Source organism: Carettochelys insculpta, chromosome 4 (genome assembly GCF_033958435.1).
Source record: "Carettochelys insculpta isolate YL-2023 chromosome 4, ASM3395843v1, whole genome shotgun sequence".
Lineage (NCBI taxonomy): Eukaryota > Metazoa > Chordata > Testudines > Carettochelyidae > Carettochelys > Carettochelys insculpta.
The window spans coordinates 95,091,556-95,163,644 of record NC_134140.1 but is presented as its reverse complement, the minus strand read 5'-3'; positions in this window follow the sequence as shown (position 1 = coordinate 95,163,644).

Here is a 72,089-nt window from a genome sequence, read left to right as displayed (position 1 = left end):
AGCAATATACTCACTGGCTTTGAACAAGTAAAGCATTACATAGCACAGAGTTTTCATATGAAAAGGTGGATAGTATTGCTGTATGGCTGCATTAAGGAAACTGTCAGAAGGGCTGGCCAGAAAATTCAGTTTGCAAAAAATATCAAGTTTCAGAATTTAGTTTTGTCCTTTATTGGCTAACCACTAGGTTATTCTAAAGTGAGTCTCTCTCTCTCTCTCTCCCTCCCCCCCACAATCTTTCAGCCCCCCACACTCCCCAGTTCAATGGGATTTGCCCAGAAATTTCATCATGGACATGAGACAACTGCAATAAACAGTTTCTCAAGAGCAAAAATGAAAAATGTTGGTTTAGATGAATTTGGCACTTTCTGAGGTAAAAATTTAATTAAAAAATCATGAGCACGGTGGGCCACAAAGAGGCATAAGTGAACTACGTTCATTTCTCAAGTGCATATGTGTGTGTTTATTCAGCTGCCTAGAATGTATTCAATCTGTTCATTTTTTAATAAGTAATGAACAAGTCTGGTACAGTATGTCTACACTACAGAGTTATTCCAGAATAGTTTACTCCAGAGTTATTACTCCAAAATGAAATATTCTGGAATAACATGTCCACGTTACAGAGAAGGCCCAAAATAAACAAACTTTATTCCAAAATAGTGTGTCCACACAATAGAGTCTAGTTTGGATTAGAGTGTTTCTGGAAGCACTAATTCAAAATACACTATGTCTACATAACAGCATTATTTTGGAATAAACTATTCTGGAATATTTTATTTAGAAATAATACCTATTCTCTGGCTGCAGCTATACTGCATTCCACTTTTGGAAGTGGAATGAAAATGAGGGCAATCAAAAACGTAAATGAGGTATAGAGTAACATATTTTACATCTCTTTTGCATATTCTCACTCAATTGTGCTTCTGGAAGAGGCTTTTCTGGAAGCAAAAACATCCATGTAGATGGGGTGGGTTCCTTTGAAAATATTCTGGATTAAAAAAAATGCCACATTTATTCTGATGCAGCCCCCTTGAAGTCAACAGGGTTGCAAAGATTTATTTAGAAGTACTTTAAAAGGATAGGATCAGATCATGCTCCCTTCATTCATGCAAAGGGAGTTCAGGCATCACACGTCAGCCTTGGCTTTCTGTAAGACAATGTATGCCCTGATTATACTGGGGAGGGTGCGGGGCAGAAGCAGAAGAGAAGAGAATTGGAGAAGAATAAATAGAGTGTGCAGTTGGAGCAAAAGCATATTTACTCCACTTAACTTCATGAAGTTCCCCAGAGAAAGTTAATAAAGTCTCAGTTTTTATTGCTTTCTGTGGAAACCACTGCTTCTGGGATACCCCTTTAAATGGTGGTGGTGGGAAGTGAGTATCCCAAGGCAACCTCTAGCTGGAGGAGCCATTTCTGGCTGGAGATGTAGTGCCAGTCAAGTAGTTAGGCTGCCAGAGAACCTGAACTTGCCTAGAGCCTTAGGATCTTTTCTCAAGGATCACAAGACTGGATTTGTGTTGTGATCCAAATTATGTTTTCCCCAACCCAGAACCCTTTTTATGGATTAGTCTACATAAGGGGACAAAGGTATTGACATTACCTTCGCATACTAAGCATTGCTCACTTCTATTAAAATAGTTACTTCTATGATTAGGAACAAGCACATTTATAGGGCTCATGTACACTAGCCCCCCTCCTTCGAAGGGGGCATGTAAACAAGCCTGCTCGGTGAATAGCAATGAGGTGCTGCACTGCGTATGCAGCAACTCATTAGCATAATTCTCGCCATGCAAACTTCAAAGTTGCTAACTTCAAAGTGGCAACAAGCAATCTAGCTGTGGACACTTCAAAGTACCCACACTACTTCGAAGTTACCTTACTCCCAAAACATTTTGGAAGTAAGGGCTCTTTGAAGTAGTATGGGTATTTTGAAGTGCCATGGCTATGCTGCTTGCCAGTGCTTCTAAGTTAGCAATTTCTTAGTTCACGCCGTGAGAATTGTGCTAATGAGGTGCTGCACATGCAGTACAGCACCTCTTTGCTATTCTTCAACAGGCTCGTTTACCTGCTCCCTTTGAAGGAGGGGGCTAGTGTAGACAAGCCCATATTGTTGCATTTTGAACCAACAGAAAAGTCATTGGTTTAAAGATTTGAGTTAAATATTATAGTTTTCATTTTTAATTAGTAAAGACTAAATTGGGAAAAGAGCAGATACAGAAGGAAAACAAAAAAAAATTAAAAGAAACTGTGAGAGGACAGAATAAGAAAAAAGAAGACAAAAAAAAAAGATACAGAAAAGAAGAGACAGAAAACTCTGATAAAACAACATCATGTGTACCATATGTAAAGTATTCAGCACTTAAAATGACTGACTCTATCCTTCACGCAGGACACCATTCCAGTTTCCCCTGAACTAAAACATAAGGAATTGTTTTGATTTACAATTCATCACTGTAATTTGTAAACTTGAAGTACTGTAGTTAGGAGAATTTTCAACCCCCTTAATAAATCAAGATGCTGCCAAAATCTCTCTCTCCCTACTTTATCTACATCTCATATGATGAGGATATATATTCAAGGTACTGAAATGTGTGTCTAAACGGTACTTAAAATAAATGTTTCTATGAATAACTCAGGATTCATCATTAAAAGTATAATCTTGAACTTTAGGTATCCTGTCTAAGAAATAACTTTTAAATTTTGGATGGAATCCAGCATATTAGGCCGATTTTGTGTGATAATGGAAAAATATTCCGCACTGACAGAGGCTGACATACTGTACAGCTAACACAAAATAACGTGAGGTTCCATGACAGTAACAAAGCAACTGCTTTTGTTTGAAGACTGCACCTTCAATCATTCCAGAAAGCAAGCAGCCAGCTCTGAACATATTTACTGCAGATTCCTTTTGAGAGTGGCACATCACTAAATCAAAGTTGCTTAGTGGTTGCCAAATGGTAGCTCATTAAGACAAAGGCCTCACTGAGTAGCCTCAGAAAGGAATATGGGATGAGAATCAGATGTGAATCAGAAAGCATTTACTGTCTTAATTAAAAAAGTGGATCACTTTACTGAGGCACATTACTGAGTTGTCTTGGATAACATTTTCAGTATTACAAAGATTTCTGGAAACCCTGCTATGCTGATCTCTTGCCTATTGCCTCTCCTCTGTATCTACAAGCAAGGGCTTGCCATAATGACAACAAGGTGACATTTTTTCCATAGCTAAGTAAATGAAGATTGGATAACAGAACACGCTAAGGTGGATCTGCACCGGCATGTGAAAATTGAGTTTTTAATAGTAAAAACATATGGTGAAGTCATCTGGTGTACTGTGGGCTAAAACACAGACAATTTCAAAATTGATACCTGAAATTTACATATTAATGATACCTCTCTGAAATACTAGTGTGACTGAATTTCCTGGTTTTATTTCAAGGACAGTATTAAAAATACAAAGAGAATTAGACCAGCTATTTATCTAGTTACAACAATTTGAAAGGATAAAAGATACAACAAAGAAAGAAGAGAGAGAGAGAAAGACTAATCAAAGTGAACAATGTGCATCCATATGTTTGCTGTTTTATTCTCTTTTTAAATTATATTTTGGATAAAACTGCTTATCTTCTAATATTTTTGCAAAAATATATAGGACAAACTTATATTATAAAGTAAACAAGCACATTACTTTTAAGATTTATGGTTTCGGACACCTTTTATTGTGTGTCCTATGGAAATTTTTCTATCACAGATACTCTGTACTTAGTTATATATTAATTTCAGTGTTACACAAGCAGTATTTGGAGCACACTTTGCTGTAGGGCATGCACTAGTGAAGCGACATGTCATACCAATGAAGTTATAATTGTAATCAGTACTTGGCATACTTATTCATGGCGTTAAAAAATCATGTTCTCTTGAAACTAAAATCAGGAAACATTGTTGGATATTTCAAAAGGGCAAAATTAATACATAAATCAGGTTTAATTTTCCTGTATTTTTGGGGCAAGCTGCTCAACAATCTGTCTTTATTAGCACTATACCCCTATCACCATCTACGGTCTAAAAGGCAATGTAAACCTTGTCCGTTGCTAGAATATACTGTCATTGGATTGGTGCAAGAGAGCACACTAATAAAGAAGCTCTTAGCTTAAAAGATTGCTTTGAAATATCTTCATACATACCGAACCTAATTCTGTTTCAGCTGAACTGTTGTAAATCAGAGTGAATCCATTGAGTGAGCTTCTCTGGAGTTACTCCAGGTTTACACTTGTATAACCAAAAGTGAATTTGGGTCATGGAGTATAATTCTTTTCTACCTTTGGCAATTTTTGGGAAGGCGGTATTAAGAAAGCTTGAAGGGCAGCTGGCTGAGAGAGCCAACAAGAGGGAGGCAGGGTCATGGCTGGGTTTTGAATCAAATCAGATTCCACACTGTAAAAATCTCTTACTCAGCAGACAATGACAACTAAGGGGCAAGGCTCACGAAGGGAATTGGGTACATGGCTGCCACTTCAGTTGTACTACTAGTAGTTACAAAAAGTTCACTTAAATGCCTACGCTCAGAATCCTAAGTTTTCTGAAGTACAAGTTTCCTCTGTTCCACCCCTTCGCTTGCATGCTGCAGCTTCATTCAAGATATTTAGATGAAAGAGCCAAGATAAAATAGGCATTCCTCTGCCTAACTGGCCTGCTGGGTGGTGGTGGACGGGGGGTGCAGCAGAAGCTTTAACTCTGGGTCTCCCACAGCCCAGGTGAGTTCCTAATGACTGGAATAAATTTTATTAATAAGGATCCTTCCCCCACTCACAAGACTCTGCTAAAATGGCACAGGAATCTAACTCAAAATGATTGTTCGTAGTTAAGAATTCCTAGCGGAGGGAAGCACTTCCCTCTAGGCCAGGTTTTGATGTCAAATTCCATTAAGTGGGATGGGTTTAGGACACACTCAAACCCCTACCTTTGATAGTGAAGCGGCTAACATGCTGGCTTATATAAATCCCATTCCAAGGAACTGTAACAGGCTTTATGAACCCCACACAGAGACAGAGCAAAGGAAAAGTAGTATTAGACCAAAAAGTTAGGCACCTAACTCTAGGTCAGAAGGAAGCACCTTCTCTCTTATCTGATTCAGAGGCTTGAGCCATCTCTTGGAGTTAAACACTTAGCCCGGATCAGCCCTTCCTAAAAAGACAACAAGGAGCATGTGTAATGCCCTTCTCCTCTATTACAGCCAGAGCTTACTTGGCAGAATTCTCACCTGGGGTGTGAGGAAGCCAGATTCAATCCCCTGTGTGGCCACAGGGATTAAGGACTTGAATGTAGAGCTCCAGACTCCAGGCAAATATTCCAATCACTGGGCTGTAGAGTCAATCTGTCTTTCTGTGTCCCAAAGACTTTGTATTTTAAAACAAGAGTCTGAGAAAAATCACAAGCTGAGCACAGTCAATTATGAACAGAAGAAGGCAAATTTTGTAGAGTAAGTGTTGAGGAATAAGTTATGAATTTCTATCCAGTTGTACACAACTAATGCTTGTTCTCTTCCCCTTTTCGTCAAAGACTAGGTAAGTTATCCTTGGTACAAAATTAATGTATTTTCACATAATGTCTTAATGAATCTCCTATTTTGAAAAACTCAAGATTTTCTGGGTAGCAGACCTATGATAGATAGATAGATAGATAGATAGATAGATAGATAGATACTATCAAGAACCGTTGAGGACACTATCAAGAATTTATAACAGCAAAGTGTTTGGCAATTGGATGAAATACTGTAGAGCCCGTAAAATTACTCAAAACAATTGGCTGGTGATAACCTTTTCTTCTGAGATTGATTCTTTTTCATTACATTTCTGGTTGAGTGCAGGTGTACAGAATAATATCCCATGGCAGTGCACAGGAAGATGAAACTCAATAAAAACTGAGGATGAAAAAGAAAATTCATTTATAGTTTGTGTTAGTTTGTTACTACTGTAAACACAACTACACACTTTTATTCCACAAAGAAGAAAGGAGTCAACATGTAATATTTGTTCATGCCATGGACAGTCACAAATCAACTCCCAGCACATAGTGCTAGGCTATCTCAATAATGTAAGCTGGAGAGATGGAAGTGTAAAGTAGCATGCTGCATCCCTAATTTCTGTCTTATGGCTGAATTCTTCTGACCATACTCAGGCCATTGGTTTCAGTTGGAGTATTGCCTGAATAAAGATAGAAGGTTATACTGAGAAATGGGCGGAGGAAAAGGAAGCCTCTGCAGCAGCTGGAGTCCCTTAAGGCAGAACAGCTCAAGAAACAGCACATTGCAGCAGCTGCTGGGGTGTCCTTCTGAAGCCCTCTAGCTGTGGACCTAGGCTCACCCCTTTGTAACCAGATTTCTTTTAATCAAACCATGCATAACTCTAGCTGCCAAGAATGCTCCCAATCTCAATAATCTGCTCTAGAACTCACTTTCACAGTTCAGAAGTTCAGTCTCCAGCTGATCTTCAGAGTGTATCAATACCACAAATCTGGAGGTGGATTTGAATTTTAGATGAACATTATGGCTGTATTGTTCCATTCTTGCCTACAAATTTCATGGTCTGTGCCTATGTGCACCCCAGTCCAAAATTTGCTTCCTCTTTAAACTTTTTTTCACTTCTTCATGCTCATAGCACAACTAATAGCTGAAAAGAGGCAAGAAAAGAATGCATATTTTAGTATCTAAAATTCCTATTACTAGGGACATATGTACCAAATGTAATCTGTTAATTCTGAGATACCTGTTTTTCTTTGCTAAATGTAATGATCCATATCCACTATAATGAGCAAATTCTACAAAGGGGGTGCAGAACGCTTGTTTATATTAGTAAATTGTCACTGTTTTAGCTTTTATAGAATTTTCAACATGCAAAAATATGTGATTAATCTCATATCTTGAATGATCCCATCTTCATCAGTGGAATTAAGAGGAGAAGGAAAACACTCTTTGTTTATAGTTACGGAAGTGAGACTTTCATATTGAAACTTTGCAATCACAAGGGAAATTGTTCATATAGTGTTTATAATCAGAGTATCTGAGCATCTACATATGACCTAAGATGGCCAAAGTATCCAAATAAAATTCCAAAATACCAAAAGAAAAAATAAGAAGGTGAAGGTGTATTTCTGAAACATAAGCTTCTTCCATTACAAACCCATGAATGGCTTGCATCTTGAGGAAGGATCTGTATATTTCTAGCCTTTCCAATACACACTACACAATTAGGAACTAGTTCATAAACATATAAACATACATGATAAGCAAAATCACCCTATTTAAACATAAAAGAGCTGTCTCTGACCATGAATAAGATAATACAATATTATTTGTAAAACCTATTGGAAACTGGAATTTCTAACTCATGAGAAACTTACATTTCAGAATTTGTTTTCATCCATTCATAAGTTCCTCGTGTGCGTGCAGGTAAAAGAGATTATGAAAAAAAATTCTATTAAAAAACACTGAAATTACCTTATTTCAAATGCACAGAGCTCTTCAAGAATGGAGAAGAAAACAGAATGATTAAACTAATTAGACATTTGGATAGATTGTTAAGAAGAAGGGTTAATGTCAATGCAGGTGGTTAACTGAAGTGAAGTGGAAAACTAAGAGTGGGGTTGAGGTGGGCCACGAAAGGTAGCAAGCAATCTTCTCAAGATCCAAGGATAGGCACCAACAGTAAGCTGCAACTATTTCATTTGCCTGTGCACCGGTTGGGACAACAACAGCAAATGGCTACTTGTGCATATAACTGAATACTTGTACTCCTGATTCACTGTGCTTTCAGTTACAAAATTTGAAAGTGAAAATGAAGATTAAGATGACACCAAAGGTTTTTATGCAAATTTTACAGTTCATCTTAATGGCCATCTTTTGATAATTTCACTGTCATGGTACCTTGATAGCTGGCTTAATAAAGCAAACATTCTTATCAGAAAGCAGGACCTCATTGAAAAATCACAGACAACTCTGTAGCAAGGATGTTAAAATCCATCTACTTATTTTTTCAACTGAAAAAATATGATGCAGTATTTTTATTTTTATTATAGTGACATTGAAATAAATGACCAAAAGGTATAAAATTTAGTGCAAATAATGTTATGTTCTTGATTTTTCTTTGAACCTCAATTAATAGACTTGTTTGTTTGTTTCACTTCAACATTTCTCTACAGTGTTAGAACTCCTAATATAACATGCTGGGGCTACACTGACCAGTTAAAAGATGAGTAAAATTCAGAAGATAAGCAAAAAACATGTATTTCGAAAGTAAATTGAATTTTAGTTTTGCTTTTAATTTTAGTAGTCCAAAACATTTGCAGTGTTGCTACTGTGTGAGTTGTTTAACACACAGGGCCAAATCTTTCACTAGTTTAAACTAACATTGCTTCACTGGTCTCTTCGGACTGATCTTGCATTCTTTACTCCTGTGAGTGCTCACATCTTATCAGTGGAATTATTTGCATTAGTAAGGGCTGAAAGAGTGGGCCCATTACTTTGACTTACAGAAATTATCTGATTTTGTAACAGACCATCAGAAGCTGACCCTTCCTTTCACAGCCAATGGTTACACTAGTGGGTTTTGCTAACAAAACCTTGGTTTTGTCGACAAAACCAGTGGACCGTTCATACACAAAATGCATCTTGTAGACAGTTTATTTACAAAATTCAGCACTTCCGCTGGCAGCGTTCTGCTTCTCAACCTTGAGGCATAACACTGCTGTCAACAGGTTCTATTGACAAAAAGGTTGTGTGAACACTCTGGGGCAGGGGAACCTTCTCTTGACATACAGTGCATCCAGAAAAAGGGGCAGCCCTGTCTGCTGTGCTTCCGGGTGCCTGTTCAGCCACCCTGTTGACAGAATGGAGCACTCTTCTGACTAGGTTTTGTGCATGGCCACACTCTGTCGACAAAAATTTTGTCAGGAAATCTTGTCTGACAGTGACTTCTGTCAACAGATGTCTGTAGTGTAACTGTAGCCTGAGTATTTATAAGGCATTTGTAATGAAAGAAAGACCTCTATGGTGCTGTGCTGATTTACATGGAAGATCTGTCACATAATTTTGATCTTGACAGTTCCCCTTTATTTTTTTTTCTATTTTTCTTCTTAATTTACATTCATCATATTTTCCATTTACAGTCATATTAAGTCTCTCTCGAGAGTGCAGCCAGGCTGAATAATAACATAGTACTTCTCCAGCATGCTGGAAGAACTCTGCATCATTTTGTGCCTCACTTTGCACCTGAAGCATATAATTATATTCAGCAATACCATACGGTCTGTTGTGCAATAAGCATTCGGTTTTCAACTATGAATGTCAATTGGAAATAATACTTGTAAATGGTAAGCAATAAAGAACAAGACAGAAGAATTCAGACACAGGTTTGTTTCGAATTACATAGTTCTATATATTAAAAGTATATGTTATCTGTACATATTGCATCTCTAGGGCTAAAAGGAGTATGTGCTAAGGTTGGAAAAATGAGGCATTTTTTTAAATTAAGTGTTTGTGTGTACACACACAGACACACACACACAAAGTGATAATGGAATCCTTAGTTTCCATAGGGTAAGCTATTTCTTGTCTCATATGTGTAATAACAGAGTTAGCCATACTATGTTTTGGATACATAGGCCAGACTCCAAGCCCACAAAAGTCAACGAAAAGACTATCTACTTTGGATCTAATAGTTTGAATACATTGAGGGGATGAGGGGGGAATGTCATTGCCTTACAACTGGGGCACATTTATTCTTTATTGGAAAAGTGTTAGATAGTCAGAGAAATCCATTTCACAGGGATTTTACTCTATAGAAAGATGAGAGCACTTCTGGCAAGTTAAGGAGATGCTATGAGATGTTTCATTAAATTATGTGAAACACACACGCATTTTATATATATAAAATGCGTGTGTGTGTTTCATATAATTTAATGAAACATCTCATAGAATCTCCTTAGATAGATAGATGGGTGTGTGTGTGTGTGTCTGTGTAGTGATAACTTTCCCTGTCAGCCCCCTAAGGGTTCCTGTACTTCCTGGACATTTCCCGGTGTGCCTCAGAGGCTACGTCTACACGTGCGCCAAACTTCGAAATAGCCACGCAAATGGCCATTTCGAAGTTTACTAATGAAGCTCTGAAATTCATATTCAGCGCTTCATTAGCATGCAGGCGGCCGCGGCACTTCAAAATTGACGCGGCTTGCCACCGCGCGTCTCGTCCAGAGGTGGCTCCTTTTCGAAAGCTCATGGGAATAAGGGGACTTCGAAGTAGGCGGGGTCCTTTCGAAAAGGAGCCCTGTCTGGACGAGACACGCGGCGGCAAGCCGCGTCAATTTCGAAGCACCATGGCCGCCCGCATGCTAATGAAGAGCTGAATATGCATTTCAGCGCTTCATTAGTAAACTTTGAAATGGCCATTTGCATGGCCATTTCAAAGTTTGGGGCACGTGTAGACACGGCCAGAGACTCACAGTGGCCCCTTAACTGCCCAGGTCTTTCCAGAGGCAGGGGCCTCCATTTAGCGAGCCATTCTTATCACGGGCAAGTCCTGAGTGGGGGTAAAACAGGCCCCCTTGCAGGCTTTTGCTGCTCCAACTAGGTGGCCCTCTGGGGAAGGGTGGGTCATAGTCCAGACCCTCCCTTTAGCCTGGGCTCTGACCCAGGGTCCCAAAGAGAGAGAGACAGCTAGCAGGGGGCTCTTGTCTCTACCCCAATGTAGAGACTTCACCCTGGATCACTTCACCCACCGCTTCTCCTTTGTACCTTATTGTGCTGTGCTGTTCTGTGCTACTCTGTTCTTTTCTGTGAACCTTCCAACTAGTTCCCCCCGCTGCCTGGGGGGAAGCTTTTTAAAGGAAGTCTAGATGTCTTAGCTGGCCACAAGTGCTGATTACCCTCTGTTGTGGCTGACTCCTAATGAGGCCCCAACTCCACCTTCCAATTTACTTGCCTTATACGTGGTCCTTGCAGCCTACAGGATGTGGTCTGCCACAATATATGTATTGTTCGGTTCATTTTTCCCTACCCTCCTCTCTCAACCACACAGATGAACTATTCACGGGACATTCTTCCTGCTGGCTGCTATTAATACTAACCATTGCCTGAAGAAATGAAATATATAGGGCTTATTCTGAAAAAATCAAATATCTGACCTTTCTGAGATACTGTGTATTGGGAGTTCATGTTGGGATTTTCATAACTGTGAATCTTTGCTGAAAAATTTAGTACAAGAAAATACCTATTTGATTTAACACCCTATTTGACTTAATATATATCTTTCAGTCTGCCAAGAAAAAATTAGCGTGTGTTTCAGCTTTTGAATATTTAATTTTTAGAGGATATAGTGCTGAAACAAAATCTGAGATGTAGAATCCCAAACTGAGGGAAGATAGGTCAAAATACAAATTAAAATTACTGACTGTTATCTCTGTAATGCACTAAATTAAATCCAAACACATTTAAATGTTGAAAGTTTCAAGATCCAACTTAGAAGTTCAGGCTCAGATAAATTTCTCATGTCCACAGAAACTTCAGTATGAATCTGAGTTCTTCCTAAAATTCTGTGCAAATTTTACTCCATTTCCTTCAAATCAATCAAGGAATATACAACAGGCTGGAGGATTAGGAATTTTTTTTAAATCAAATGCCATATACTGGAACAGAGACTTCACTTTTCTGAAACAGTGTATGGAGTAAAGCACAGTAATATAGTGGTTTTGCCCAATATTTTGTTTGTAAATGGAGCCAAATACTGCTCATGAATATTTAAATGGTAACAATCAAATGGTAAACATTCGATGACTGACACATTTGCTGAAGTGACTCAGGTCAGGACACAAGAAATATTTGGAACATCACATATAGATGAACTTTAGATTATTTTTATTATTAATTATTCACCTTTTAGCCCCAGTCAGGAGTCTGTTAATACCACAGGATGCTTCCGGGTGAGTTCCACGCGAAGTCTGCTCAATGAAGATCTAGTCTCACAAATACCACCAAGCACAGTGCTTGTGATCTCACGGACTACATTGGAAAACACTCCTATAAGTTAAATGATTCCAATGCATGGGTGTTTTTAGAATTCTGACTGTTAAGTAGGCCAGACAGCTACTAACATTCTGAACCAAAGCCAGAAAAACATCTTGAAAACAAAATCGATTATTTGAAAGTGCTGTCAGTCTCCTTAGCTGTGTGACCAAAACATAGATGACAGTTCTTATGATCCAGAAGGCAGCTCATAGTCCAGTAACTATGTACCAGGAAGGGGAGCCAACAGCCTCCACAGGCTCCTGACTGGGAAAGTTGCAGGGTGGGGCAGCTCTGCATTTCAGAAAGGGGTAGGACTGATAGAGCCAGCCCTGAGTGCCAGCTAGAGCACACCACACCAGCACCCAGGCAGTGCTGAGCGCTGCCTAGAGCACAGCATCCTGTCCCTCACCTCAAGCCCTTAGCACTGTTACAAGGGCAAGTTGTGGCTCTCCAGCAACAATTTAAAGGGCCCATGGCTCTGACCACCACTGCTGGAGTAGCAACGGATGAAGCCCCAAGGACCCATAAATCACTGGGCTCTGGGGCAACAGCATCTTTTACCCTCCCCATCGGTGGGCCTAACGATGGAGCTCTGTGTTAATGTTGTTACTAGCATGTGGTAATATTTCACTGAAGTGAGTTACCATCAAGAGGCTTTGAGGGGGAAAAAAATCACAATTTTGACCCACACTTTTGGGAAGCAGACAGTAACTATCACTTGAATCCTCTTTTTACAGTCCACCCTGAGCTGCTGTGCTGGGGTGATCTTCAGAGAACGCTAGCACTCAGGAAAGGAGGGAATATATCCCAGTAACACACAGAGTATCTCTGGAGTTATCCAACCCTGAGGCTTGGTCTACACTAGACCTTACACTTGACTGCAGATGCACAATTCTAGCTATGGCAATTGTGTAGCTAGCCTCCAAGTATCTGCAGTTGACTGTAATGTCTGTCCTCACTGAGGGAGGTTGATGGGAGCATTTCTCTTGTTGATCTCCCTTAGTCCTTGCTAGAGGAGGAGTACAGGGGGTTGACTGCTGACCCCAGAGAGACCGATTTTGTGCATCTTTGTCAGATGTGTGAAATTCAACTCCAGAAGATCGACCCTGAATGTGACCTTATTATTCCACCTTGGTTTGTCTGCCTAAAGACACCAGAAGTACTAGATAGCATCAGAGCTTCCAGCCTCACACCAGACTAATTGCTTGGCACTCCCATGTAGGAGGTTGTCAGAGAGCCAAAGTCCATGCTAGGGAAGTTGTGCACATCCCTACCTGACTCACTACACCTTGATTCTCCTGGTGCAGCCATACTTCATCATTTCCTATGCCAAGGGATAGTCTGCAATCCATCGCTATGTTCTTTAACATGCCATGATCCTAGAAAATGTCTGAATAAAGGGGGAGTATAATCAAACAGTCCATCATCTAACATAAAAATACTAAGTGCACTTAGAGGAATATAAATATGAAAGTTAAAACGGGAATAATAAAAGAATAACTACGCACTGTTTCTTGCACACATGAATAGACTGAAGATTTGGGAGTACGTGTATCCAAAGTTGAACATAGAATCGGTGAAATAAGAAAGCATATTAAAAATGCAAAAATGTTAACACCAAATGGAAACAAGAATCCAACTTCTGCAGGGAAAAGCAACCTCAAGAACAGATCACACCACAGTACAATTTGACTACTAGAAATTCCTTAAGGAGCTGAGGGCACCGATACAGAAGAATTCTTGAAAACACTGTGATGAATTCATAAAATATATTCCTATAATTGAAAGCCCACCATGGGCTCATGTAGTATAATCCTCTTTAGAATACTTTTTACATCATTGTTTTGCAGTGATGAAAATTAGAGAACAAGATAAAATGCAACACGTTTCCTGGGTAACCTGAAGTCTACAATAAAAAATTGTGAATAAAAGTCTTTCCCCACAACCCTGAAGTCCCATATTTCCAGAGTTTTCCAGATCTCCTGCCATAAGGACTTTCTGCAGGCATGCATCCATGAAGTTTGTGGATGATATTAAAGAAGCAACATTCTAATGAATGTGCCAACTTTATTGAACAGGAACAAAATTATCTAAATCCAGGGGTCCAGATACTAAGTCTGATAAGGTCCCGAGCCACAGAATTTATCCCCCACTGTAGCTGCATGAACAGCTCTGCAGTTATACTGGTATATAAGGTTGGTCCTTTGTGTTTTGCACTCGGCTTAGTATATATTTCATGTATGTACCTGGTTTAAATTACACAAGGTAGAGCTCTTTCATAGGGATAGGTGGATTCAGAGTTTGGTATGAAGATGTCAGGACATATAGGCTACATCTACACGTGCACGCTACATCGAAATAGCTTATGTCAATGTAGCGACATCGAAATAGGCTATTTCGATGAATAACGTCTACACGTCCTCCAGGGCTGGCAACGTCGACATTCAACTTCGACGTTGGGCAGCACCACATCGAAAGAGGCGCTGCGAGGGAACGTCTACACGCCAAAGTAGCACGCATTGAAATAAGGGTGCCAGGAACAGCTGCAGACAGGATCACAGGGCGGACTCAACAGCAAGCCGCTCCCTTAAAGGGCCCCTCCCAGACACAGTTGCACTAAACAACACAAGATCCACAGAGCCAACAACTAGTTGCAGACCCTGTGCATGCAGCATGGATCCCCAGCTGCAGCAGCAGCATCCAGAAGCCCTGGGCTAAGGGCTGCTGCACACGGTGACCATAGAGCCCCACAGGGGCTGGAGAGAGAGCGTCTCTCAACCCCTCAGCTGATAGCTGCCATGGTGGACCCCGCTATTTCGATGTTGTGGGACGCAGATCATCTACACGTGCCCTACTTCGACGTTCAACTTCGAAGTAGGGCGCTATTCCCATCCCCTCATGGGGTTAGCGACTTTGACTTCTCGCCACCTAATGTCGATTTCAACTTCGAAATAGCTCCCAACACATGTAGCCGTGACTGGCGCTATTTCGAAGTTGGCGCCGCTACTTCGAAGTAGTGTGCATGTGTACATGCGGCCACAGTGTGGGCAGCTGAGCCTTGGACAGCTAGTTCCACCTCCCTAGTGAACAACAGAAGACTGGTAAATGAATCACACCTGGCTTGCAGCAGATTCATCTGTTTGACTGGGCTACTCAATTGGCTGGAGTAATCAACAGGCACACTCTTCAGCTCAGAAATAGCACAAAGCCAGTGCTGAGAACATTTATCCTTGGCTTTGTTAACTCATGCTACCTGTTCCCAGGGCTGCTTCTACCTCATTTGAGTTTGACCTCAGGCTTGTTTCATTCCAGGTAGCACCAGTTCCCGACCCTTGGTTCCTGTCCCTGTCCCTAGCTACTGACCTCTGTTCCGACCACTGGGAATGGCTACCAGCTCCTTATCCCTGACAGAGCATTCTATTGATATTCACCTAACAACACTTAAAAGGGAAGCTTAGCCCATATGCAGAAACATAAATAGAAATAATTATATTTAGAACCCTTGTTATAGTAGTGGAAAGCGTCGGTCAGTTGAGGTTTGTAAAAATGCTAGTTCCAAACAAACAAACTAACAAAAACCTGCATACCAGTATTTCAAGTTCAGTTATAATGGTGACAGGGTCATGAAGAGTGACAGACAAGAAGCAGGCCTAGTTACAGCTACATGAAAGGTACAGTCTGCCTTTAGTGTCATGTTCCCCAGTAAGCATAGCACTAATAACACCACTTTCACTCTTGTTCCTCTAGTTCACCCACATTGGATCAACCCATATTTTGATTTCAAATATGTTACTGGATACACCATTTGTACATTATTTACAAAAATGTACTGTTAAAAATTTAAATAAATTTAAATAAAATCTGCCCTATGGTGATGACTCTCAGCAAAGCTACCTTAGCTCTGCTTTTTCTCAACCCCCTGCTACTTCTCTCAGCAAAATACCTATCCGAGAAAGCTCAGACATTATGTGGAAAGACTCACCCAACTTTCTGTAGTGTTCTGACGCTGAATTTTAGCAGCTACATGATACTCTGCTGTCGCATAAGTTTGAAGACTTTCCCCAGGTTCAATTGACCATAAGAGGACCTATGCACAGTAAAAAATTAGGGATCAAGGAATTGTACCTGAGTTACATCAATGCTGGCTACACATACACAACAGGCTTATTTTGAAATAGCTATTTCATAACCACATATCTGATCACAAAAAGTGCATTGAAATGAAATAGCCTATTGGGCTTTGAAGCGGTCTCACAATTAAGGCAACCAGGAAGCCGTTCAGGAAGCAGGAAGGGTAGCAGGTCACAGCTTCTTCCTGTTGCTGCAGCTGGAGGCTTTCTGAGGTCTGTGCTTAAAGGAATCAGCCCACCCCACCCACACCCTGGACAGCTGCTCCTCATGTTTCCCTGCTGGCTTGCCTACCTCATTGAGGGACAGAGAAGTATTCACACTATGTGCCATGATTGCCCTGACACAGGACAGTACAGCACTCCCTGCTATGCAGCCAGAACTGTCTCTAAGCCTCTTGAGACTCTCCTCCTTCTGCTGCAGGTCATCCAGAACAAAGTGCTGGCTGACCCTCAACCCCTGGAACCTGACCAGGAGGCCATGTGGTAGACCCTGCTGCCATATCTGCAGAAGCAGAGCCAGAAGCTGGAGAACTCCAGCCGCAGACCCAGTGCTGTGCCAATTGACATAGGCAACTGGACACCAGTGCAGACTGTGACCACGTTGCCCTGGAGTGCTGGGGAGACCAGCATTGGCTCCACAACCTCTGCCTCCTTCCTGGAGCTCTGCAAGTGGCTTGCCCTGACCTGCAGCAACAGGTCATGAACATGAGGGCTGCTACCCCCATGCAGAAGCAGGTCACCATTGCTTTCTTGAACCTGCCATACCAGACAGCTACCAATACATCAGGAACCAGTTTGGTGGGCTTGGGGAGGTTGACTGTCAGGCCACTGCTGATGGAGGGACAGGGTCCCAGGACACTGGCCCAGACTTGGGTAGGCAGTGTGGGAGACCAGCTTGGGCATCCCCAGGGATCTGGAGTGGGGGGAATGGGGGTGTTGCCAGCCCTCTATCCCTCACCTGTGAAGCTTGGACAGCATGGGCACAAGTTTAGGGGATCGGTGTTGGTGAAAGGAGGGACCAAGGAGAAACTGGAGTGGGCTGGAACCAGCGAAGCCTTAAGAGGGGTGGATACAAGTTCAGTGGGTCATTGTCAGTGAAGGAGGGGAGCTGGAGGTGGGAATCAACAGGCACCCTAGTGAGTCCTGCTTTGACCCTTCACACACAGGAGGTCAGGGCCATCATTCATATCCTGCTGTATGGAGTCATCTGCCTGGCAGATGTGGATGCCATCACTGAGGGTTTTAGTGTGTTGGGCTTCCCCATAGGGAAAGGGGCTATTGATAGGACATGCATCCCCATACATGTCATAGAATCATAGAATCCTATGGCTGGAAAGGATCTCAGGGCCAACCCTAAGGAACATCAGGTATCCAGCTACATCAACCACACAGGGTACACTTTAGTTGTCCTGCAGGCTGTGACCAACCACTGAGGACGTTTCATGGATATCTTCTTCAGGTGGCTGGGGAAGGCACACAATGCCCATGTATTCATAGAATCATAGAACACTAGGACTGGAAGGGATCTGGAGAGACCATCGAGTCCAGCCACCTGCCCCAATGGCAGGACCAAGTACTATCTAAACCATCCCTGATAGACATCTATCTAACCTCTTCTTAAATATCTCCAGCAATGGAGATTCCACAGCCTCCCTTGGCAATTCATTCCACTGCTTGACCGCCCTGACAGTTAGGAACTTTTTCCTAATGTCCAACCTAAACCTCCCTTGCTGCAGTTTAAGCCCGTTGCCTCTTGCTCTATCCTCAGAGGCCAAGAAGAACAAGTTCTCTCCTTCCTCCTTATGACTCCCTTTTAGATACCTGAAAACCGCTATCACATCTCCCCTCAATCTTCTCTTTTCCAAACTAAACAAGCCCAATTCTTTCAACCTTTTTTCATAGGTCACATTCTCTAGACCTTTAATCATTCTTGTCGTTCTTCTCTGAACCCTCTCTAGTTTCTCCACATCTTTTTTGAACTGCGGTGCCCAGAACTGGACACAATACTCCAGCTGAGGCCTAACCAGCACAGAGTAGAGCGGAAGAATGACTTCTCGTGTCTTGTTCGCAACACACCTGTTAATGCATCCCAGAATCATGTTTGCTTTTTTTTTGCAACAGCATCACACTGTTGACTCATATTTAGCTTGTGGTCCACTATAATCCCGAGATCCCTTTCTGCTGTAGTTGTTCCTAGACAGTCTCTCCCCATTCTGTATGTGTGAAACTGATTGTTCCTTCCAAAGTGGAGCACTTTGCATTTGTCCTTATTAAACTTCATCCTGTTTACCTCAGACCACTTCTCCAATTTATCCAGATCATTTTGAATTATGACGCTATCCTCCAAAGTAGTTGCAACCCCTCCCAACTTGGTATCATCTGCAAACTTAATAAGCGTATTTTCTATGCCAATATCTAAATCTTTGATGAAGACATTGAACGGAACCAGTCCCAACACAGACCCCTGCGGAACCCCACTTGTTATACTTTTCAGAACTCCATCCTGTCCCAGAAGCTGCATGTACCATCAGGGTCAGGGATGTGGATGTGCCTGTGTGCCTTTGGGAGGGATGTGGCCTATCCTCTCACGCCCTGGCTCATGACACTGTACACTGACCACCTCAACCCCTTCCGGGAGGTATTCAGTCCCCAGCTAGCTGGAGCTCATGTGGCAGTCGAGAGTATCTTCAGCTGCCTGAAATGGCATTTCCAACTCTTTCTCTCCCACTTGGACCTCAGGCAGTAGAACACCCCACTCAGTGTGCAAGAGGAAGGGGAAGTCCCTCCTGCCCAAGTCGAGGGCAGAAGCAAAATGCCTGGGACAGGTCTGTGAATAGCCATGCAAGGCTGCCATCTGGCAGGCCCATCAGGGGTCTGCACACATCCACGAGACCCTGATGGAGAGTTTCACTCTGGGGAAGCATTGTCCCAATCCCCTTGGCTGACCAGCTGTGAGCATCAGCATCACCCCAATCTGCAATCCTCGCATTCCATACCCCTGCACCCCACAGACACAATGAAACAACCTTTGTTTTTGAACAAAACCAGTGTGGCTTATTTACAAGGGGGGTGTCATGTGAAATGGGAGTGTGTTGAGGCCACTGTCGGGTGACAGCAGCAACCAAGAGCCAGGGATCATAGAGATTAGGGCTCAGGTTGGGCAGGGCATTACCCGCTGCATGTTAGACTGCCACAGATGCAGGGTCTTGGAAAGGGGAAGGGGAAGGGGAAGGCTTCAGGGGATGAAGTATGGGGGTGGAGTGATGGCAGGTGAGGGAGAATGGGCCCAAGCAGCAGAAACCAGCACACCCCACACCAGGGCTCGGGTGGATGCCACTGGGGACTGTCCTGGGCCAGCTGCACCTGGGAGTGCTCCCAGTGGAGCCAGAGACCTTCCTCCACTCTGTGAGTCCTGTGGTGGTACATAGCCCACAGCTCTGCCAGGTGCTGCACTGGTACTCCGTCATCTGTCAGTGCCACCAGGGGTGGCTCTAGGGGTGGGGGGTCTGCATGTGGGGCTACTGGATGCCCTCCTCTAGCCATGGGTCCAGCTGTGGAGAACAAGGATGAAGAGTCAGTCATTCCAGGAGACACAGTGCTCCCACCTGCTCTGTCACAGATGATGTGATACACATCTCATAGAACTGGCAGGAGCCTTGGGAGGTCATGAAGTCCAGTCCCCTGCCCTCTTGACAGGAACAAGCACAATCCCAGACAGATTTTTTTAATCTATTTGCCCCAGACTCCCAAACGGCCTGCTCAAGGATTGAACTCAAAATCCTAGGTTTAACAGGCCAATACTCAAACCACCGAGCTATCCTTTCTCCTGTTGTGTTATGAGCCAGACTCTCTGTGCCCTGGCCAGTGACCCCAGCAGTCGCTGGGGGCGGGGGGACTGCCACGAGACAGTGGGCATACCCATATGCCACGTGAGGGACTGCTGGAACTGCATGTGTTGCACTCTCCCCTGCCTTTGTCCCATGGGGGCCTGTGGAAGGAGGATGACCCACCCTGGGGTCAGCAGGCATGGTGGGCTGCCACAACCACTCTATCACCAATAGCACTGGCGTCCCCAGTGGCTGCCACCTGGGGCCTCATGGTCCCAGTTACTGCATGCTCCATGGCCAGCCAGGGACAGAGGGGTAGACCCCCCGCCCCAGGCCATCTCCTCCACACCTGCATGGTCCCTCACACCCATCAGATGATGACAAAGACAATTCCCATACCTGACCTCATCTGCCTGTGGTGATCTTGACAGACTCCTCCTCCTCCCCAGTGTCACAGGGTGGGCAATGACATGCTTCTCCAGGTTGGAGTTGATGCAGGATTTGGTGGAGCTCCTGGTAATAGAGGCAGCTGCTGGGCAGGACCAGTCTTCTCTGGTCCTGGTATAGGCCTGTCGGAGCTCCTACATATTCATCCTCACCTGCTTTTGTGTGCAGATGTGGCCCTTTGCACCAGGCTGGTGGCCATATAGCCTTAGATTGCTAGGTTCCTCTCTGGGTATGGAGATCCTGGAGGCTGGCCTCCTGCCCTCAGACACTGATGTGGTTCCGGATTTCCACACCTGACCAGGAACAAGCACATCTCTTCCAACCGAGGACAAACTCCCAGGAGGCTGGTGTCTCCCCCCAGGAAGCTGAGGAGGACAGCCTTCCACTCTCAGACTGGCTTATGTTGCCTTTGGTTGACAGAGCTTGCAGTACATGTTTTGTGCGTCCTGTGGGCTGCTTTGGCTCACTGGCAGTCTGTGATTACTCCATCCCTTTCAAGAGCTCTGGACTCGGGGAAGACCAGAGGTCTTGCAGGCCTGGACCAGAGTGCAAAATAACCCTTGCCAAATTCTTGCAAAATAGCCCTTTGCCCCTGTCTAAATGGCACTCATTTTGAAAAAATCAATTTTGAAACAAGCATTACTCCTGAAGGTGTGAGGTTTCCTAGAATCAAAATAAGGGGCTCACTATTCTGATTTCATTTCGCAATAGTGTGTGTGCCATTTAGATGCTGCGCAAGTTATTTTTAAATAACCCTGTTGTGTAGACTAGTGGTACAGACCCACTTTAAAGGAGCCAAGTTCTTGAAAAAGGCAGATTTTAGTTCAAAAATTGAGTTATAAATCCTTTCACATTCACTGATCAAATTCTTAATCTGGGTATCTGTGCAACTGTCATTGACTTTTATGGGAGATGTGCATGTTTATCTAAAGGTAAAATATAGACATAAATATGCCAAACAAACAGAAAAAAGGAGATTTTGGGAGCATGTTTTGAAGGTATTTCATTGTTTTTCATCAAGGCTACTATGTGCCTTCCTATTACTATTTGAGTTTGCCAGTGTCAGTTAGGAGGTCCAAAAGAACATCATATCTCTTCAAGATACCACCGACTTCCTCAGGAAACTACAATCCATTGCTGACCTTCCTGAAAACACCATCCTGGCCAACATGGATGTTGATGCCCTTTACACCAATATCCCACATGAAGATGGACTCCAAGCCGTTAGGAACATTATGCCTGGTGAGACCGAGGCACAAATGGTGATGGAGCTTTGTGACTTTGTCCTAACCCACAACTATTTCAGATATGAGGACAAATTATACCTTCAAATCAGTGGCACTGCTGTGGGCACCCGCATGGCCCCATAGTATGCCAACATTTTATGGCTGACCTGGAACAACACTTTCTCAGCTCTTGTCCCCTAGCACCCCTTCTCTACCTGTGCTACATTGATGACATCTTCATCATCTGAACCCAAGGGAAGGAGGCTCTTGAAGAGTTCCACTGTGATTTCAACAGTTACCATCCCACCATCAACCTTAGCCTGGACCAGTCTACACAAGAGATTCACTTCCTGGACACTACAGTGCAGATAAGCAACAGTCACCTACCACTCTATACCAAAAACCCACGGACCGTTATGCTTGTCTACATGCTTCCAGGTTCCATCCAGGGCATACTACACTATCCATTGTTTACAGCCAGGCACTAAGGTACAACCGTATTTGCTCTGATCTATGAAATAGAGACAAACATCTACAGGACCTTTACCAAACTTTCCACGAACTACAGTACCCACTAAGAAAGTGAGGAAACAGATTGACAGAGCCAGATAAGTACCCAGAAGCCACCTGCTACAAGACAGGCCTCACAAGGAAAACAAGAGAACACCACTGACCATCACATGCAGCCCCCTCCTTAGGCCTCTTCAGCGCATCATCAGTGATCTGCAACCCATCCAGAACAACGATCTTTCACTCTCACAGACCTTGGGAGGCAGGCCTATCCTCACCTACCGACAGCCCGCCAACCTTAAACAAATCCTCACCAACCACTACAAATCACAAACCAGTGACTCTAGGCCTGGAACCAGCCCTTCAATGGTCCTCGCTGCCAACTCTTTTCACATATCTACACTAGTTACATCATCACAGGACCTAACATCAACCATACCATCAGAGGCTCCTTTACCTGCACTTCTACTAATATAATATGTGCCATCATGTGCCAGCAATGCCCCACTGCAATTTACATTGGTCAAACTGGACAATCTCTATGTAAAAGAATAAATGGACATAAATCAGACATCGGAAACGGTAATGTACAGAAGCCTATGGGGGAACACTGCAATCTCCCTGGACACTCAGTAGCAGACTCAAGGGTGGCAGTCCTGAAAAAAAAGATATTTCAAAAATCAAATGGAGAGAGAAACCTCTGAGCTGCAATTTATTTGCAAGTTTGACTTCATTAACCAAGGATTAAACAGAGACTGGGAGTGGCTCGCAGCTTATAAAAACAGCTTCTCTGGCCTAGGTGTTAATATCTCCCCATTAGACTCTGACAATGGCTCATATCCCCCTGTCTGATCTGACTTGGTTTTATCTCTTTTGATATGTACTATTGATAATGGGCCATTTGCACCTTGCTGAATAGACCTTGTCAGCTCTGGCCCTCCCTTTTACTGGGATCCCATTCTTTAAATACCCTTCTGAACCCACTCCTCCACCCCACTACTCATGCATCTGATGAAGCGGGTCTTTGCCCATGAAAGCTTATGCTCCAAAATATCTGTTAGTCTATACGGTGCCACAAGACTTCTTGTTTTTCTCATATCTCTTTTGCAACTCTTACCTTATTTCAGTCATCAGAGCTCTTGTCTGTTAGCATCAGACAGAAATAATTTCCATGATTTCCCTTTACTGCCATCCTCTAACAAATCACATACAATTTTTGTAAATAATTATAGATGTTTGAAGCTTTCTGGAGCTCCATAAGCCATTTCTTCATTATTTTCTGAACATGAATTCTAGGACCAAAGCATTTACGCAACTTGAATGCCAACATTTTCAGCACTATCTGCAGAGGTAGAGACTAAAACATACTGTATAGTGACAGCCTATTGTACCACCTGCAAGTTCACATTAGCTTCTTACTGTTATTTTCAATAAGTGAAAGTCATGGTTAGGCCACCATACAAATCAGATTTATGCAAGCGGAATAAGCCTCATTGCAAGTTATTTCTCAGATTTTCATGGTCTGCCTATCTTGGAAGGCATGCAACAAGAAAACAAATAAAGAACAGAAATAATTATAATAATTAATAAACAAACAGAGACACCTTCACCCTTCACAAAACTTGCTTTCTTCCAGCAATGCAACAAGCGAAAAAAGCCCAGAAAAGCACAATAATTTCCTTTACTGTTCTGTAATGGCATGTATTATGCCCAGTGGCGGTGCTGTGAAAGTTCACATGGCACTTGTATGCTGTGTAGAGACTGAAAATCATATGGTAAGATAAGGTTTTGATTAACATGTGCTTTCTAAACAAAAAGCAGTCAAGTAGCACTTTAAAGACTAGCAAAATAGTTTATTAGGTGAGCTTTCGTGGGACAGACCCACTTCTTCAGACCATGGCCAGACCAGAACAGACTCAATATTTAATATGTTATTTAATATGTATTAATATTTATTAATATGTTATTTAATAAATAATACTATTTATTTAATATTTAATATGTGCTTTCTAAGAACCACATGCTAGGGATCACCACATTGCTATAGTGAAAAAGGAGGCATAATTTATGGCACTTGTACGAGGTGGGTATAGAAATGTATGGCTGGAAGGGGACCAAGATGGGTCATTTAGTCTACCCCTGTCACCCTGAGGCAGGATCAAGTATAGTTAGACCATCCCTGACAAGTATTTCTTTAATCTGTACTTAAAATCTCTCTTGGGCTACATCTACATGAGTGACCTGTCAACGGAAGTCAAAGCTTCAGTTGACAGCTTGCATGCAAATGCAAAAGTAGATTGAAAAAATTATCTGATCCATAGACAAGAGAGTGACCAGACTGCCCAGCTGCTTTCTTGACAAAACAGGGCCTGGAATCCCATCAGACAAGGTCTCATAAACTGCAGCCAGGCACACCCTTAAAGAAACAACTGCTGCTGACATTTCCTGGCCATGTGGAGGCTTGCCTGCCTTGCCAAGGGACAGCATAGCTACTGCAGGGCTCACACACTTTCCGTGAGACTTTATGCTTTCCAGATAGTCAATATGCCCGAGCAGCCCACCGGGATTGCATTGGACCCACTCAGTTGCTAGAGCTCTTGACCACCCTGATCACAGCCATCCTCCAACTAATCTGGGGGGAACATGCACAACACTGGTATTGAGGCACATGCCCTCAGTGTTCCAGGGCCCCACCTGCACCTGCTTCCTGCCAGGTGATCAAGCGGGTGTGGAGATACAGCACCAGTTCAGACTGGTGGGACCAGCTGGTAATAGGGCAGTGGGACAACAAGCAGTGTCTCTACAACTTCCAAACACAGAACTTCTTCCTGGAGCTCTGTGCCTGGCTTACACACACTTCCACAGACAGGACACCCAGCTGCAGTCAGCCACACCTCTGGAGAAGCAAGATGCCACTTTGAACTAGCTTAATTTAGACCACATCTACACTTGCCCCCAAATTCGAAGGGTACGTGTTAATCAGGGTGATGGAAAATTACTAATGAAGTGCTGCGGTGAATACACAGCACTTCATTAGGCTATTCTCTCCCATGGCAACTCCCCTGCTCTACTTCCAAGTTCCATTGCTCCCCAAAATGTTGAGGAGTCAAGGCACTTTGAAGTGTCTGCGGATCATGCATGCCAGCACTTCGAAGTTTGACACTTCGAAGTTGCCGAGGGGGAGAATAGTCTAATGCAGTGCTGCGTATTCAGCACAGCACTTTATTATTAATCTCCTATTGCCCTGATTATCATGCCCCCTTCGAAGTTGGGGGCAAGTGTGACAATCCCCACATGTCCTTCGTTTGCTTTTGAGTGTGGAATGGGGGACTGTCAAAAGTTTCTGAAATCAAGATTATACATATACAGTTTTCTATAGTCCGCTACATCAATCATCCTGTCCAAAAAAGAAATTAGGTTTGTTTGTCATGATTAGTTCTTGACAAATATAAGTTACTTCTTATTTATCATTCTAGTATTCCCTAGGTACTTACAAGTTAATGGCTTAATAATTTGTTTCATTATCTTCCCAGATATATAAATTAGGCTGACACATCTGAAATTTCCCAGGTCCTCTTTGTTCCACTTTTAAAAAAGTAGTACAGTGAAGGCTTTGTTAACCAGAAAATTTTGTTAACCAGCATCATGACACTGCCATTGGACATCATCAACAGGTGCTTCCTTCTCCTTTCAGCCTGCCTCAAACTGCCTAACCCCTCTTCTTGAATATCCAGTCCATTCGATTAACTGGCAACTGGCATTCCCTATGACAACCCAATAACAAAGCTCTTGCCACAGTACTGTATTTGCCCTTCTCCAGGACTTTGAGACCTCACCCATCCTCCATGAGTTCTTGGGAATGTATGAGGGGAACAATGAGGATTTTTGGGCCATTCTATTGCAAAAGACAAGTGATGACACACTCTGCTGTAATTACCTTAAAAAAAACCAGGCTCACATTATATTTAGCTAAAACTGATGTTTTCAAACAAGAAATTGCACTCAAGTATTAGGGAGTTGGAACCGCCCTCTATTTCCAAAATTGCTACGTGTTAGATGGTCCCTGCAGGATTGTAGAGTGGTCCTACTAAGTGAGTTGCAATGTGGAGAAACCCTGAGATGGCAAACAAATCAATCATCCCCTTCACAAAAACTTCCATGGGTAAGAGATAAAATAACGAGACAACACACTTTACTAGATATAAAAAAGGAACATGAGTAAGAGAACATTCAAGTTTAATTTTGCTACATTTACAATTCTACTCTATGAAGGTCATTGATTATTTGTGTTGCAGTCACAAATGTGGCAGCTGAGCAACTGAGATAAAATATTTCACTAACAAATTTTTTTTGTCATTTTTGCCCTTTACAAATATTCAAAAATGATCAGAGGCCATCAACTTGCAAAGTAACTAACTCTAGTACCTTGGCTCAGACAGCGCCACTACCAGACCTTCAGTGGGAAATTGTATATCTGGCTGTATATACAATGGGATTACTTTCTTCAGTGGATGCGTCTACACTAGGAACTAATTTTGAAGTTAGGTACTACTTTGAAGTAGCCAGCAGAAGCTGGGTCTATACTTGCCCCCCACTTCGAAGGGGACACATAAATCAGGGTGATGGGAGATGACTAATGAATTCATTAGTAATATGCCACACTTCTTTAGGCTAATTCTCCCCCTGAGCAACTTTGAAGTGTCAAACTTTGAAGTAGCAGCATGTGTGTTACACTGAAGTGCCTTTTTTCCCCAAAATTTTGGGATACTAGAGTTAGAGTCCGACACTTTGAAGTTGCTGCGGGGAAAATTAGCCTAATAAAGTGCTGCATATTCACCACAGCACTTCATTAGTAATCCCCCATCACCCTGATTAGCATGTACCCTTTGAAGTTGGGGTTAAGTGTAGACAAGCCCAGAGAGTCTACATACTTTTTCACTTACTTCAAAGTTAACTTCAAAGTAGTGAGCCCAACTTCAAAGTCCTTACTCCATTCCTGGGAATGGAGTAGTGCCCTACTTTGAAGTTTAACTTTGAAGTAGGGTATGTGTAGATGCTCAACTTCAAAGTTATTTTTGTAGCATAGACACAACCAGTGTGCATTACTTTGCATTTATCAATGTTGAATTTCATTTGTCATTTTATTACCTATTTTTGTGAGATCCCCTGTTAGCTTTGTATGTATACAATTTTCAAATTAGTTATCATCTGGAAACTTTGCTACTTCACTGTTCAAAGCCTTTTCCACAACATTAATGGTCAAGCTGAACAGTAGAGCTGAACAGGCTCCAGTAGAGCTCTTTGGTGGACCCCACTCTTCAACTCTTTCTGTTGTGAAAATTGACCATTTATTCCTATGAAGTTCTCTATCTTTTAACCAAGTCCATGACAGGACCTTCCCATGACTCTTTGGCTTCCTGAAGAAACTTGGATGAGGGACCTTGTCAAGTGCTTTTCTGAAATTTTCATGTATGGTATGGCAATTGGATCTCCCTTTTCCACGTTTTTCTTGACACCCTCTAAGAACTGTAATAGATTGGTGGAGAGTGACTTCTGTTCACAAACTTTGCATTTCCACTTCCCCAACAAACTGCATTGATCTGTCTGATAGAATATAGGTAGGCTCTTTAATATAGTTTCTATGATGCCTGGCTCTGAAATCCTTTTAGCTCTGCACCCACAAAGTTAAAGGACCATTTGCAAACTCGTGTGGTTCATTAGCATAGCTGCTTGAGATTTTGCTATCAGCAGAGGGTGTGCTGGCAGTACAGAGACCTTGTGGGCATGCCTCTGCTGGCTAAACCCCCCCTCTGTCATCAGTCCCTTATTGCTGAATTCACTTGGCCTCTTTACTGCTGGCACCATCCCCCTCCCCCCGCCAACAGCAAAATCTCATGTGACTATGCTAAGTAGATGCATGAATTTGCAAATGGTCCTCCATTTGCAATTTTGTGAACTGTCATTAGCATAGCGCTGCCAGCAACAGTGCTGTGCTAACAGGCTGTGTAGATGTGGCCTGTAAGTCTAGTCTTCTGAAAGGAAGCGGGTTGAGCATAACATTAAGTGAAGTATTGAGGTATCTGTGAAATGCCCAGTTCTCACTGACACCCAGGATCATTTTGAAAACCTGGCTGTGAGTATGGCACTAAGGCCATATTTCAGGCCCCACTTTAGCCTAGGTTTATGATCAGTAAACTAGTTAAGATGAAATAACAATTACAAGTTCTAAACAGTTTACAAAAATGTGGAATGTCCAATGTCTTTGCTAAAATTATCTTACAAGTTTGCATACACTGCCATGTTCTTTTGATGATGATGTTTAGTATGCATTGTGCAGTAAAATAAATGACAAAAGGACAATTTTTTTTAGAAAAAAACAAAGAGAAATCCTGTAGCACATTATACACTAATAGATTTTTTTAGATCATAAACTTTCTGATGAAGTGTGTCTTTGCCCATGAACATTTGTGCTCCAAAAATCTGCTCGTTTATGTGGTGCCACAGGACGTCTCATTGTTTTTGTGGCTACAGATTAACTCAGCTACTCCTCTCATAAATATCTTTTTAGGGTACTTGTCAATTAGTAAATTAAATTTTAATGAAAAGCAGCCAATAATAGGTTGTTATATTCTTTTTGTTGAGTTATAAACCTGTTTTATTAAAAAGTCTGCTATTTGTTCATTAATACTTCGAAAGAGACTGAACAGTCTGATTAAGTGATGTGATACACTTTGACTTTAACAAAGCTTTTGATATAGTCTCCCACAATATTCTTGCCCATAAGTTAAGGAAGTGTGCATGGGATGAATGGACTGTAAGGTGGATAGAAAGCGGGCTAGACAGTCATGCCCAATGGGTAGTGATCATTGGCTCAATGTCTCGTTGGCAGTCAGGTTCTAGTGGAGTGCCCCACAGATCAGTTCTGGAGCTGGTATTGTTCAGTGTTTATATCAATAACCTGGATAAGGGGGATGGATTGCATTCTCACCAAATCTCAAGATGACACTGAGCTAAGGGGATAGGTAGATACATTGGAGGGTAGGGATAGGGTCCAGAAAGACCTAGATAAACTGGAGGATTGGGCCAAAAGTTAGCCGATGAAGTTCAGCAAGGACAGGTTTAGAGTCCTGCACTTGGGACAGTAGAATCCCAAGCATTGTTACAAGTTGGACTCCGACTGGTTAAGCACTAGTACAGCAGTAAAGGACCTGGGGGTTACAGTGGGTGAGAGGCTGGATATGAGTCAGTAGTGTGCCATTGTAGCCAAGAAGGTTAATGGCATATTGGGGTGAATTAGAAGGAGCATTTCCAGCAGATATAGAGAAGTTATTATTCCCCTCTGTTCGGCACTGGTGAGGCCACATCTGGAGTATTGCATCAAGTTCTGCCACCCACCCCCACCCCCACCCCCACCCATTATAGAAAGGACATGTATGCATTGGAGCAGGTCCAGTGGAGGGCAATGAAAATAATTACGGGCTAGAGGACATGATCTATGTGGTGAGGTTGAGAGATCTGGGCTTATTTAGTTTGCAGAAGATAAGGGTGATGGGCGATTTGACATCAGTCTTCAGCTTTCTGAAAGGGGGCTCTAAAGAGGATAGAGAGAGGCTCTTCTCAGTAGTGATGGATGGTAGAACAAAGAGCAATGGTGTCAATTTACAGAGCAAGTGGCGTAGATTGGATATTAGGAAAAATTATTTCACCAGGAGAGTGGTGCAACACTGGAATGTGTTATCGAGAGATGTGGTGGAATCTCCATCCTTAGAGGTTTTTTCAGTCCTGGCTTGGATGAGTTAGTTAGGGTTAATCCTGTTTTAGGCAGGGGGCTGGACTTGACGACTTCCTGAGGTCCCTTCTAGCCCTGGGATTCTTTGATTCTATGATTATTTGTTATTCTAAATTATTCACATCCACTCATACCATGAAGTTAAAATGTGTACTTCTTTTAGTATGCCTTTAAAATATGACTTAGTTACCATGCACACTCAAAGATCCAATGAAAGTGGATGAAGTTTAACATAAAAAGTCATTTCAAGATGGGACTCCTCAGGAGCAGTATGTAGAATTTACTTACAACAGAAAGAAAAGCTAATCTGAATCAATGCACATCTCTCACTCCTGCTCTACAGCTATGATTGCAAGAAGCAAGTTCAGAATATTTGTTTTTTGTGAAACTAATTTGATTAAATTTGGCTTGTATCTAGAACATATTCCTCTATTATTTCATGGCATGTAACTTGCAGCCACTATTCCATTAAAACAATAAAAATCAATTTCCAAATGTGTTTTATACAATATTCATTTTAAGATTTTTAAATGTTTACTATACTCTCCTTGATTTCCAAACACAATTTTATTTCATACTACATTAATTTCTATTACACACTTCTGTACTTTATCATTAACACACTTCCATTATTTCAATAAGGAAACTAAATGTAGTGTTAGCTGTTTGGCTTGCACTTCTATAATCTTACCAGAGAGCGGTAGGACAATAAAATAAATAAATGCAACACACCATTGTTTTAATTACACTCATTGATTCAATGGTGTTTAAATCCTTGTTTTTTTTTTCTTTGCATGATAATGTATTTATGTCTATAAATTGATTAATGGATTGCAATCTTTATCATGCAACATCAGAATCTACAGCTGGTTAAGTAAAGTGTTTCTCATACAAATTAGATAAATTATACATGCCAAACACATCACATTCCCCATCTAACAGAAAAGAACTCACTTGCCAGGAAATCTTTTTATCATTAGCTGTTTTCAAGTGTGGTACAGCTGTTAGTGTCTGAACAAGCCACTTCAAACAACTAACACCATAAATGCAGCTGAGAATTATGCATACACATTGTGTTTCAATATATGCCATTCTCCTGTATGGCATTTCTACATTTGTCCAATTAGCACAAATGTTAATTTTCATTTTTTTCTTAACTGCCTTCATAATTCTCCCTTTGATTTAGGATAATGAAACCATTTTGTTTACAATGCACTTTAAAAGATAGGTATACTTGCTTGGAATCAGTTTGTGACCTCCTTGCTTGCCTTTGACTCACTAAGCATTTCAGTAGAATAGTTCACATACGTAGCTGCTCAAGGATTTCAGTGAGTCACAGTATGGCCCTGAGTGAGATTATTACCTTCTTGTTCCTAAAAGGCTACATCAACCCTGAGACACTAAGGCACAATAAGGGCTGATGCAAACTTTTACTGACCTTCAGGGTTTCTGCTTCTGAACTCCTAAGCATTGATGGGGAAGCACACATATTTCTGCTCCTCACTGGTGTCAGTCTTGATCCATCAGCATGTATAAGAGAAGGACTATAGCTCTTGTTGAATGCCATATTTCCCTTGGGACCCTAGGCCCACAGTAGTCCCTGCACTCCTTTGAGCATGGAAAATTCTACCTGGTCATTATGCAAGCAATGCAAGGACGGATGTATCTCTATGACTGACCTCCACATACCCAGTGAAGAGTCATGAAATAGGCACATTTGGCTCTATATTATAAAAGTTTTAATTTCCCATGCCGCAACTGAACCCTCCTCAACTGTTGTGAATATTTCATGTGTGTGTTCTGCATTGGTTAAAATAAGAAGGGGAAATTTATATATAAACACAGTAAATCCAATGTATAAAAAAACCTAATACTTTTAGTACTGATAAAGTAAGCAGGGAGAATAATTATCTTGTTTTATCTGTAGTCTCCCCCTTTCTGTGCCAATGGTAGCGAACCATGAGGGTGATGTGCATTGATCCAAATATTTGTAGAGTATTCAGGAAATGTCCTTTATTTAACTCAGATTATTCAGCACTATGCTTTCATATTTTGTATTCAGCTTCTGATATTCACACCAATGGCCATCATGCAAAAATTATCCAAATAATATTTTAATATTCAATTTGGAATGCTGGCATTGTTTACTTGTTTGGCCCTGGAAGTTAAGTCCTGACCAAGGTAGTACTTTAAATACATGAACTTGTGGAACTGAATGGTTGATTTAAATGCCAATTTGGTGATCGTTACAAACAGCATGGAGGAATCAAAGAGGAAAAAAAAAAGTAATGGAAAGAAAAGGTTTGATTGTGCTGTTTGAACATAAACCTGCAGTAGTAGCAGTGTTGGAATGCTTGGAGACTTTCTGTAAGAGAGAAGTTGAATGTCATAGAAAGGATGTAAAGCTTCCTTGTAGGCATTTCTACCTAGTGCAGTGCTGAAATTAGTATATATCTGTGGGTCAGGTTTAGTCTGGATGATCCATACCAGCAAAATTTAGAGATGTTTTAAAGCTATTTTAACTTACTCTTTGGGTCATGCTGATCCCTGACTGCCCTCAGGAGTGTGTATTTTGCAACAAGCAGAACTCAGCACTACATGTAAATCTGAGTCAGTGAGATGTCTTGAGGAATTCCACTAGTCTGAGCACAAGGTGGAGGAGGGCTAATTTGGGCAGCTTGTCACCAGTTGTCCCCAGGCAAATGGTAAATTCATCAAAAAAGTGCTTTTTGGGTCATTCAAGCAATTTAACAGATGGGCTGAATTTGGCAAATATGTTCAGCTAAAAATCAGAAATATTGATCTTCTATTTTGTAATTTTGAAAAGAACTGTTCCGTTTGAACACATATATTATTTCAGTCCATTTGAATCAATACTCAAAAGTTTGGTCAGAATGCCTGTTTCAAAAAAAATAAAAATAAAAAAAAGCAGCCACCTTCTCCCCACTCAAGAAAATATTTTTAGCTGGAAACTAACTACTTTAGTCAGTTCATCCCTTAGACCTTCCAAAACCAATTACTATCTCAGCTATAAGACCAAGTGGCCAAGAACTGTTAAGCTGGTGCACTTACTACTCTGAAAAAGACCAGACATATAAGATAGAAGAAGGGTGGGACCAAAAGAAAGTGCATCTACTTTTTTAAAGTTCCTTTCAGAAAGTGGAAATGGGAAGTAGACACACTTTCCTTGGAGCAGAACAGTGGAGGAGAAGGAGTACTCATATCCTAGCCATCATATAAAATAGCTTAACAAAGAGATCATGTATAGCTGGTATTTGAAAATAGTACATTTGGTTTCAATTCCTTATTAGGAACACAGTTGTTCCAGGTCAACAGATATACAGAATACAAGAAGTAAATCAGTGCTTAGAAATATGTGTCAGGTGACACAGGGCATGGGGCTGTGGCGTTGCTCATTAGGGAGGAAACTAGGTAATGTTAGCTATTTGATAGGCTATTCACTTCCCAGATAAACTTCCTTCCTCCTCCTGGGGCAATAATACTGAAGTCAAATCCAACGATCTTGTTCTTGCTGTTCACAAATGTGTTCATTAAAATGCTATTTTGGAGTGTATGTTTTCAACTTTCATTGCAAACAAATTTCAAAATAAACATTCTTGTGGAAAAACTGTATTTTAGGATAAGGGTATTTTCTAATGAATATTTTCCTAGTTATCCATTTTGTAACTGTGGAAAAATGCTCACATCTCTCCTTTTTTAATTTCCTTTATAAAACGGGTAAAGTTTAAAGAAAAGTTAAAAGGAGGGAGGCATTCACTTTTTAGAAGCATTACTTTTCACTTTATAAAAGGAAATCTTCCACAGCATAATGGTGATAAGTACTGAATATCTCTTTCAAAGATAAAGTAATACTTTCACTCTTAGAAGTCACACTTTCTCACCCTTAACACCGTCGCTTTTCTTAAGTGAGAGAAATTAACAGTGACATTTGCCAGTATGAAATGTCAGACTATGGAGTAAACCTGACAAAAGTGGCAAAAGTTAGAAAAAAAGTAAAAAAGCAGGGAAAAGTTTTCCCCTTTTTTTTTTTTATGTAAGAAGCTTTTTTTTCCAACTTGGAGGAGGTGCAGAGACTGGGGTTGAGGTTGGGTGTAGAAGGAGCCATAAATTGGCAAATGGAAGCCAAAATATTTTGCAAGGGGTTGGGAGCAGTACACAAAGCCTCTCTCTCCCTCACACTGCCTGGAGCACAGAACTACAGGAAGCAGGAAGCTGCTTAAAGCAGAGGCTGCCTGCTCTGTGCCTGAGGAGACTTGGATCCACTTGGATGGCTGGATCCAGCCTGCAGACTGTATTTTGCCCAGCCCTGATTTAGACAAATAATCGAGAGCACTTATACAAATAAAAATTGGAATCTTCACCGAAGATCAGATGAAAGAAGGCCTTGCAGCAAAACTCTATTCTTTAGGAAGCCTTTCTCTCAGTCGCAGAGCAAGGGAAAGCACTGGATAACAGTTGTAAATAGTTTAAAATATGGGGATGGTTCTTAGGAAAACTTATGCCCCCTTTTGAAGAAAAGTTGTTGTGAATCTTAAATTTTTAAGGATTAACTAGATATTAGGGTGATGGACACGTATTAGGGTGATGGACACATGACTGAGACATTTTTTCCATAATTTTCCTTCAAGTACCTCAGGATTTGTTTAGCTATTACTCAGCTTATGAGCTTAGAAGACAGTAATAAAAGGCCTTGCTTCAAGTCTGCATCTCACTCCAGTGAAAATTGGAATTTTAGAAGGAAAAAGAGCTTTAAATGTTATGACACCAAATTCAAAGCAGATTTTAATCTGTGTGATCTTCTTCCTATATTTTTCAGTTTATGCCATCTAATCCTGTTTGGGCCATATTCTGATACCTTACCTTAACTTAGCAGTATTTTAGCTCCAGCATCAGTGAGTGGGACTACTCGAGGTGTAACATAATTCTCAAAACAACCATGTGGGAGTGACAGAATTTGTCTCTTTCTCTTGAATCCTTCTAAAATATTTTCTCAGTCCTGCTCCTTGGATGTTTTATAACTTGCACATGTAGAGATTCCTGACTGGGTATTGAATAGTCTCTTCAAGTTCTCTTTATAGTTCTTTTGCTGCATATCCACTAGGTTTTCCAATTCTCTGGCTGCACATAAACCAATCTTTATCTCACTTACATTATTTGAACTTTTTAAGTACAGAATGAAAAAGGTTCACATCTGAGTCATTTTTATGCTAGCAAAACCACAGAATACTAGAAGTCTGCTATTGGTTGCAGTTTCAATAAATGAAAGACTAACTTCTCCACAGTGTATATGCTGATATTTCAAAGTGCACATTTAGAACCAAGTTCCCAGAGCCTTCACAGTTAACTAGGTTAAACAAGAAGCTTTCTTGTCCGTTGCGAAAATGAACCTAAAAAAAAGGTATTTCACTGCTAAATCCTGAATCTGAAGATTTGAGAGCATCAGCCAAATACACTGTTGATAGAAGTGATCTCAACTCTGCCAAATTCAGTGGAGGTGCATTTCCTTTTACCAACAACGAGCATTTCCTCATAATTATATAATATTTTAAATATCTGCAGTTTTTTTTCAGGATATTTCTCCAGCTAGAAAACCATTGTTGCCATTCTATGTGATTGTTCTTTTAATAGTTAACTTTTCCTGCCTTATGTTGTTGAAGGGCAACATTCTTATTTATTCTTATACTTTCAGATCTAATCATAACGTATAGTTCCCTTACAACCATATTTTCAGCTTTTCCAGTATGGTTTACAGCTGAGTTTTGGCAATAATCCTCAGTGCCATGGGTGGTCTACTGCATTTTTCTTTTGTCTCAAAACTGTGTTTAATTTGTGTGGTTTTAATGTAGCAATGAATTCTGAGAACTTGGTTTGTGCCCTACTGGCTCACTATAAACTCAGAAAATATGTACTGTGTTTGTACATCAACACAGCATGCAAAAAGTATCTCAAAAAGTTATGAGCTGTTGTTTATTCCCTCACTCTAGGTTTTATACTGAATTCCACAGTGCAATTACTGGACAGTTCCAGCATGACTTAAAAATGAAAACTGTTGAGGGCTTCTGAACATTTATTTTTCAACAGTGGAACAGTAGATCATTGCAAAGTTTGTTGTAGTAGTTGCTCTGTCTAGGTTTTGTTGTCGTTGTTTTTCTTTTAAAGACCACAGGCTGTAACATAAACCATGTTGGAATACTGGTTGCTCAGGACCATGTAAAGGATTCCCGCCCCGAACTGTCTGTGGTATTCTGTTTGGGGTTTATTATTTTATTCATCTATACATGCTTGACAAAAACTCCTCACAGAGACTTAGGGTCACTGCAACTTAAATATCACATTGCAAAGTACTGAGACAATGTGGGTCTTTCATTGTATTCCTCTATAAAGAATGATAGACTAGATCTATACATGGAAACATATAGGAGAAGCAAGTGAAGAATGAGCCTTTTCTTTCTGGCTGTGGCTACACTAGCCCCACCTTTTGACAGGGGGATGCTAATGAGTCACTTCAGCAGATGCTAATGAGGTGCTGCTATGAATATGCAATGCCTGATTCGCATAATGCTGGCCGTGCACTTTTTGAAAGTGCTGCTTTCGAAATGCATGCCATCGGTGTAGACAGGGGCCTTTTGAAAGGATCCCCTGGATTTTGAAAGCCTCTTCTCCCATTTGGTTTTGGGAAGAAGGGGCTTTCAAAATCTAGGGGATTCTTTTGAAAGTCCCTTGTCGACACCAGCAGTGTGCTTTTTGAAAGTGACACTTTCTAAACGCATGGGGGAACCATTATGCTAATGAGGCATTGAATATTCATTGCAGTGCCTCATTAGCATCTGCTGAAATGGCTCATTAGCATCCCCCTTTCAAAAGGGATGGGGGGCAGCGTAGAGAAGGTGTCTTGCTTGCTTGCTTTCTTTTTGTATACCTCACCTGACAGTGTATAGCCAATAATGAATGCTTGGAAAACACACTATTACTAGATATCATATATATCTATATATTTGGCTATACTGTGAGAATAATTAAGGACAGGATTCTGCTTTCACATTGACATAAGCCTGAAGTAAATGAGATTGAAGTCAATGCAAAAGAGCCCCCAAGTAGTTTTGCATCATGTTGATGACTCGAGGCTGTTACTGAACTATTTTAATAAAAACAAAGAAGGATGGCTAAAGGAAAAGGGGTATGACTAGGCCTTGCAGTACTCCAGTAATCCCGAGCTGCTGGCTGCAACAGCCTGTTTGAGAGACCAGGAATCACACAACTACTTCCCATCTCTCCCAATTTGCATTAAGTCTCCCAAGATAGATGCCTAATATTTGAATTAATGGATCTATACCAATTTTAAACCAGTATAAAGGGATCAGAATCTTGTCCCAGATGTTTGATTTTTATCTACAGCATCTATTCCTTTGCTCCAAACAATGTTGCTCACATAACCTCTTACATTTCATTTATTATACTGATTCTGAATTTTAAGATTTAAAAGTTAGAGGTCCTTGTCTACCCACATATCTGCAGGAGGATTTCCTTCAAATTCAGAATTTATCTTGTGTTGTTTCCATTCAAAAGGCCAAACTGCCAATAAATGAAAACTACTTATTCTCTTAATCCTAATATATTCCTTCAAATTCACTAAATTGGCATGAAGGTGTAACATCTGCCTTTAATTATTTAAAGCTTCTAGAAAAGGATATTGAGTAGTCCTTTCAAATGTCATAGTGGAAGTCAAAAAGAGGTTGCATGAAAAAAAAACAAGCTTATACAATACCCTCAACATGTTCCCCCCCTTCTTCTTCCAATTCCTCCCTTGAATGGGATATCTTTTTTTGAGTGATTATTTCAGAGATATTACTGTTACTATGCCTTTCTGAAACTTTGAATTCATGGAAATAATGAAATATGAGTAGAACATCTCTCATCCAGCACCTTTGGGACCAAACCACTGATTTCCCCACCACACACACACACCCGAAGCCTGCCATGCAGCTGGCATGCTAAAACCTCTCTCCACAACCATGCAGATTCCAGGTGGTTCAGACCCTGCTCCTGGTCACTGGCATGTTCAGCGTGGGATTTCCCTGCTTTAAATGGCTTTTTCCCTGCATAGGATTTATGAAGAGCCACCAAGAAAGTTTTTTTCTGCGTTTTACATTTTCCAGGTCTGATGACCCACCCCCAGCCCACCATGTGGCCAGTGGGCTCAACCCCTCCCCTTCATCACATGGCTGCTGTGCAGTGTGGGACCTGCTCCCAGACACTTCCATGTCCATCACAGACTTTCCGTACTTGAAAGGGCTTTTTTCCCTGCACAGGACAAATGTGGGGCTGCTGACAAAGTTTTGTCCCACACTTTACATTTTACAGGGCTTTGTTTCAACTCCCACACCCTCTCTTAGACTCTATGTCAGCAATGAAATGGTCTGGAGAACCAATATCTTCTGGTCTGCCGATCTTGATTCATTGTCATCCTTAAGAAGCCAAAAGTGGGCTTGGAAAAGTGGGCTTGTACGGGTCCATGTCTAGTGTCACATTTAAAAATTAATCTAAATTTTGACCTTGACTGTCCTCAACAGTCTTGAAGCAAATCTGTCTGTGTCCTGATGCAACTTTCCCCCAACACCCTCTCCTCAGTTAGGAAGCTAAGAAACACACTGCAACTCACTGGTTTGTATTTTTTATTGATTTTGAATTTATACATGCAAGCCAATTCCTACTGAGAAAATAACTGTGCTCTTACTACAGTATCTTATTTCTCAAGGGCTGTGTCTACACTAGCCCCCTTCTTTGAAGGATGCATGGAAGTCAGCCTCAGCGGAGAATACTAATGAAGTGCTGCAATGAATATGCAGCACCTCATTAGGCTAATTCTCCCTGTGGCAACTTCAAAGTTGCAAACTTCAAAGTAACAGCATGCTGTTTAGCCATGGGCACTTCAAAGTTGTGCGGGCACTTTGAAGTGCCCCTGGCTACATGACATGCCAGCGCTTCAAAGTTTGCAACTTCACAGTTGCCGCAAGGAGAATCAGCCTAATGAGGTGCTGCATATTCATCACAGCAGTTCATCGGTATTCTCTGCTCAGGCTGATTATCACGCACCCTTCCAAGAAGGGGGCTAATGTAAACACAGCCAAGTGGTCCCATTTGCTTCAGTGAAACTACAAGTGGAATAATGTACTATACAACATGACTAGGGGAATCCAAACTTGTCACATTAATTTGAGATAGTACAGCACAAGACTGTAGTATGCTATGGTTTAATTATAAAATGCCCACAAATATAAGCAAAAATATTTACTCTGTTGGCCCCCATAATACAATGGTGCTAGCTGTAAGTGTTTTTAGGTCAAACTAAAGGCCAGTTTATACCCATTAACTTTAATTGCTGCTTTAATATAAACTTATCATTTTTGTTATTGCTGATAGTTTTCAGTACATTAGTTGGAAAAATGTGGCACGAGTGTTGTTCATTTTATAAATGTGGCAAGTCATTTCATTTTACAGTGACTGAAATTATATTGGACTCTAGCATATATCTGCACAATCCAATATGACACACATCGAGAAAAAAGTAGTTTTAAATTAGGGAAACATTTTTTAAACTTAAAGAACAATACAAGGAAACCCACTGTTTTAGTGATATAACCCTCTAAAACAGGGGTTGGCAACCCCCAGCATGCATGCCACTGTTGGCATGCAAGCCAATTTTTAGCGGCATATGGCAGGAGCTCGGCCCAACCCTCCCCACTATTCAGCACAGAAGGGGGCAGGAGGATGGGTCTGGTGCTGGAGCCCCCACTGCAAAGGCCCCTGCAAGGATGTGGGGGATGGGTCAGGGCCCCCTCGAGCCCCTCCTGTGGCATGGGCCTCTAGCCGGAGCCCCACCAAAGGGGGATGGGTATGTGGTTTCTGGCCAGGAGAGGGTGCAGAAGCAAGCTGGGGTTAAGTGTTTAAGATCTGGAAGGGGGGGTGCAGGAATGGGCTGGGAGTTGGGTGGGAGATAAGGTACAGCAGTGGGACGGGGTGTTCTGGGGTAAGCAGAAGGTGAGAGGTCTGAGTGGAAGGAGGGTGCATGAACAGGCTCAGTGTGGAGGTCTGGGTAGGAGCATGGTTGAAGGGTGGGAGGATCTGGGAAGGTGGGGATGTTGGAGCAGGGTAGGGCAGTTGGGATAGGAGGAGGGGGCAAGAGCAGACTGGGTGAAGGGGGGTTCTCATCTCACTGAAGCTTTGTTGCTGCCTTATCCCACAGCCAGCAGTGCCCCCTACCCAAGATAGCAGCAGTTCTGCATTCCTGGCTGCAAAGGCTCCCTGCCAGTAGCCAGCAGTAGCTCCCTGCCCAGGGCCAGCAGTTGCTCTGAGCCCCTGGCCACTGGGACTCCCTGTCCAGGGCCATCAGTGGCTCTGCCCCCAGCCTGTGGGGTGGCTGCCAGACTGGCTGAGACCACAGAAATTGCAGGACCAGGGAATCCAGGATAAGAGATGTTCAACTTGTATTAAAATTCTGGACATTTTTAGATACTTGAAAAACCCCACCAGACAGCAATTTAAAGACTGACACAGCAAAGCTCTGCATCGTAGTTTATTTATTAATGAAGCTGTTGTAACTAGGACTATTAGTGACTTTACAAAGTATCACTGGCACTCTGGCCATACTTAGAGGTCTAAAGGTCAAATTTTGGCATTCTGCCTTGGATAGGTTGCTGATGTCTGCCATAAAATTTAAATAGGTGTCAGTAGGTTTCAATTAATAAGAGAAAAGACAGTTACTAGCACAAACTGTTAGAACAGTATGGTATAATTTTAGAGTTTGATACAACTTCCATAGTCACACAAATACTTCTTACTTAGTTGTCTCACTGCAGCCCGTTGGATTACATGCCACATAACTAAAAGCTGAACTCAAATTCCAAAGCCAGTGTCACTGGGGATACTGCAATCACTTCAAAGTAAAATGAAGCAAGCCTTAGGGTGAAAAACAGAAGACTGATTTTTCTTAGTAGTGAATCAGTTCCTTTTAGAAAGAGAGCAATGTAAGGGGTATACTCTGTAAAGCAGATTTAAGTTACAGCTGGTTCAACAGCCTGTCCCTGCTTCCAGATTATGGTTGACCAATAGGAGGACATTGCTCCTGTGCTGTGTGTCCTACATTATACCTCAGTCGAGTTCCAGTCAATATCCTCTTCCTTTTCTTTTTTCTTAACTTATAACCTTCAATTAATATTACTGAACAATCTTGAACCACTACTTTCTTTAAGTTCCTCTGTACTTTTCACAGACACACTTTAGCAAGTAACTCCCCAGGTCTGAGATGTCAGGATCAGGGAATGCCCCAAGGAAAGTCATAGTCTCCAAGTGTTTTCCTTTGTAATAAATATGCCTAATGGCTCTTCCCTTTCCTCAGAGATGACCAAACTAGATCTATTGTGATTTATGTGACAACTTTGAAGATGGCAAGAGAGAGTAATGATGCACTGCAAATAAAACTGAGTAAGTTTTTGATTGCACTTGTAACACAGAAGATACATCTATATAGTCTGATGGTCAACTTCCTTAGGCTTTATGCTGTATACTCAGTCCTGAGCCACAATTTCAAAGCGCTGCCAGACAGCTATGTTTACAGTGCTAACACAAGACCTGCCAACTCAAGGCTGTTGACCCAGCCTGAAGGACCTTGCTGCCATACATTCCAGAGATACATGCTTAAATAGTATGGCAATGAGCTCTGAATGCTAAACTCAATAAAACCACCCTGCCTCCCAGAAGTGCACAGTAATTTAGAGGTGACTGGTATGTCACTGATGTGCACTGACCTATCATTAGCAAACTGTGAAACATTGTGAGGAAAGTGGTACGGTAGCACTACAAATGCAGGTGCTTCATGAATGTCATATTTCTAAGCCACTGTTACAGTTTCATTCACATAGTAAACCACAGGTCTGTTTTTGTAGGCATACGCATAAGCTCACATATTTAAAGATATTTATGCTATCTTTCCGATCAGTTTGTCCTCTTTCCTGCCAACATTTTCTCTCAGTCTTTCCTCACTCTCTAATATTCACTTAATACTGTCCTGAACATATGCTTTTAGCCTAAACCCATGTATCAAAAAAAATCCACTGTTAACCACAGCTGTTTCCTGAGTAGGAGTTTTTTTACAGACATAACATTTATATCCATAACATTTAATTTATAATTTGTATGTCTTATTCCAAACACAAGACTGTGTATTACATAATTCTCTTGTTATAAGGATACTTTTCTAGATGAAGTGTGAATAAAAAAAGATAACATTTTACAATTGTTTTTTTCCAGGAGCATTTAAATAAAAAACATTACTGTGACTACGGAAAATATTTAAGATGTAACTCTCAAAAAGGAATCAATCATTGGCCCAGCTCATCTTCCACTGATTACTAAAAGAGCAGCTAGGCCAGACTCAGCACTGTTGAAAGTCTTATACTGACTGAGGATTCACACTGATGTGACAGATGTGAATATTTAGTATTAAATTGGAATACTATGATGGGGCGCATTCATCAGTCACTAGATGAGAGGAGATTGAGCTTGCACTGAGGGTTGAGAAAGCCACACTCTTTTCACTTTATTTGATGTGTTCCATCTGCACAGGTATAAAAGGAAGCAGCTCAGCTCATTTGGGACTGGCAGGTGGTGGGAGAGGATGTTCACCATCTGCTCCATGCAAACTGCAGTGAACACACAGCCACAGAGGCACTGCAACACAGGCTGATGGCGAGAAGCATCTAGAGGCATCACTAGGATTGGGGAAACACAAAAGTGGACAATCTCCAAACCAGGGCTGAGAGACAGAGACCTACACTGTAGCTGGAGTGGGAGGGTGGGGGTGAGAAGGAGCTTGGGGAAGGTGATGACTGACTGGTGAGTGAGCTGAAGCTGGTGTCATTGTGTTTCTGTTGAAGTTTTTCCTTGCTGACTGTGCCTGGAGCTACTTCCACTATCAGGGCCCAAGGCTGGGGTCCAATGAAAAGGGAGAGCCTGGATCCACCTAAACAGAGAGCTACATTGCCCTCTGAACTGGGGTGAACTTATTGGCTTTAGCCATTGGGCATCACTGCCCTGCTGATCTGGACAAGTTTAAGGACTCTGGCCAGTGGGTCTCACTGCCCAATGGATCAGGGTGAATTTACTGACTTTGGAAAATGTGTCACCCAGCTGTATGCCTGTGGATGGACCTATAGGCACATATGGGAGAACAAACCAAGGAATTCCATGCACACTCCATAAGGAAGATGAGTGTATCCACCCTGCATACTATGGGGTCTTCCCCAACCATGTCATAAATACGCTTTAATAAGCAGTCACATTGTTGCTTGGGCACCATATAGCAAGATACCCAGATACCAAGATGATGACCATTCTACTAGGCTACCCCTCTCACTGACATCTTAAAGAAAGTAAGAATCATTTCTGTCTCAAAGTCCAGGGCTGAATCTTCTGGGATGTATTATGTAGCCTACCAAAAAAGAGTCCTAAGACTTCAAGAGGACAGACACAAGGAGGATGGAAGCTGGGGGTGGGGGATAACAGACCTTTTCCATTCAGAGAGCCTAAGCAATCAAGGCTCTCAAGCTATTTCCCTGGAAAGGGACACCTACTTCTAAGGAGCTCTGAGTTACACATGCTCCTTCAGAGGTGTGCCTTGCAATAAGCTGGGATCCATCTCCAGGCTTAACAATATTACTGGTGCATTGGGTTCATGTTGATTATGAAAGAACATCTCAACTCCTGCCTGCCTGGGGCGTGGACTGGCCCCACCACAGACCTTGTATAACAACCAGAATAGAACAAACTATGCCACGTCTTACACATTTCTTCCTTTTGTAGGTATGATCTCTGTGGTGGGCACCATCTCGTGAGAGTATGCAAATGATACATGCAATTTATACATGAGCACCTCATTTGCATTGTTGAGTGCCCTCATTTGCATGACTCTGCTGGCAGCAGCAGGATGTGTAGACATAGCCTTTTCTTTTCAGAGAAACTATGACATGGCTTGAAGTTACCTCAATGAATACTATCAGCATTGAACAAGTAAAACAAACATTCACGGTAAATGAATTACTAAAATACAGTCATTTACAAACACATCTTCCATTAACTTATTATAATGGATAATGAAATTATCTACTCATATAAACTATAATTGGAGTTTTCATGACTACATATACAGTTTGTGTCTGTTGACTGTAATTTTCAGTCACCTCTACAATAAAGTATCGAAAGCGAAGCAAATCTTCTGAAAATGACAAATAACTCTACAATATATGACCCACTCTTCCATTTCCTCTGAATAGTTGGCACATCATACCAGTCAGTATTCAGATTTCCTCTCTGTTCTTAATGCTAAAGAGATACAATTTAAATTTGCATAATGTGAATCCTTTTTCAAATGCTGATATTAAAAGTAAATGCCTCAATTTGTGCAATTTTCTTTATCTTGAACAGTAGTTTGTCTCCCTCTCATGTGGAAAAAATGTCAAAGGGGGATATTTTTCATTTTGGACCTTGAAGAAGATAAAATGGCTAATGGTCCTGAATCATTATATTTAATCACTAGCAAAGCAATCACCCTTCTCCATAAAGCACAGTCAAAACTTGATCTGGACAATGTGCACCTTTACCATAGGTAGAAGGAGAAATAAATTAGTCACCCAGCTGTAAAATGAAGAATGACAGCCTTGTCAATGCTTACTTGAATGATGGATTTCATTTAATCAAATATATTTGCACTACATAAATTTTCATAGCAGAAGTCATGGTATTTTAGTTACAGCAAAGCAGAGATGTTTTGATAGCTCTTGTATGGAGCAAAGAAAATATATTCTTACTTTTAACATTTAAGAATCAGGACAGGAAACACTATGTTTACAAATAAATGTGCTATATCATCTGTATAGATGCTTCTAAAAAGCTTTATCTTCCATCCTTTGAATTATATGGCTATATTACTTTTTAAAATATGCTATTGATATGTTTCCAACACTCGACAATTGACTTCAATATCTCTGTGCCTCAGTTCCATTTGTAATATGAGAGCTGCGTCTACACGTGCACGCTACTTCGAAGTAGCGGCACCAACTTCGACGTTAGGCGGCGAGACGTCGAAGTCGCTAACCTCATGAGGAGATAGGAATAGCGCCCTACTTCGACGTTCAACGTCGAAGTAGGGACTGTGTAGACGATCCGCGTCCCACAACGTCGAAATTGCTGGGTCCTCCATGGCGGCCATCAGCTGAGGGGTTGAGAGATGCTCTCTCTCCAGCCCCTGCGGGGCTCTATGGTCACCGTGTGCAGCAGCCCTTAGCCCAGGGCTTCTGGCTGCTGCTGCTGCAGCTGGGGATCCATGCTGCAGGCACAGGGTCTGCAACCAGTTGTCGGCTCTGTGTATCTTGTGTTGTTTAGTGCAACTGTGTCTGGGAGGGGCCCTTTAAGGGAGCGGCTTGCTGTTGAGTCCGCCCTGTGACCCTGTCTGCAGCTGTGCCTGGCATCCCTATTTCGATGTGTGCTACTTTGGCGTGTAGACGTTCCCTCGCTGCGCCTATTTCGATGTTGGGCTGAGCAACGTCGAAGTTGAACATCGACGTTGCCGGCCCTGGAGGACGTGTAGACGTTATTCATCGAAATAGACTATTTCGATGTTGGCTGCACGTGTAGACGTAGCCGAGGATAGTAATACTATCTTGACCTCACAGAGATGTTGCAAAACTAAATTCATTCGTGCCTGTGAATCACTCAGGTACAAGGGTGAAGACAGTTCCAGTAAAAGGAAAGGTGTGATGCAAACAATGCCAGGGGACATGAACTTGTGGATGATGAAGATACTGATAAAAATAATTAAATAGGGTTCAATATCTCAGTTCTCTTTTGGGAGAGAGTTACACCGGAGCTGCAAAGTTCAGCTGTAGATGACTTACCTGGATCTAAATCTCCATAATATTTGACGCAGGGTTGATTTTTGGATCTTTAGACCACATTCATGAGAAACAATGATTAAACCATAACATTAAGATCAGATAAAAACTTTTACAGAGAATGGAAGTGACAAAATGTGTTTCAGAATGGACATAACAGTTTGAGGCCATTGCTAATTTTAAATCACTTATGAAACAATGTATCACAAATTCAAAAAAATTCAATTCAAACTATGGGAAAGAAGAACAAGGTAAAGATGCACAAACTAACAGATGTGCCAAAAAATCACACTCAGATAACATCAGACAAATGAACTTGGCATGTGCTACAAACATGAAAATATTCAATAAATGGGAAGAGCTTATGCTGAATCCAGAATCTAGCTATTATGTAGATCAAGGGCATGTGGGCTATCCAGCTGGAGAAATAGCATAACCAGTAAAATAGGGACTCCTCTTAGCTATAATGTTATATTGTTGGGGTCAGTTTTGGAAATGGGGCTTCATTGTGATACAGAACAAAATCAAGTTCTGAAAGTTTACAATTTTCATGACATGGAATTCTTCCTCTTCAGCCCGTCCTACCTCTAAACACTGTTAATCATCTTAGAATCCTCTCCCATTCCTAATAGAGTTGATAAGCAAATGTAACGAAGGTGAAGGAAAGCAATAAGGAAGGCTGATTATGACTTTTCAGATCTTCATCCTTAGCCTCAGCCTAATGGGCCATGTAGCACAAGCATTCAAAATAAAAGCTGACCCTAAGGAAGATGGTTGGAAAGCTAAGCAATTCTGCTCACTATTTAAAAATCCTTTCATCATTCTCAGTCTAAAAATGTTACCATACCTCTGTTATTTAAGATTAGAACAAGAAACTACTTTTGGTTTGTCACCACAAATAATTTTTTTCCTGGAAGTTTTAAATGGGATATATTTTCAAAATGAGGCATGGGAAGAAATCTCATTGACTAGCTTGAAAATGAACTAAATTCACTTTTAGTAAACTAATGTAATTCTCCAATATGCATCACATCTTTATTAAGATGTATCTTTCTTTCGTAAGTATTTATCCAGCAATGAGTTTATATGAAGCAATTCTTGCTTGTAAAGGATAGGTGTTTGCCTTATTGTACTTGTAAATGAAGGTAAAAATAAATGCCTTTAAGAGGTCTCTGAAGGCACCCATGATGTCTAGCCCAGGGTCTGCAATCTGTTCTTCTGTTTAATATTTCAGTAAATACCCCTATGTTTCACCAAAAGCAAGACAAATTCCAGTCTCCACTGCAATTGCTGGTTGCTTGGGGCTATATTCAAAGCATCAGGTGTGAGAGAGTGCTATATCATGAGCCTGTGGAATTAGCATCAACATCTGACTTTTGAACAGATGGGAAATGATGCATTAAGACCTCATATTCTCTATCCTTTCTTTAAAATTCAGTCTCCTAATGGACGATCATATATGTACAGCTAAAGTTCTGTAATCTCTAGAATTACTCTCCCCATTAGGAACAGTGTTGACAATTGCTTTATATAAAACAAGACAAACGCACAATCTTTTCTTTGTCTCTGAAATAGCACAGCAGTAAATACAGTGAGAAACATAGACTCCAGTTCACACTGTCACTTGTCATCGTTGCATGCTTTCCAATAGAGCTGTGCTGATATAATAGAAGAGGATTTGGCAGACTGATTTCAGCGGCAGCCAGTGGAGGCAACAGCCACTTCAGGTCCAGGGGCAAGATGGGAAGGGGACCTGGCTCCCCACCCTTGGAAGGGTTGGGCTGCAGGGCAAAAGGAGCTTAGAGCAGTCAGTCCTTCACCCACAAGGTTCCTCAGAGCTGCAGAGTTTCAAAGGGACCCAGAACTCCAAGCCACTTTGAAAGGCTAGACCCTGGGACAAATGCCTCTTATGTTCCGCACCCTTGCCGGTGGGCCTGATGGCACACAGCTATATTCATTACTTTCTAGAAGGGACCACATAATTATCAGGATCAGTCCCATTTGAAGAGCAATGTTTCATTCTGATTAGTGAAATAAGCCCAGTGGTGCTCCCATTTGGATAATATTTCCCACAAAAAACATTTTAAAATGAGAATTTGCTGTCAATATTCACATTTTCCATGAATATATTAACCAGTACAATTTGACTGCATGTATGTTAGCAGAATATGAATACTAAATGGAGCTGAAAAGAACCAAAAGAGGCCAAATTTGTGGCTTTGAGCTTTCCCAAGGTGCAAAGATGCTCATATGTGAGGTTTGATTCAGACCATTACAGTGATAATGGGCAGTCACTGAATTCAGATTAGATTTGTGTTTGTATCACAACTTCAGAACCTACTATATAGATTTGAAGTTAGAATTTTACTTTGGATATATCTTCTGCTGATTTAAAATAGTTGTAGCAGCAAATCGTGCTCTTAGCCAACAGTCACACCATACACTTACATGAGTGATTAAATGTTTAATGCCAAAATGCTTGGTCACAGCCATAATGGAAGCCTTCAAAATTATTCAGATGCAACATGTTTGAAAATTTCACCCCAGCTTTAAGTATCCTGATAACAGCAAGGGATATTAATTGGCTTTTTACCTGCAAGAAAGACAATGTGACTTTTGGAAACATTCATCAACTGTATATAGCCTCTAAAAATATTCATATTTTAGGCAGATAAGCAATTTTTTGATATCATAGTATTTTTCCTTTCATTTCAATGGATCATCCGCACAGCCTTATATAAGGTTGTCTTGTCAGATGGTGCTCTTCCTTGTGTCAGCGCTGAAGTTTCTGACCATCTTTCAAATTCCTGTATAGTGCACAGGGAACTATTAGCACAAAATACCCAAATATGTTGTGGAGGATAATTTTAGGAGACAAGAAAGAGTTAGAGAAAATAAGGGAAACTCAAATTTATGGAAAATGTGAATGGATTAAGAATGAGGACAACTACCACAACTACTTAACTGTATCTGAACACTGTTTTAGTTCAGAAAGAAATCTAATACTTCTACTTGTTCTTTGTGTTTTACACATGTATATAGAGAAGTTCAGCATTTATGACATAGAAATGTTTTACCCTTTGTAAACAGTTTTTAGATTATGGCTTTAGCTACTTGCAAGAGGTTTAGCTGGAGTTCATGGATTCTTCTTCTTGCAAGATTTCTTTCTGTTGCTTCCGAGAGCACTAGGCAACTACATTCTATTAATTTTGTCACAAACTGATCACTATTGATTCCTGAATTATTAAGTTATTTGCCTTCATTCAAGGCTGTTGAACCATATATTTCTACCTTACTGGAGCCAAGTTTCTATATAAGTTAGGAGCGACAACTTACATGTGAGGTAAACTATGGTTAAAACCTTCTGGCTGGGTCTACATGTTCCCCTTCCTTTCGAAAGGGGCATGTTAATAAGCAGGTTCGAAATATGTTAATGAGGCACCACAATGAATATGCAGTGCCTCATTAACATAATGGCAGCCACGGAGATTTGAAAGTGAGACTTTTTGAATCGCGTGCCGCCCATGGAAACGGGACCTTCCGAAAGGACACCCCCCCCAGTTTTCGAAAGCCCTTCTTCCTATCTGGTGATTGGAAGAAGGGCTTTCAAAAACTGGGGGGGTGTCCTTTCGGAAGGTCCCGTCTCCACGGGCAGCGCGCAATTTGAAAAGCCCCACTTTCGAATCGCTGCGGCCGCCATTATGCTAATAAGACGCTGCATATTCATTGCAGCGCCTCATTAGCATATTCTGAACCTGCTCATTAACATGCCCCTTTCAAAAGGAAGGGGAACATGTAGACCCAGCTTCTGGGGCGAGCACATAGCTCTAACCAATTTTTCATGGGTCTGCTCTGAATAGCTTCTCATGAAAGTAAGCCAAGACAACTTTCCATTGTGTATACTAGCCCCTGTGCACTGGAAGAGGGAGGGGTAAGCATGAGTGTCCAGAACGGTCATTAAGCTATGCTGCTGGGGAAGAGACTGAACTGGAGATAGGTAAATCATTGCATGTTCTTGAGTCAGATTCATCTGGTCCAATTTCCATATTATTGCAAATGTTTGTAGTCATCCTGGGATAACTAAATTATGTGACTCACACCTTACAATTGAAAGGGGGAGTATCTAATTACTGGAAAGCAGGTGGTCTAACTGATTTAAGTATGCCTGACAAAAATTAAAAAGTTAGATTCTATCAGCTAAGCACATTTGGATTTGGCAAGTGGTCATTATTGAAATTTTCCAGGACAAGAAAATTTATGAAATCCACTGGTATCTTTAATTTAATTTAATTAATTTATTTATTTTATTGTACTATGCTGCAGCCTCTATTTCAAATCCCAAAAGAAAGTTCATCCAGTACTTTCATATAGCTTTTGGATAGTTTATGTTAAGTTGATCATAATACAGATTGAACCTCTCTCGTCCCGCACCCTTGGGACCTGACTGGCACTGAACAAAAGAATTTGCCAGAGCATGGGAGGTCAATATTTTTTAGCACGGTACCAACACTACCACTGCTGGGCTCCTAAAAAATATTTAGAGTAAATTACAGCTAAATAACAGCACAGAACACTGACTGCCAGGACTGGTGGCTGTAAACTAACTTTACGGGACTATGGGAAACTTGGTTACCTCCATGGGACTATGCACATTTCCAGTCTAGAGAGTTCTGGATTAGAGATATTCAGCCTGTGGTACTGATCATTATTTCTCAATGATTTTCTCTTCCTGTCTTCTAGCGTACACTTTCCTGTGTTGTGTTAATGAACTTTTTATTCATAAGCATCATTTGAAGCCTATTTGTTTCATGCAACACTACGAAAGAAAATCCTAAATTGTATTTCTCCAAAATATGGAGTTTGTTAAAGATTGCACAGATGTATTTATTATTCAGAATTTCACAACTGGTATTGATCAACATAATAGAAACATTGATGTAATTGACTTCTGAAAGGCATTTGACTTGTTGCTGCACAACATTTTGATCAGAACAACACTAACATGGCATGTATGAAATGGATGAAATATTGTCTACTGATGTAACAACAAATGGGTCAATGCCCCACTAACAATAAAGTATTTACAAATTATCCAAAGTAACTAAACATAAGTGTCTGGTGGGGTCTTGGAGGTCCTCAAACCCGATCTTACTAAATATTTTTGTATAACCTGGAAGGTTATACAAAATTATTACTGATAAATAGATTCTTACTTGAAAACATCTCTCAGTCTGCTCCCTTGTCACAAGGACTCAACAACAGCAGCAGGAGTGCACTGACAGGTATGGCAGGTCACCTGAGGAAGATGCTATGGAAATTTCTGTTCACTGCAATTCTGTTCCAGACTAAATTAAAGAACTTCTAATTACTTTGAAATAAAACCTATGAATGAAAACAGGTACTGATTATCGGGACATTTCCTGTGTCCTTTTCAAGCGCTGAAAAAAAAAATCTTATTTCATGTGCCTGTTTCTTTTTATTAAATGAGGGAATCTGGCATCTAGCAATCTGGATTCCCTGCCCCACCCCCCCACCATTGGCAGCACAGACTTGATGTACTGAAGTTTGGAGAAACCTTTCTTGACAACTCCAACAAGCCAAGTTTCCACACTCTGTCCTGCAGCAGTAGTCTTCCCACTCCAAACTTTCAGGCAAACATCCTGGAGCGTCTCCTAGAAACTCAATGGGCCCACACAGATTCCTTAGTTTACAAACCATTGTCTCACTTCCACTCACATATTTTACCTTCCATATATCTAAAATATATGCAAATACATATTCTAATATTCTCCACAGACACAAGGGTAGTTCCATCAAACATTGCTAGGTTGTTTTAACTAGTACGTGTTCACTCTAATATTCCCACTGACTTCAATGAGATTAACTCGTGAATAAACACAATTTAACAATTTTAGGAGCTACAGAATTAAGCAAAGACCTAGCAGCATGAGCTAGAATAACTGTCCATTTCCATAGCTGTCTACCAGTTCAACCAGTGCTATTTCTATGCCATCTCACTAATACCTGAGGTGTATAGGGAGACTAGTAGAGGTAAATTGTTCTCTTTTCATATGGAAATTCATCAAGTTCAATGTACTAATACTATGGAGATGTGTGAAGAAGTTGCAGAATCCAACATGTAGTTTACCACAAGTTCACTGTGCACACACATATGATTGTACTCATAGATTATCCTATACTATATTCACATACCACAAGAAAAAATAACAAATTGTAGGGTGAATATAATGTTATATGATGCTGTATATAACAGTCTGCATATTTTCGAAATTTAAAATCTATAAATGTGTATACATTTCCATTTCACAAATGCCCTAGTCAGTCTGCAATATAGTTAATATTTTCAGAATGCTTCTTTAATTCCTAATGTTCCATGAATAAAAATATACAGAAAATAAAGAATTAAAATTACTTAACTAAATTGTCTTTTTTATTCACTTCTCATTAGCAATTAATTTATTAACTAAACTTTCCAGAAATAAAATTATAAACACAAAAAATTAATCATGGCTTTGACTGTTGGCTTTCACAGATCTTTCTGGGTAATAGTATTTCATGGAAGTGTCATTACTTTTGTGATGTATTGATAATATATCACTGTAATAAATTAAACAGACAACACCTGCATAGTGCATTACACCTCCCAAATCCTTTCAGACTTATCTTAATCACAGGTATGTTGACTTACTATTGGCTTGATTAAGTGGGGATGAGTTCTAATCTTAAATTATTATGGTATCTATCAGCTATGCTCAGAATTTTAGCTTCTTCTTGAGGAAATGTCCCTCAACTTCCCTCTGTAGTTTTAGCTGTCCAGTTTGCACAGCTACCTTTCCCAGCTACATTTATAATTTCATTGAAGAATGAATCGTGTTTGTTTGACCTATTGGCCATAAACCATAATTAATGCTGATCAAGAATGAACAGCTAAGACGACTTATCAGTTGGAAACACTTCTACTGATTTCAGTGGAATTTGGATCAGGTGCCCAGTGAGCCAAGCTGCTAAACTCATATTGTGTTTTGGGGGTAATAATAAAGTCAGTTTTATGCATTTAAAAATCAGTAGTTTTACTTACAATTTAACTTTCATACTCGTACAATATTTACAAAAGAGAATGTTGTTTTTACACAGTACTATTTGCATGAATACCTCAAATCACAAGATGAACGGGGCAAAATGCTGCATAAAGCATTATGAATATTCTTTTAAATAAAAGCCCCCAAATCACTTCTGCATTTCTGACCCCTTTTATTCATTTGGCATGAATATTCATATTAGCAAAATTTGGCTTGCAATGAAGTTCAGAAAAAGGGAATATTCACATTAGTATATGACTAGCCACAGAGATATGCAAACTCACGACTGTGACAGTTCTCCCTGGCTTTGAGAATCATCCAGTCAGTGGCAGAAAATAAGCTGTGGCTTAGACCACTTTTTAGTAAGGTCAGTGCCAGAAGACAAGGTTTAATTAGGCCACAACTTCATACCTAAGCATCAGGGAGTATCTGGCAAATAACAATGTATAATGAAGGTAAAATAATTGCGTATCAGGGTTACGGAAGCACTGTTCTAGGCCTTTCCCCATTACCCATTGTGATTCTCAGCTAATCCACCATTAGGACCTCATAAAATCCATCCCCCACACCTTGAATAGACTTCAGAGGAGAGACTCATTGCTGTCCCCATTACAGAAGTTCTGAACATCCCTTACTGCCACTCCATTAAATAATGTCTTCCCTAAATGCTTGACTAACACATTTTTTTTCTTATCAGCATACCCCTTCCTCATGGAGTACCTGCACCGGACACCTTCCCCACTTTTACATAATGAGTTGTGGCATCAGAGCTATCATTTCATGTTTGCCGGATTGACCCCACCAATATGCAAATTACCCATCTGTGCGGCACACCTGATTGCCCCAGATTTTATGGTGTCCTACGCAGCTGTGCACCATGTATGTAACACATCTGGTTTGAATAGATACCTCTCTGCCCCCCGATGCACTACTCCCAGCAGGGCTGTGGGGGACCTGGGTCAATCCCACTCAGTCCTGCCATGCCCCTTCCCTGCCTTTATTTCACCCTTTTCTACAAGCTGCATGGCCGAGGGACTAGCAAATGGCAGATGCCAGCAGCAGGGGTTGCATACCCCCACCTCACATACTCACCAGCAGTGTTATGAAGTGGGGTATATCTTGTTCCTGGCCCACTGTACTCCCCAAGCCCAGCTCCCAGCCACATTGCTCCACTTCTTGCTGTCAGTCAACATAGGGGATGGTTCCACAGCCCAGCTCCTGTACCAGGAACCCCACAGCCCTTGAGCCCAGTCCCTCCTTGAGGATGGCACATTCTCAGGCTGTCTAGGGCCCCACACTTGGTATGGGTGGCCCTGTAAGTTTGCCCCAACTCAGCCTCCACAGCCTGGGCACCTTCTATCAACTGAGTGGATCAAAAGATGCTTTTATGTGTAGACGCAATTTGTAGACTGAAGTTTTGTCGGAACATCTCTTCTGAAACTTCTAACTTCTGTAGACAGATGCTTGTAGTGTAGATGTAGCCTATCTGTCTAGTTCATTTCTTTTGCAAGGGAGTACTTATTCTTTGTATAGGGCCTAGCTTGGGACCCTCATCCCAGCTGGAGGTCTCTACAGTAAATAACAAATAGCAGATGATGTATATTTTATCACTGGATTACTCCAAAAGCACCTTTGTCATTAACAAGTTTATCCAGAAATGAGACAAAAATTCCTTACACTTAGACTTTATAATAATTTGTTTCCATTGCACAGACAGTCATGCCATATATTACCATTTTAAAATATTTGCTATTTTAATGAGTCCTACAGAAATCCTTTCAGAGTGAATTTAGAGTAAAATCCACCCACATAGCCAATTTATCACTAACTATACCTTTTCTCACAAAACATATTTTAAAATTAATGTGACACAAAGCCTTGATGAGGATTTCTTTTTTCTTTTCTTTCTGAAGCAAAGTAATTTATTCTCATTTCTCAGGTAATCCAGGATGTGGAAAAGATACCTAAAATGAGACAGTAATAATAAATCCCACTATATTGTCTTTTATTAGAAAGTTGTTCTCTTTATACCATAGTCATATACATTTGGTACCTGAAATAAACTGCTAGCATTGTTCATATTCAGTAACCTTAATAGTGGGCAATCATTCTGCATTGGCTCTCACCTCCTTTTTTTCCATTTGCCAGCCATCTCAAAACAAACCAATTCTTAATAAGAAATGCATTAATTATCTTTTAAAAGACCAGTGAATGCTTTGGCACAAACATTATGTTGTATATGGGTTGCTTTTGAACTTTTTTGCTCAACACTTTCTTCCCACTCGTTATGGGCACAGTCTTGGCTTTGCCATAAAACCTGAGGATGAGGTAACACATATTATGCTTCATCATGAGCAAGACGCTTGTTCTGGGGAAAGAAGAAATGTGTTGCAGTCTTTTAGCTGACACCGATTACATCCCCTTTTATGGAGATAAGCACATCTGTACCGAGTCCCATCATTCCACACTATTACCCATCTGCATGGGTTGCTATTCCAGAGCATGTGGAAGGTTAAAGAGAATAAAGCTATGTTATGTCATTATTCCACTATTCTCCCTTGCCTTCGTTAATAGCACAAGTTACAATCTTGTCTTATAACTTGGAATATTCAAACCTGACTGGGGCACTGACTCAACCAGATAAAATCCAATCATAACATTTGGACACTAGGTTGGATTTTAGAATCTTCTCTTTAAATATGTTGATATTTGGAGCTGGGTTTTCTTTTAGGTTCATCTTATTTCTAAGAAAACAAAACCCTGAGTGTAAAACCTATGGGAAACTGTCTTCAGGAAGTGAGTCTTTCCCACAAAAGCTCATTATCTAATATATATTTTTAGTCTTTAAGGTGCTACAGAAGTGCTTGCTATTTATCTTCCATATGCTAATGATGAATAGTTAAAAATACCTCTAAGCCCTTAACAAAATAAAAACCCAACAGTTTTTGATGCAAATGAGTCTGCACCAACATTTACCCATGCCAGTCTTGAACAAGAAAACAGCTGCATCCATCAGGAGACAAACATAAACTTTGTAAATGTTAAAGGAATAAAGCAGCCAGCAAAGACCTAACATGCCTAAGGAGAAGGGTCCACTAGGCATCACTATTTGGCTGCTAAAATTTTTATTTTTACCACCACGTCAGTAAGAATAGGCATCCTCAAGTCCTGCAGCTAAGAAAGAAATATAGCCTATTTCTAAGTTATACATCTCAACTAAGATTGTCTCTCTCCTCCAATGTGTAATCAGAGGATCTCTTCATGTGTGCCTTGATCCCTCTTGGAAATAAACAGAGGTGTCTGTCTTCCAGCCCACTTCTGGATTCTACTGAGATCTAGTATTTGGGATATGAAAAGAGAGAAGTTGTGGATGTTAGTGAGTAGAAGAGTGGAAATGGTGAAAGGAAGGAAGTGACACACACACGGAAACTACAGAGCTTCTCTGAAAAAGCATATACCCCAGGGCAGAAAATTGAGTTATTCTTAAATTCGTCTGCTCTTTTTCCTCCTTTATCCCAATCCAGAGCAGTGTTTTTTTTCGCTTTGTTTTGTTTTGTTTTGTTTTGCAATATGAAGAAAAGGAAACTACCTTTTAGGGAGAAATGAATCATAATTTATGCATAAATTATCCTGTTAAAGAATGAGTTTGGATCAAAAAAAAAAAACAATTTAAAAAGAAGTGGAAGACCAATGTAGAAATGAATGAAAAAACACTTTAATCATAGAAAAATTATCCACATTTAAAATATTGTGCTTTGAATATGAATACGGAGGATTTTCTCTTAAAAAGGATCTTGCATGGTTGAATGGACATCAAGTGATGGTATGGGACATTAGCAAAAATAAATGACATTTCTTGAAATGACTGACCAGCTGACCATGGAAGCACCTTTTAAATGCACTTCCAGATCTTCACTTCTGATTTTCACTAGAAAAACACGGTTATATACACCAGGTTGAATTCTGCAGCCACTTAAGTCAGAAGCAGGATTTCAGATACACACTTGGGTTAACAGATAATCTGGTCAAATCCAGTTGCCAGTGTTGGTTAGCCATTGCTGTCATGAATGGTGTAATATAATGCTTGTTCAAATATATTTATAACCTAGTGTACTTTGTTGATTTGTCAATATTGATGTGTAAAATAGCTCTTTAAGTAAATATTAGACATCCATGTCCAGCATTTACCCCCAACCCATAGCTTCTCACCCTCTGGGATGAGAGGAACTAGGTAAGGACATAGATTTGTACAGTGATGTGGGAGAAAGGAAAATGAGTGCAGATGAAGTGGGAACAAAGAGAGTTTCAGTGTTACTGGTACATGAAGAACACTCATATTATGCTGTTGCCTTAGTGCGCCAGAAATCTGAAACAGCTGTCATAGAATCATAGAATCCAAGGTCTGGAAGAGACCTCAGGGGTCACTGAGTCCAGCCCTCTGCCCAAAACAGAGCCAAACCTAACTAAATCATCCCAGTCAGGAATTTGTCAAGCCAGGTTAAAAACTTCTAGGGATGGAGATTACACTTCTTCTCTAGTATTCCACTATTGTAGCATCCAAGTGCTCCACCCCATTCCTAGAGAAATAGTTTTTCCTAATAACCAATCTAGACCTCCCCCCATTGTAACTTGAGACTATTGCTCCTTGTTCTGCCATCCATCACTACTGAGAACAGCCTTTTTCTATCCTTTTTAGAGCCCCCCTTCAGGAAGCTCTACTTCTTTTCTGCAAACTAAATACGCCCAAATCCCGCAGCCTCTCCTCACTGGCCAGGTGCTCCAGCCCCCTAATCATTTTGGTTGCCCTCCGCTGAACCCTCTGTAATAGATCCACATCCTTTCTATATTAAAGAGTATAGTGGGACAGAGTGGCTTCCCACTGACCTGAAGAGGAAGGAACCCATTCTGGAGCCATTTTGGATTGAGCCTGTCCCCTCCCAGTCACCTGACTGGAAGTCAGGAGGTAGAGCCAGGACTATAAAAGCCCAGCGTGAGGCCTCATTGGGGCCCTAGTCTCCAGAGAAGTCAGAGATTGGGTCTGTGCTCTAGGCCTGGGAGGCTGAGGACCAGCAGAGAGTGGTACACCAGATTGGATCCCCAGCTAATCCCTGGATCTTGGGAAGCCCTGGAGGACCTGTCTGACCCTGAAAAGCAGACACAACTTTGTTCTTAGCCTGCCCCCCAAGTGAAGCTGAGGCAGCAGGACTTGCAGGACACAGAGGTCTGGATTGGACCACCAGGACTCCTGCCAGTCTTGGAATCCCTTGAATCCCCAAGAGCCTGACTGGGCACCCAGGTATGTCCTGAGGGTGGCCCAGGGAAAAGTGAGGACTGGTTAAGGTCCACGGATCAGTGTGTTGTGGTCTAGATCCCTGCTGACTCTTCCTGCAGACTGCTCTTTTGTGACTAGGACCCTGGGCTAGGATGTGGTGGAGTGGATGGGCCTGTGTTTCCCACCCCACCGACTGGGGGGTAGTCTCCCCTCTGCTCTGCCAAGGTGAAGTGCCTGCACCCTCCTGAGCAAAGAGACAACCTCTGTGTGTTTGTTGGCTGCCCTGCCCTGAGCTAGGGCCTGGGTCTTCTGAGCCTGTTTGTTGACTGCTCTGCACTGAGCCAGGTCCCAGGCTCTGTAACAGAAAATAGTAATGTGAACTTGAATTAATTTCCTTGGTGCCCCCCTGAAGCAAGTCTGGGCTTCTGAACTGTTGCCTCTCACTCACCTAAGACAAGGCGGACATCAAAGAATTATTGGCTTGGGGGTTTGTCATGACACCTGTGGCAGTGGGGCAAAGTAGCCACCCACTGACCTAGAGGAGGAGGAATCCCTCTCGGAAACCAATCTGGCTACAGGGGTCCCAGAACTGGATGCAGTACTCGAGATGTGGCCCCACCAGTGCTGAATACAGAGGAATAGCACCTTCTCTAGCTCTGCTGGAAATGTTCTTCCTAATACACCCCAATATTCCATTGGCCTTCTTGGTTACAAGGGCACACTTATGCCTCATGACTGATGACCCAGCTTCTCATCCACTGTAATCCCAGGTTCTTCTTTGATGCACTGCTATTTAGTCACTCAGTCCCCGGCCTGTAACAACGCTTGGGATTGTTCAGTCTCAACTGCAGGAGTCTGCACTTCTCCTTTTTGAACATCATCTGATTTTTAGCCCAATCATTTAATTTGTCTAGGTCACTCTGGAGCCTATCCCTATCTTCCAAAATATCTACCTCTCAGCTTAGCTTTGTGTCATTAATAAAGATGTTGAACAATACTGGCCCTAGAGCTGATCCTTGGGGCACTCCATTTGAAACTTACTGCCAACCAGACAGTTTGCCATTGATCGCTACCCATTGGGCCTGACCATCTAGTAAGCTTTCTATCCACCTTACAGCCAATTTATCTAATCCATACTTCCTTAGCTTGAAGGCACGACTGTATCAAAATCTTTGCTAAAATCAAAGTATATCACATCCATTGACTTCCCCACATCCACAGAACTAGTTATCTCATTATAGAAGCTAATCAGATTGGTCAGACATGACTTGCTCTTGGTGAATCCATGTTGACTATTTCTGATCACTTTCCCCTCTTACATGTGCTTCAAAATGTCTCCCTGAAGATCCCTTTCATGATTTTTCTGGGGACTGAGGTAAGGCTGAGCAGCCTACCATTCCCTTGGTTGTCTTCTTTCATTTTTTTTTTAAATGGTCCTTATACCTGCCTTTTTCCAATCATCTGGGACCCCACCAGATAATTGGAAGTTTTTAATAATACTGGCCAAAAGGTCTTCAATGACATTTGGCAATTCCCTCAGTACCCTTGGTTGCATTAAATCCAGATACGTGTATGTCTAACTTTTATAAACTTCATCTTTTCCTTCCCCACCAAGACCTGCCCACCTCCTTCCCATACTGTGTTGCTTAATGCAGTAGTCTGAGAGCTGATGTTGCATATAAAGACAGAGGTAAAAAAAGAAGAGTATTTCGGCTTTTCCCATATCTGTCACAAGGTTACCTCTCTCATCCACTAAGGGCCCCACACCATTCCTGATCACCCTTTATTGTGAATATGGTTGTAGAAAGCTTTCTTGTTATCCTTCACATTCCTTGCTAGCTGCTGTTCCCATTGTGCTTTGGCCTTCCTGATTACACCCCTGAATTCTTGAGCCATATATTTATAATCCTTCTTTGTCATACGTCCAAGTTTCCACTTCTTAAACACAAAAAGGAAGCTTATAAGATCTCCAAGGATTTTCCTGGTAAGCCAAACTGGTTGCCTACCATATTTGCTTTTTGTATTGCTCATCAGGATTTCTTGTTCCTGTACTTTCAAAAAAGCTTCATTAAATTATTGCCATTTATCCTGAACTCCTTCCCCCTTCATATCAGCTTCGCTGGCATACTGCCCATCAGTTCTCAGAGGGAGTCAAAGTCTCCTCTTTCTGAAGTCCAAGGTGTGCATTTTGCTGCTCTTCTTTTTCCTTTGTCAGGATCCTGAAATTTACCATTTCATGATCACTGAAGCCCACTCTGCCATGCACATCTACTTCCCCCACTACTATTTTCCTGTTTGTGAGCAGCAGGTCAAACTGCCCATAGCCCCTGTTTGGTTCCTTCAGTGCTCATACCAGGAAATTATGCCCGACATTCTCCAAAAACTTACTATATAGTTTGTGCACTGCTGTATTGGTCTCCCAAACAGATGTCAGGATGATTAAAGTCCCCCTGAGAACCAGCTGTCCTTGAGTAACCATTCCCGTTCCCATGTTTTACCGCAGAAGTGCAGCCGCAAGCCACCTTCTCAGTCTCAAATCCCCTCTACTAACACCCTTTCAGGGCACAGGCCCTTCCCCACCCCCCTGTATTTGCATAGTTTCACTGTCTCAGGTCTTCCCAAACTTCTGGTGTCCCTCTTATTCTGCCACAAAGCTCTGCTAACTCACTTTAGCCCTGATTAGTCTCCCTGTAACTCATGGTCCTCTGTGCTGCTATCATGCCAACATACCACAGTCCTCAGTTCCCCCGGGTATGGCTGCATGGAGTGTCTCCATGTTGAATCCACTGTATTAAGCTGTACCTCTTCCCCACTTTCCATCTCCCTCCCCTTCCCTGTCCTCTTTCATTCCTGCTCTGCTCTCCTTATCCTATCAGAGATCCCTTTTTTGGTATTTCTTTCCTTGTTTTGGTCACTGAAAACTGTTTTAGTAACAAAACAAAAAAAGTAGTCAAGTAGCACTTTAAAGACTATCAAAATAATTTATTAGGTGAGCTTCCATGGGACAGACCCACTTCTTCAGACCATAGCCATAAGCTCTCCTAATAAATTATTTTGTTAGTCTTTAAAGTGCTACTTGACTGCTTTTTCATTTTGATAGTATATAGACTAGCACGGCTATCTCTCTGCTACTGTTTTGGTAATGTTATCAGATTGATTCCGGAGCAGGAAATACACAGATCTAAGCAATACAAAGCTCTTGTATTTTAAGACAAGTGCTCTTTCTAATGATGAGAGTACCTTATTTACCATGTAACCACATAAGGCCCAGGATGGCAGACACAAAAGACACTTAAGGCTGATGCCTTCAAGAGGTCTACAGTGTTTTTTAATAAACTGAAATAGACATGCCATGAAACAGCAAAGGAAGGAACTGGTGGATGAACACAGATATGAGCAGGAAGTTTTTCCTCCTTCAGAGATGTAATCTCTCAAACAGAAGACAGGAGTGGAAGAAGTGGAGTGGCTTCTTTCTACGTAAAATGTATGTCATACAGTAGATTTACTTTTGCCTATGTTTTGGCAAGTTGTAAAAGCTGACAGCAAGTCTCCTTTTCATTAACATGGCAGAAAAACTCCTGAATCCAATGGCAAGAGATCTGAAGGGACCTATGTGAGTGAAACAGGACCTGAATTATAAATAATTTAGTCATTGTTAACCAGTTCAAAGTTAGTCAAACAATGCAAAGTAAGCCAAAGATTTCCTTTTGAAAGCATTACAAACCTACAGTGCTTTTGGAGGCTGAAAACTGAAGAGTTGTATCATGTTTGGATACAGATAGGTATCACACGAGGTAAGAAACCTCAGTTTATTTCAAAGAATCAGCCAGTTCCATGCACATCAACTTATTCATCAGAAATCAACCGCACTGGAGAGGAAACAAAGAATATTTCTAGCCTTGCTGAAAACGTATGCTCAAAGAGACCCTGACTTCTGGAACATTTACCTTCATACATCAGGTTCAGTTTTGGAACAGTAATCCTGAATTGCCTTCATAGTACCAGCTGCATGAAAGAAAAGCTTTTGCCTTCCCTGTGTAAGATTTATTTGTGTGTGGTTCATAAGTCTAAAGCAACCTGTATCCTACATTTCTTACGAAGCAAATGTTGGGCTTTTATCCAAACTAAATATAAGTAGATTGTAATGTACAATAAAGAAAATTAGATCTGAAGGATAGCTGAATTATAAGGACCAATATATGCCCTTTGCTTTAAATAAGGTTGAATAATGTTATTCAATACACACACACACACACACACACACACACACACACACACTAAAAGTACTTCGTAATTTCCTATAATGGTGTCCATGTACAGGTGTCAGATACTGATCAATATATTAATCATTATTCCTACAGCAATAGCCAGAGTCTGCAATCAGAATCAGAGACTAATTGTCCACTGTACAATCAACAAAAAAAAAAATTTCGCCACAGGTCCTGATGGTCGTAGTCCCAGATCTTGAAAGTTATTCCCTGTAGGCACCGTGTAGAGTCTGACTAAAATCAGCGGTACTTTGCATGGGCACAGCAATATGCTCCTGTGTGGTTATTTGCAGGACTGGAACAAGACAGAGTGACTATCTCTTTTAAATTTAAAAAAAAAAGGGGGGGGGGGGCAGAAAGAAGAGAAAGGGTACAGTAGTAGGCACACCAGGAGGCAAAAAAAAAAAAATAGTGGGGGGGGGCGGGGGGCGGATTTTTAACAAACTGACAAAGAAATTAAAAAAAAATATATTCATGAGTCTTCATAAGCCATCTACCATTCCTAACCCTGGGAATCACTATGGAGCAGTGGTTCCCAAACTTTTTGGCATCATGCCCCCCTTTGGATTTTTGAGAATCCTTTATGCCCCCACCTCTTCTTTACCATCATCCAAACCTCTTTTTTAACAAAAAAAATCAATTCATAATTTAAAAGAAACACAAACACTATATAAAATGTTATTTTAAAATTAAAAATAAGCACATTTTTTCTTGACACCTTGCATCTACCTGGTGCACCCCAGCTGCCCGAGACCCATACCAGCCACCAGAGCTTCTTGCACCAGGTGCCCACCCAAGACCTGCACTGCCAGAACTGCCTGCCTGAGTCCTGCACCACCAGAGCCAGCCACCCGCCCACTGGTTGCCCAAGCCCTGTACTTCCAGGACCAGCTGCCCCACCCACAGCTGCCCGCTCCAGCCATGGGCTAGCTCCCTCAGCCGCCTGCACAAGCCCCACACTGGCTGGGCCAGCCGCCCGCCTGCCATCCTGGGCCCCATGCTGCCGGGGTGGGCCAGCTGCCTGCCAGCCCAGACACCTGAGACCCATGCTACTGGGGCAAGCTGCCTAAGCCCCATGCTGCCAGGGCCAGCCACTCACTTGCCAGCCTGTGCCCTGCGCTGCTGGGGCCAGCTGCCCACCCACCAGCCTGAGCCTCTCACTGCCAGGGCCTGCCGCCCACCTGCCAGCCTGCGTCACCCTAGGCCTGTGCTGCAGGGGCCAACCACCTGAGCCCTGCACTTCGGTGGGGGGGCAGCTGCCAGCCCCAGCCACCTGAACCCCATGCTACTGGGGCCAGCCACCCAAGCCTCACAAGACAGCTGCCCACCCCAGCCCTTCCCCTCCCACAAAGCCAGGCACCACCATCCCCACCCCACTCTTACCCCATCCCCATCACCTGAGCCAAGCACCCTCAGGCCCCCACCTAACATCAGCATTCTCTTCTTCCTCCCCAACCCACACTCACTCACTTTTGCAGAAGGCAGCTAGCTCCATGTGGGTCTTTGCCACCTGCCTGCTTTTTATAGCATCTGCCCCAGGTCACCTATGTAAAATGGCAGAAGCTGAGAGCCAGAAGCAAAGGCTGGCTCTTTCTTGAAATGGAGGGAATGACAGGGGGTTGGGGTAGGGGGCTGGGTCACCTCACACCCCCCAGTTTGGGAAGCCATGCTGTAGGGGCTGTTCCTTAGGATTTGGGGGGAGGACAGAGTAGAAGTTATGAAAATGTATGGAAAAAGTGATGCTTTGTTTACATTTTTTGCAGTCCTATTGTTTTTACTTGAGCTCTCACAAAACTAGTCAACAAAATGGTAGATGAGCGTAGAAGATGAGGGGGATAAACTAACTATTACCATTCAAAACTGAGTTTTTTATGGATAGCTCTCTCAAACCATCTGTGCACTGTGCAACAGCAATCAAAATCAAAAACCAAAAGAAAAAACACCAAATAGAATGTTGAGAATCATTACAAAACAGGATAGAAAATAAGATAGAGAATATCTAATTGAATGAATAGAAATCCATTGTACACCCACATCTTGAGTACTATGTGGTCATATTTTTTTAAAGTAACTTGGCATTGAGAAGCTCAGAAGAGGGCAACAAGAATGATTAGGGGTTTGGAATAGATGCCTTTTGAGGACAGATGAAAAAGACTGGGACTTTTTCTTCTTTAAGCAATGTCAATGGCTTATTTATAGGAATGACTATATCTTAGGGCCTCACTACTTCATTTCTGTACATGTTCCAATCATATTGCTTAAAAACGAAAGATAATTCCTAATAAGGTGCCAATCTTGCAAACATTTATGTATATATAGTTCTATTTTATTAAAAGCAGAGATATCTGGAATATTTTTTCATACGTAGTCTTTCAAGCTACATTTCTGTAACACACAAAGTTTATTGAAATTGGAAATAACTGCTTTTTTAAAATGCAGATGCTGTAATTGGGACTGCTTATATAAATAACTATTCACATTTATGTATACAGGATTATGCACATACATTACAATAAATGAAGATTAAGACCAATGTGATAATAAGGATTTAGGTTATAAAAGTAGGTCTCTATTTGTTAATAGTGAGTATTTTAACAGAAGACACTAAGCATCTGTGAAACATTTGTGTAGAATCACAACATGCTTCTGAAATGTTGTTTTAGGATATAGAAACTAAGTCTATCTAAATCAATGGGACTGTCATGATCAGTTACATCAATCAGAACTAAATTCTTCACACTTCTCCACAGGGGAAGCATTTAGTAAATGCTTTACTAAAGTCTAAGTTGAATTACGGTACGTCACCAAGAGCACTTGGTACTTTAGATGTCAATACAGGTTGAAAATAAAACTCATGTTCATATTAAATGTGCTGAATGGTTTAAAATACAATGTATCTATATTAAATTAGTTCAGTAGCTTTCATGGCTGGAACATTTCAGGCAACAGAGAGGAAGCCGTGCTAGTCTATACACTATCAAAACAAAAAGCAGTCAAGTAGCACTTTAAAGACTAGCCAAATAGTTTTATTAGGTGAGCTTTTGTGGGACAGACCCACTTCTTCAGACCATAGCCAGACCAGAACAGACAGCCTGTTCTGGTCTGGCTATGGTCTGAAGAAGTGGGTCTGCCCCACGAAAGCTCACCTAATAAACTATTTTGCTAGTCTTTAAAGTGCTACTTGACTGCTTTTTGTTTTGATTTCAGGCAACGTTACCTAGATTCAACAGAAATTTTCAGGTAGTGATATTTAAAGGCACCACTCTTCAAATCTAAGACAACAGAGAAATCAGTTCAATTCCATGAATTGTGATATTCTAATATTATTAGAAGTGAAATTTCCTTAATAGGCTTAGCCCCAATTTCTTCAGAGATAACGCATAAAGAAGCATAGCATTCAATATATTATGAAATATCAGGATAGCATAATACATGCTGGGGCTGAACATCTGTTACATGTATTGATAGACATCTAAAGATCTGTGTTAAGGGTCTCTTGCCATACTTCCTACGCTCAGTCTCAAAAAGTAGAAGAAGGCTTTTCAACCTCACTACAGTCTGGTGAACTATTTATTTTTTATTCTTTGTAATCTAGGTAGCAAAAACAGGATATTCATCTTTCATCTCCCTCATAGGCTTAAGTGTTTTGCTCATTGTGAAATTTCAGTTAACCTCCTCACCTTCTGAACTTTGTTGTTGGTATTCAACCCTCAGTCTTTAGACCATACTATTTTTGTTACTCATAACTCTGTACATGGAATTCCAGGTACCAAAGTACAAGTATCGTAATAAATTGCCTATGTACATTTAATCCTTTGTCAATATTGCAGGAGTCACGTTGGAGGTCTTCAGCCTTACAGTTATGATTACATGTTTTCCAAATCATGAAATGATATTTTGTAACTTTACATCAATATTTCTCTTGTGAACTATTACTCATTTTTAAGCTTAACACTGAATGTTTTCTGGAGAATGAACCGTTTGAGGACTCTATCTTCTTCTCTTGTTGTACCTCTCCATTCAAAAACTAATGACATTTTGTGTTCTCATTTTCTTAACAAAAAAAATCTTAGTTATATTTATAAGATATAACTACAGGGGTTGACTTTCCATTTTGAAGGGATAAATGATCCATGTCATACCTAAGTGTAGTACTTTGTATTTGTTCTTATTCAACTTCATTGTACTTTCCATAGGCAAGTTCTCCAGATCTTTTTGAATTCTGACCCTATCCTCCAAAGCACTTGCCATCCCTCCCAACTTGGTATCATCTGAAAACTTGATAACCATACTATCTATGCTATTATCTAAATCATTCATGAAAATATTGAAATGGCCCAAAAGCTGATCCCTGTGAAACCCTACTTGTTGTTCCCTTCCACCATGACTGTGAGCCACTCTCTGTGAATGGTTATCCAGCCATTTATGCACCCACCTGAGAGTAGCCCAGCTACAGTACATTTCCCTATGTTACTTACAAGATCATTCAGTACTGGATCAAATGCTTTACATTTGTGATCCTAGCTATCTTTGATATCAGGTTGGTTTGACATGATTTGTTCTTGATGAATCCATGGTGACTGTTACCTAATCACCTTATCTTCCAGATGGATTCCTTAATTATTTGCTCCATCATCTTTCCCTGGCACAGAAGTTAAACTGTCGGGTGTGCAATTTCCTGGGTTGATCTTATTTTCCTTTTTATAGTGGGCAAAAAGAAGAAGTGCTCATGAACAGAGAGAAGATTGTGCAGCGATAGACGAGATATTGCACTGATTTTATACAAAGTACAGTTGGACCCGAGTGTTTCAGACTGATTGAAGAATGGAAAGAGATATCTCCCCGGAGCATCGAGAGTGAGACCGATATTTCAAAGGAGGAGGTAGAAAAAGCAGTGAAACGACCAAAGAACAACAAGAGCCCTGGAAATGATAAGACCATGGGAGAGATGATCAAATATGGTGGACAAAGCATTATTCAGGAAATACACAGACTATGTATTATAGCATGGAAAGAAGGGAAGGCACCTAAGGAATGGACAAGATCTGTGCTAGTGACAATACCCAAGAAAGGAAGCACATTGGAGTGCAATATAACATATGCATTGGAGTGCAATATAATGTATGATCTAGACTGAAAGAAGGAAATAGCAACTAGAATAGCGAAAGCAAGACCGAGTTTGAAGGCGATGGATAAGACCTGGAAAAGCAAAGCAATTAGCTTAAGAACGAAGCTGGGCATCTTGAAAATGTGTGTATTCAGCAGCATGTTGTACGGATGTGAGACATGGGTGATAATGAAAGATTCAAAAAGAAGAATATTGGCATTCAAAAGGAGTTGTTATAGAAAGATTCTGAGAATAGGATGGATGCAGAAGGTCACCAATGAGGAATTATATAAGAAGATACAGCCAAAAGAGAACCTGCTACAGAAGGTTATAAAATGGAAGCTACATATTTGGACATATTTGCAGAATGAACAATGAACAAAAAAATCAAGACCCTAGTATTAGGTATAAACGATGGTTCAAATGGGAGAGGTAGATCCCACAGAGAATGGATAGAGAATGTAGTAGATTGGTGCAGAGCTAGTCCACAGAATCTAAGCCACTCTGCACTGGATCAGGAAAGATGGAAGGAAATAGTGAAAGAGGCATCAGACACCAAAGGGCGCTGAGGCCACGGTTATTGACGATGATGATGACGACGACTACTATATTTGCCCTTTTCCAGTCTCCTGGGATCTCTCCTGAATTCCATGACTCTTTAAAGATGATAGAGGGGGTGCCCAGGCCACTAGTTATCAGCTCCTTGTGTATTCTAGGATACAAGATTTCAGACCTGGTGATATGAAGACAGCTAATATTTTAAAAGTAATTTTTAACTTTTCCTTTCCCCATTTTAACTGTTTTACCTACTCCATTTCCACTAGCATTCACTGTTAGGTTGATGGATATTGGATGCCTCTTGGTGAAGACTGAAACAAATAAATCAACAAGTACTTCTCCTGTTTTCAAGTTTTCTGTTTCTTCCTCTTCATTGAACAGGCCTACTCTGTCATTGATCTTCCTGTTATGTCTAATAAACTTGTAGAATGTTTTCTTGTTTTCCTGTATACTAAAGTTTGCCTTCTGGAAATCCATTTTCTTTATTTTGCTGTTCCCTGTTCTACTACTAGAATAATGACATAACATTTCGTGATCAGTTTCACCCAAGATGCCGGCCATGTTCAAATTCTTAACCAGTTCTTCCCTATTTGTTAAAAATCAAATCTAAAACAGCTTCCTCCCTACCCCCACACTTTCTCCATTGCATTCCAAGAGCTGGTGGGATAAAATGTGCTTTGTTGTGTTCTTTTCCTAACAGATGTCTGGATAGTTGAAGTCTCCCATCACCACCATTTTGTTAGTTGCTTAAAAATACCTTTCCACCTCTTGTTCCTGGATAGGTGGTTTGTAGTAGAACCCTGAAGTGATACTGCCAATGCTTTTTACCCCTTTTAACCTTATCCAGAGACTCTCCACAAGTCTGTCTACATCCATCTTAACCTCAGTTCAAGTATACATATTTTTAATATACAGGGCCACGCCTCATATTTCCCGGCATATCCTTCCTGACCAAACTGTACCCTTCTATACCAATATTCCAATCATCTGTATTATCTCACCAAGTCTCTGTGATACCAACTATGTCATGCTTGTATTTATTCATCAGCATTTCAAGTTCTTTCTGATTATTCCCCATACAAATGCAAGAAGTGTACAGAAAACTTAGATACTGATTTGATTTTATCCTACACTTCTGCGTTGTCCCTCCTTTATGTCTGGTCTGTTTCCTCCAATTTCTAACCTGTATTCCAGGTCTCCCTGGCTTTCACTTACCTGTGAGCTTTGGTCACCTGCCCCCATCAAACCTAGTGTAAAGCACTCCTCACTAGGTTAGCCAGTCTGTATCCAAATGCTTATACCCTTCCTAGACAGATAAACCCCATCTCTGCTTAGTTGTTCTTCCTGAAACAGCATCTTGTGGTTCAGGAACCCAAAACCCTCCTAATGACACCATTTCTGCAGCCAGGCATATGCCTTCAGGATGTGCCTTCTCTGTTTGGCCCTCTACCTCTGACTGGAAGGACTGAAGAGAATACCACCTGCACTCCAAACTCCCTCACTTGTGATTCTAGAGCCCAGATCTGCTCAAAATTGCACCTTGCAGTCTTTCACGCCCACATTGAGGAGGACCATGGGGTAGTTGTCGGAGGGATGCATGATCCTTAACAATCGCTCTGTAGTGTCTCAGATACAGGCCCCTGGCATGCAGCATACCTCCCATGATGTCATGTCAGGGTGACAGATGGGCGCTTCTGTTTCCCTCAGAAGAGAGTCTCCAAACACCACTATTCTGCATTTACTCCTCACAGTGTCAGAGGTAGACCTTCCAGCCTTGAGGATGCAAGGTTTCTCTCCTCCTCAGGTGAGGACTCCTCAGGTCTGGTATCATAGGAAGCTTAATGGGTCTCTAGAGCCAGGGTAGGTGGGTTAGGAGCAGTGGTGGAGCACTGCCTGCTGCAAGAAGTAATGAGATGCCAGTGCCCCGCTGACAGAGAGAACATTCTCCTCCTATATCAGTGGTGTGCCAGCAGTCTTATATAGATGGATAGATTCCTCAGCTTTATATGTCTCCATGTGGATAAGCTCAAGGAATTCCTCATGGGCTCAGATGCTTCTTAGAAAGTCTTATTTGTTCCTTATATTTTGATGAACACAGACTGAGGGTCCCCGGTCCCTCCAAAAAGAAGAATAGCTGCTTCTTTTAAATCTTTTTTTTTTTCAAAGAAACATACACCATGCATTTAATGAAATAAAGAATCCTACAGTGGCTTGTTTCTGAAAGTCCTGATTTCAAATGTTTGGTTTTTCAGAAATATCTAATAATAAAAATGTATTTTTAACATTTATATTTTTCTACAGCTAAGACAGTGCAAGATTTTCACAGTTCAGAATATTAAACTCCCCACACTATTGCTCTATGTAACCTGAGCCCTCAGAAAAATCTTGAACTTTTTATTGTATAAAAGCTATATGCTCATTCACACCTCTAAAAGAATGTTATACAGGGAAAGATAACATGTCACAAAAATTAGGTGAACACAGTGACAAAATCCCTGAAGGAAACAAACAATGGACTTTTATTTTGTTCTAAAGATGATAAACTCACTGTTTTTATGAAAGATTCAGAATTAAAATGTCAAAATAAATGCCAGGCAAAATCAAAGTACTATAGGGGGTTATATTAAAGCACAGTCAATCCCTGTCTACACGTGCCCCTTGCTTTCAAAAGGGGCATGTTAATGAGTGGCTTCGTAATACAGTAATGAGGCACTGCAATGAATATGTAGTGCCTCATTAGCATAATGGCGACTGCGGCGATTCAAAAGTGTGGCTTTTCAACTCGCACGCTGCCCGTGGAGATGGGAACTTCCGAAAGGACCCTCTCAGTTTTCAAAAGCCCTTCTTCTGATCACCAGATAGGAAGAAGGGCTTTCGAAAACTGGGGAGGTCCTTTAGGAAGGTCCCATATCCACGGGCGGTGCGCGATTCTAAAAGCCGCACTTTCGAATCACTGCAGCTGCCATTATGCTAATGAGGCACTTCTGTGAAGTTTGTTTCTATCCCGAACACCAGTTGCCTTGCCAGTAGAGGTATCCCAAGATATCCCAAGGTCTGCTGATAGACCAAAAAATGACCACATCTGTTAATACATTGTAATTATTTGCAGTAAGCAAAGACCTAATATGAGGATGATTCAACAAAGATGATCCTACAGTCTGCTGCACTATTAAATCACATGACACTTTTTAATGTTACAGTTGTTTCATTCATTTTTGTTGTTAAGTAAGATTTTTGTACATAGTTGCATTTTGGTCTCAAAGTTTGATAAAACTGATAAAGACTATAGGACTATGCATATGCTCAAATTTACACACGTCTCTGTACTTTGGGGGGTCATAGCTTAATTACAGCTCTTTTCCCTTTCACTTAAGTCCATTACCACACTAGTGTACTCCACATCCATTTCCCCCCCGCTGTTTTCTTTCTTTCTGTAACCTTTACTGAAGTGCCTGCTGTGCAACGTCTCCATCTAATTCTGTCCACGAGTGTAAATATAGCTACATATGCACATAATTACACATCCACGCTACCCTTCTGCCTCATTAGACAGAAATATGAGGGATAAGTGTCACCAGTAACATGGCTTGAAATTCTCTTGGCATGATTTTAGCTAGTTTTAATCATGTCACTTCAAGCAGTTGTTAATTGATATTTGTAAAAAATGATGTATCTTGGATAAAATGTGCACGTTCTGCTAATTTCTGTTCATTATTATTGTACACATTACATTACCTTAAGCTTACACTTGTATACTACAGCCTTCTACATAAAACAGCTGAAACAAATTGTTTTGTGCATATCACAAATATCTATTTGCATTACAGTTGTGCCC